A 54,700-nucleotide genomic window follows, 5' to 3' on the forward strand; every position below is an offset into this window, starting at 1 on the left:
TGTAACACTTTTAAATTAGTCATTACAGTTCACTTCTCAGAATCCAGTGTAGTTGCAGTACCATGCGGATATCTGGAATTTGACCCCCGATCGACACTTACTATATAGAAAATGATGGAGTGTCAGTATACAAAGAAGTACAATCATTTGCGGCGCTCAATATCGCCACAAAAGTAACTTATTTTGCCGCAAATTAATATTTCCGTCCATTTTTTTAGGCTGCAAAGTGACTATGAAAGAAGCGCCACAAAAGATAAATTCTAGTACCATGCGGATATCTGGAATTTGGCCTCCGATCGACACATACTATGATGGAGATCATGTGTACAAATCTGGCTCTCGTTTACCATGATGGCCGGAGCAAGTTAACGGTGGAGGATATGTACCGTACCAGTCTTGCAACTTGAGTTGCTTTGCTTTACTCAGACACTACTGCACATGACTAGCAGTGCTAAGTTTTTTGCACTGATGTGGGGTCACAATCGCACAACTGCAAGTGGGCGTTTGTTGGGATTCTCCTCCTATATATCTTCTCGATTGGGTTTTAGACCAAAGTTAATTTCGAACCTCAATTACATAAGTTTAGACTAGATTGCGTTTGGATGTTGAGTTGAGATTTTTATGAATAGTAGTGAGTTTAGATGATTGAGTGAGTTTTATGAGACTCACTTAAGATGAGTTTATGTGTGTTTGGAAGTTAAGATGTGTTTAGATATTTTTATAGGAAATTGTAAAATAAATGAATCTCGTCATTAATTTCTACTATTCATCTTAGGGGTGATACCCGCCCCCTACGGGGCGGGGCCACCCCTCCCCCGCCCCCTGCCCCCGCATATGCGGGGGTGGGGAATTTCTCCCCGGACCCCGCCCCCGCATGGCGGGGGCGGGGTCCCCCGTCCGTTGGGCCGGGGTGCGGGGGTGGACCCCCACCCGTCCGCACCCCCCGCCCCCATACTGGGCCTTCGGCCCAGTACATTTTTCTGGGCCCTAATTGGCCCAGAATCGGTTTTTAGGCCACTTTGGGCCCAGAATTCGTTTTTGGGCCATTTGAGCCCATTATTTAGATTAAAAAGTATATAGATTTAAAAACAGGAAAAAAAATATATATATAAGGGATATATAGAATCATACATTGAACTATTACGTTATTAACTAATTAAGTAGTAATCATCACTAAGGCAGTAAGGCACTATGCTAAAATATTTTGTTCACAATTATACAAATTAAGAGAACTAATAAACTATTACACTATTACAAACTCCTCTAAAAGAAATAAATATTACAAATTATACAATTAACTATTGTAGCAACATTACAATTAATGTTAAATGAATAAAATCATAATTTTTCAATTTGATCAATTTGATTTTGGGGTGGAGCCGTAGCGGTGAGTTCACTGAGTGGTAAGTTATGTCGATTGCTGTGAGACTGAAAATCAAGATCATAAAAGTCAATAAGTTATAAAACCTGAAATATTAATAATTTAAAAATAAAACAAATTAGAATTAAAAAGTTATAAAGATGAAACAAAATTTTAAATGTAAAAAACAATTATGGAAGAAATTGTGCAAACCATGACAATGGTGGGTCCAATACAAAGTCATACTGCATCGGAGGTAACCGTAGACGTCGTCTCATGTATCACTATAAGTATTAAATTTGAAATCAAATTAATGAATACCAATTAAATGAAAATAAATAAATTAAAATAAGAAATTATAAAATGAAATTAAAATAAATACCAGATCCAAACTGATCATCACTATCCTCCTCGACGTCGGCCTTCTCATACTCAAGAACATCCGGAACATGAATTGGAGTTCCCTTGATCCAATTCTGCGTGCAAATCAAAGCCTCCACAGTGGCAGGAGCTAATGAACTCCGAAATGAATCTAATACACGTCCTCCCGTGCTAAAGGCCGACTCTGAGGCTACTGTGCTAACAGGGATGGCCAAAAGTGTGCGGGCTATCTCTCCAAGGATGGGATACTTCACGGCATTCACCTTCCACCAACTTAATATATCAAAATCTCGTGAAAATGGTAGAATCTCTGCTGCTAAGTATCTGTCTATCTCTGGCTGAGCCTCTATAGAACTCCGAAGGAAGGGGGTCTGCTCATACCTCTCACCCCACTCCAATCTACGTCTTTTCCCAACCTCGACTTCAGGAAACTGTAAGCTTGAGGCTGAGGGGGTAGGTGTAGGTGCCGCAATATTACCACCCCGCAGGGTGGAAAACTCATCAAATAATCTAGTAAAGGTTTCCCGAACCCTTGCTGCAATAAGCTCTGCCCATACTTGCCCGTACGCAAGGCCCAATCCAAATATCATGCCATCCAACTTATACCTCGGGTCAAAGACGACAGCTACATATAACAAAATATTAGCCTTCGTTAAATCTCCCCAATACTTGTCGTACTTTGTCCTCATAATCAATGACATCTCCCGCATCCTAATGTGACCACCCGCGACCATGTCATCTAATTCTTCTTTTACCCTACATATTTGCTGACATACAATATTGGATGTAGGGTACAAAGTTCCAGATAGCCTCATGGTGACATCGTAAAAAAGCCTCAAAAACTCTACAAAATTAGTTACAATTTCCCAATCATCCTCTACGGGTTTCCCCAATCCCCCGTGATCATCAAAATATTTAACATATTGGATGTCTTCGTCACCCAATAATGTAAATGCCAGCTTATATTCTTGGGCCGCCTCCAACATCAGAAATGTTGAGTTCCATCGTGTAGGCATATCAGTACAAAGGCCCCTCTTAGATGTTAGGCCCGCAGATCTCGCAGCAACCTTGAATTTGTCCAACCTCGAAGGAGAAGATCTCACCCATCTCACAGCAGTCCTAACCCGAGCAATCGAGTCATGAAGATCTCTCAAACCATCAGTGACAATCAGATTCAGAATATGTGCCGCACATCTCACATGCAGACACTCACCACCCATGAGTGTCTTATTTGCCTCTCTAAGATAGGTCTTTAGATGTCCCAATGCAACATCGTTAGACGAGGCATTATCGACTGTGACTGTAACCACTCGGGTCAACCCCCACTCCTTTATTGCGGCCTCCAAGGCCTTTCCAATTGTCTCACCCTTATGATCGGTGATTTTACAAAATTTTATAATTTTCTTTTGCAATGTCCAATGACAATCAATAAAATGCACAGTCAAAGACATATAATTAAAATTTTGGATCGATGTCCAAGTGTCAGTGGTGAGGCAAACAAATTGATCCGCCAATTGACCCCTCAACTTCTCCTTTTCAATGTAATAATGTTTTTTTACATCCTTTGCCACCGTGTGGTGAGAAGGAATGTTAAACCTTGGTTCCAAGTAGCGAGAATACGCTTGGAACCCTTTCCCATCAACAATTTGAAAAGGTAGCTCGTCCATTATGACCATACGAGCTAGGTGTCTTCTACACTCATCAGGATCATACTTAGTATACCCCTTCAAAGTTGCACCCCCACTAGTCTCATCCGCCATTTTTTTAAGTCCAATTTCTAGCCTAGATTGGCTTTTGTCTTGTAATGATCTTAATATTGGACTTTTTTTGCATTGCTCTTCTAAGTGCACCTTTAATTGTGAGGTGCCATGTTTCCTATAGTGACATCCATAAATTTTTCCACAATAGTTACACTTGGCTTGGGGGTTACTTGAGTCACCACCCTCTAGTTTGGTGAAATGACTCCAAACTATTGAAGCAGGTTTCTTGTTGGGCTTGGGGGCGGGGCAAGGTGCCGTAGGGCTAGGGGTAGGGGTTTGACTAGGAGGGGTAGGTGTAGGTGTAGGGGTAGGGGTAGGGGTGCCCTCGGCCTGGAAAGGAGAGCTCGCACTAGAATCTGCTGGCATATCCATGAACTCAAGCAAACAACAAATCTGAAATTATAGAAAACATAGCAAATATATAATGAACATAAAAAAAAATTAGAATAAAAAATTAGACCATATAATTCATCAAACAATTGTAAAAAATTTAAAGTCATAAATTTTAGGCATTAAAAAGACACATTAATTATTCAAGTTATAAAAAGACTTATAGTGATTTTAGTTATTTTTATTGTACTATTTTAATTATTTCTCCGAACTCAAAATAAGGGATGAGATGTTGATATGAATGGATAATAATGATTATGGTCGCTTTACAAAAGGATGGATGTCCAATTGTCCATATCGATAATGGGCATGCACCATAATTATTGTGTTAGTATGAATGTTCCAAATTTGTTGAGGGCTTTGTCTTGTCACCCTAAATGCTTTCTTTTTACTAAAACAACATGTTTATGCAAATTCTCTTTTGTGTTCAAATGAATTTGACATTCATAATATATATATATATATATATATATATATATATATATTTATAACTTGAAAGACTATAAGGCATAAGCATAGCAACTATATAAATTATAATGAACATAAAAAAAAAAAAAAGTAGAATAAAAAAAAGTACCACTTGACATTCATAATTTCATATATATATATATATATATATATATATATATATTTCATCTTAATTCATTATATTGAATTTCGAAATACCCTAGTGCATTCTTTTTTTTTTTTTTTTTTGTTCAATTTGGTAAGGAACATCAAATTCTGTTTTTAAACCCCTAAATTAATTTTTTAAACCCCTAGTGCATAGCAATTTTAAAGATTAAACCCCTAAATTAATTTAGGAGTTTCAAAGATTAAAACCCCTAAATTAATTTAGGGTTTCGGATTGGGCTCTTTAGGGTATTTCGAAACCCTAAATTAATTTAGGAGTTTCAAAGATTAAAACCCCTAAATTAATTTAGGGTTTCGGATTGGAGCCCTAGACACAATAATATTGAAATTCAGTGATTTACACACATTATATAATGCAAAAAAAAAATCACAGCACACAATTCACGGGTCACATTCAAAATTTCAAAGATCAAACCAGATGCACAATCTAAACTCCACAGCACACAATTCACAAAATCCCATCCTCCATCTCCGATAAACCCCATCCTTCCTCCAATCTCCATTAAATATGTAAATAAAAAAAAAAATTGATTTAAAAATTTGGGTTTCTTACCTTCGGAGATGAAGAGAGAGGAACCGGGTGCGAGTCCGAGTCGTGCGACGGGGATGGCGATGCAGATAGATGGACCGGGCGGCGGCTCACGGCTGCGAGAAGTAACTCAGAGAGAGAGAGAGGCGAGAGCGAGGCTGCGCCGCTGCGAGCGAGAGTGAGAACTGAGAACTGAGAAGTAGGGGGGCTGCGTAAGGGTTTCGGTTTTAATTTTAAACCCAGGCATGAAACGACGTCGTTTCATGCCTGGGTTTTTTTTTTTTTTTTAAATATATGTAAATAACGTATAATATATAATATAATTATATATAATTATAATTATATATATAATAATATCCGCGGGGCGGGGCGGGGGTCACCCCAGCCCGCCCCCGCCCCCGGATGTTGCCCCAGATGCGGGCGGGTGGCCCCGCCGCCCGCATCTGACGGGCGGGGTGATCCGCCCCGCCTAACGGAGGCGGGGCGGAAGCGGGTCGGGGCAGCGGGGGCGGGGCCCCGCTGCCCACCCCTAATTCATCTAACATATTAAAAATTCAGATAGCGTCAAGTGCTCAAAAGTGCAAAAAACTTTCCCTTGGGGTCCACTTGCAGCCAACCAGATGGAGTAATATAAGGGCAAAATGGACAACATTTTGCTTTTCTATTGCAGCCATACTTTGACAGTTTGGCCGGTATCTCTGGCATTTGGCAGAAGATTAAATCAATATACAATATAAATTCACTTAACTCAGCCTCGGATGCAGCTCAAGTTATTGTTTGGACGGTAGTAGAGGTTTAAAAGTGAACTGCATTGAGCTCGATTGAGGAACCAAACGGAGCACCACTCGCAACACTGGTTCTGGTACTATTATTTACAATATCACCAAATGGCTACGAGATCTCTAAGTCCGTATTGATCTGTTCCAATGTTTTGGTCATTGAGCCTCTTCATATTTTTAGTACCATCATTCGTGCTAGGAGAGATTTTCTAGTAAATTGGATCCCTTGTGGCAATTTTCAAACTCAACATTAATGGTGCTTCTAAAGGTAACTCTGTCCCAACTCGGCTGGCTGTGAGAGCATATTAAGAACCTGTGATAGTTTTATTATTGCTGATTTTTTTTTTTTTCCTTTTTTTGGCATTGGCACCGACACTTTTGCATAACTTTCAACTTTAAAGATTGGTTTGCTTTTATGTTACCAACTAGACATGTATAACCTTATATATTGTGAAATCGAACTCCCAGCTTGTGGTTATAAACTGATTTAATTCTAATTCTCGACCCTTTTGGCAATTGTTTTATATTTGGAATGATATTTTGCATTTTAAAAACACTTTCTCTTCTAGAGGCCATCATATTTACCAAGAACCTAATGTTTTAGCTGATAGTATTGCCTCATTTGGTGCGTATGATAATATGGTAAGTTTCTCTTCCATTTTACAACTCTTTAAACATATGGTCAGTTGTATTGCTTTAGATCATGCAAGTATCCCTTATCTTAAGCTTTAATTGTTTATCTCTCTTTTAGATTTCTGTTTATGAACCTATTGTTGTTTTAATAATTTCCATGTAATTAGGAACGTGGTTTTGAGCTTTTGAATATAACCCTCTCTAAGTTCCCTCTTCAATAAGGTATTTTTCCTCTACAAACAAACAAGGGTTATCAGTAACAATTCCCACAACTTGAAACATTACCTCGTTTGAATTCAAAACTCACATCAATTCATCTTATCTCATCATTACAATTTTCTCAAATTTCCACACAAAATATAATAAACAATTCAACTTTTTCAAATCTCAAAACAATTTTTTTCAAATTATTATACAAAATATAATAAACAATACAACTTTTATTCTACTATTCACAACTTATATCTGAATCCAAATCACTCCTCAGAAATTTGCTTAATTTTGACAGGCATTCTTTTCTCAAAGCTTCTCTAAAACTTTGGATGTTTCTCTGTTTCTGACAGACAGGATTAAAAGTGCTATGAAACTTGATTAGTTTCACAGGTTTTAAACGCCCATGCATGTAACATCCTCTTTTCTCAAAAATGTTGACAGTTAGTTCTGATCTATCTCTGAGAAGTTTTTGCTTTCTAAAAATTAATTTTGATAGAACATAACACGGAGAGTTGCACATTATATAATTCTCTTCACGCTAACACAGAATGATTTCAGAGGAAACATGCAGTGGTACTGGCTGGCGCACTATTTCGTTTTCAAGCAACATTTCCGAGAATGGCATCAAAAGTATTCTTACTATAATCTATTTGGAACAAAGTACATGGTTGTAATGTCATTTCTTTCTATCCTTGTTCTGCTTTTGATGCGTGAAGCTAGCGACATAGAATCTTTTGGTGGACCAAAGTGCCAATGCTTTGTATCTTCTAAACTTTATTTGGAGCAAAGTCTTAGCTTGTGTGGAAGGTGAAATCTTGACAAGATATTAACTTGGCCTGGGGGCTGCTGTTGTGTCTCAATCGTTACAAGAATTTCAATGGCCCCCATGTGCATGCATACCAATCTAGTGCTCCCCATGTTAGGACTGGATAATACAAAATGAAGGGGTTTTCTTTTTTGTTCTTGGACACCGCCCATCCCTAGGACTACTTTCCCATTTGGATTTATTTATATAGGTGCTTTATGATATGCAAGCTCTGTCTAGACCTTTTAAAAAAAGGTGGAATTTATATGAAAGAATTCACTTTTTGTTTTAAAGAATCTTTACCCACATTAAAATTGTAATTGATACTACTGATCCTTTAACCAACTATTAGGTTTCGTTTGTATACAAAAATAATTTCATCTCATCTTATCTCATCATTATAACGTTTCAAATTTTTACATAAAATATAATAAACAATTCAACTTTTTCAAATCTCAAAGTAATAATAATATTAAAAAATAATATTCTAACAATATTTTATTCAACTTTCATCTAAAATCATCTAAAATCATCTCACTATCCAAACGAGGCTTTGGTTGGTTGGTTGCGAGATCTTAATCTATCTCAAACCAATCATTGATGGGATTCAGTACTTTTCTTACTTTTCATAAAAAAAATTAAATTCATCTTAATTTATTTCATATATTTACACATATATATCAAACTATTCACACATCAATTCAGATGATCTCAACATTCAAACGAAGGTTTAGATAACTGTTTCCCAGGCTGAATTTGCATGTTGTGAGGCTTCAGGTATACAAAATGGTTGGGTCTTTGAGGCCGCAATTACTGGTCCAAACCGGGGGGTGGGGGAGCCTCGAGTCATAAAATGGTCCAGGGAAATTTCTATCAACTCACGTTAAATTTCTAACGTGAAGGTGTTGTCTTATCCATTCAATCAAAGAACAATTTTGGTATTATAAAATTAAAATTAAAAATAAAAATTTGTTTGGTGCTTTCACCTTTTATTCTGTCTTCTCCGAAAGAAGTTTAGAGATCATCCCCACAACCTGCGTGATATGATGAAACACAAATTTGTCTGGTGCTTTCACCTTTTATTCTGTCTTCTTCGAAAGAAGTTTAGAGATCATCCCTAACAACTTGCGTGATTTGGTGAAACACGAAGAGGTAAAATAACAGTGTCAGGGCCTCAGGCCCCTCAAAAGATTATTATATTTTTAAGCTTTATCGCTAGACAATAATAGCACAAAACTTTGATGCGTTCATGAGGTCATGTGAAACTTATAATACTAGTAAGGGTGGCACTACCCCGCAGCTGGAGACTCTTGTTAGTTGATTTTAGTTTTTTTTTAGTTATATATATATATATATATATATATATATTTAACACTTTTAAATATATATATTTTTTAAATTCACAATATTATTAAAAAATACTTACTTAATCATTAATTAAAAAAAATAGCCCCCCACAGGAGCTACTAGCGGGATGATCAGCATTTTCCTAACAATAAATATTTTAAGCATAAAAAGATTTTATATAAGTCAATTCATAAATTAGAGTGACTTTATGTTGTATGTTAAAATATAAAATTTATTTTTATTGCAAAATAAATGTGACGTACCGCATGAAACTTATGAGTTTACTAACAATAAAAATCATGTCAAACATGTGTACAACTAAACATAAACATGTGGTTCTCACACTCTCCCCACATCTGTGTGTGATCCTCACTCGCCACCCCTTCTGACAGTTCTTCTTGAAGTAAGTGTTAGATCACAGGACTCGTCACCACCAGACCTTTTAAATCTATCTTGTGGCTGAAAAGAGACAAGTTTGTTGTCTTCACATGCCATCACAGATTTTGAAATCTACCGGAATTGGTCTAAATTGTAATCCGTCATTTTTCTCATCTATCTTCCTGATTTCCCTTTTGGTTTCCTTGTTGTTAATTAAAATAAAAAAAGTGTTGATCTCTCGGACGTTTGTTTGTAGAGGTTGAATAATCTCTTTCTATGAAAGGTGAGGTTGAGTCTCAGTTTAGGCAGAGTGTTATCTTTTGGACGTTTGTCTATAGAGAGTAATATCAATAGTGAAAACCAAACCAATCACAAGAGAAAATAATGTACTAATGGAGCTCCAAATGCATTATTAATCTTGATTTATGATATCATGTTTGATATGAGAACATCTCACAATATATCCGGTCATGGATATAAGTTTCTCTGATGAATGAATGATGATTGTTTCCCTTCAAAAAAAAAAAAGTTACAACGTGAGTTTAAAAAAAACCATAAAAGTTATAGCAGACAAATTATTTTTTTGAGTAATATACACATACAAGTTCTTTTATTAATTTATTTACAAATTCAAATAAAGTTTCTCATATATTTTTTTATAAATGACACTATTACATTAATTAATTCTAAAATATTTGTATGAAAATCATTAATTCGGGTCTCGTTTGGTTTCACAATTTTTTCAACTCATCTCATCTCATCATTATAATTTTTTCAAATTCTCGTACAAAATAAAATAAACAATTCAATTTTTTTCAATTTCAAAATAAAAATAATAATAATAAAATATATTCTAACAATATTTTATTCAACTTTTAATTTTAATCTTAATTCATCTTATCTCATATGCGAAAACAAATTAGGGTTTAAAATCTTGCGATTATATGTGCATCAAGGAGACCTAAGTACTATCATTTCCTGTCAAAATCTTGTTCCCATAAACTTTGTTAAGAAGTATTTCACAATAATTATTTTGTCCTTCCAACTGATTGTTAGATATATTTAATTAACCTTCACGTCACATGCCTTGATGGAAGCATTTCTTTATAAATTCTCAAGTTTTGAAGAACTTCGAGACTTGAGAGTTTGATTTTTACATAAATTAAAATATAAAACTATATATTAATTAAAAGCTTGTTTATTAACATATAAACCACACTAATTATAATGCGGAAGTCTCTCACATCAATTAGAATAAAAATTATTTGTGCATTTTTTTTATAACTATAAAGAGCACGCGCGTACGGCCCACGATAAAACTCATTAAAAATAATTTAAAATAAGGCCTAAGAATGTCCTAAACCTTAAAACCTGATATCGCCCTCACAAAGCTTTATATAACACAACTCTTCTGTCGTTGCTACCAACAGGTTTTATAAAGACGATAGTCGCCGACGTTACAAGTATAAATAGTCCCCAAACTGTCATGTTTTGGATTTTTTAGAACCTTTGACGACAACTTTTGGGGTGTGTAAAATTATCTTATAAGGCAATTCCCCAAGATCGTCAGGTCAATGAGTCATGTAAAGAGTAATTATAAGTATGGCTAAGAATAGACAATCTCCCTCCTCTCTCTAAAACTCTCTCTCCTCCCTCCTCCCCCCTCCCTTAATCTCTGTCTTTTTTTCTTCCGGTGTTATGCTTTGTTTTTTGTTTTGTTTTTTCAGGTCGAATAAGGGAGAATTTGTCGATCTGGGACTTTCTAGCAACTAAAAGACTACACGCACCCCACCACGGTGTTCCGCATCCGTCGATCTATAAGACCACTGAACGCGGCGCCAAACGGAGTGGCGCATAGCCCACAAGTGCGGGTTGAAGGTTGGCACGTGGCTCTCATGCGCCACTGCGAGAGCATTCTGCGACGCCACACGCAGCGTTTTTGTTGTTTCTTTCAGAGTGGCATGTGTCTTGCACGCGCCACTGTAGCCCCTTCTCCTGTGTTTTTTTCAGTCTGTTGGTAGATTCGGTTTTTTTTTATTCTTCTATGTATTTTGCAGTTTCTGTTGCTTGTTTTTTAGGTAAAAATAATAAAGAATAGGCTATTTGACTTGATGTCTATAGCACCATAGCAGCAGAGTCTCGTTCCTCTTTTGGGAGGAGTCGAAGAGATGGTAATCCTCCTTTTGGGGAGAATGAAGATATCACTTTTCTTCTTTGGAAGATGGGACGTTTAGTTTTGTTTTTACAAAACCCTCTTCTCTGTTAAGAACAGAAAAAGTTTATAAAAGTTAAGACAATATCCGTTACAAAGAAATTTGTATGTAGAGGTGCCCCAGAGGAGATGTGTTAGTTTGGCTTGTAGTCTAAGTTTTTTCCTGTATTGATAAGTCACAATTATAATTTTAAATTTATTAAATGAAATGAAGTCTATTTTCATAAAAATGAATAAATAAGTATGGCCATATATAATATAGCTCAAAAGAAATCTGATCACAAAGATGTATGTATGACGATGTGCTGACAACAAGGGTGATGGCACTAATTAATTATTCAGCCAAATTGATATCAAAATCAGTGGGACCTTTAGGTAAAAAGTTAGACATGTATCTTTCCAACGAGATGACATTATTAACATTTAAGAAAAAGGGGAACAAATTAATGCACTTGACCGCATACATTAACGATCATGATAAAATGTCAAGAAATCTCAACAATCATACAAAAATAATAAGTTGAAGTCTTTTTATTTTATTTTTTATTTTTATAAATCTACAGCTGATCTCGGCCTTCCTTTCCTATAAAAAGCAAGCCCATTGATCTACTCTTTCGGTACTACTTTTCATTTTCAACAGCTTCGATCCTCTTAATTGTCTCCTTCATAAAACCGCTTACATATTTCATGTTTCTGGAAATTTCATTCCTGTGTACGTTTTCTTGGTTCGTCCTGATCATCACAGGCCAATTCGAGAGCATGCATCATTATGATCTCATGCATTAATATTGCTAGACGTTTAGGGCCTGTTGTTCCCAGCAAACAGCTTCAGCTTGATGGAAGCAATATAAATATGTATATATATATATAGTTTCTTAGCATGATTAATATTGGTTGGTGCAGTTTAATTATATATATATATGATGTTGGCACGGTTCAGTCAGATCAAAGCTCTCAAATATATGGTAATTGGGTCCTTCAGTCTGATTGAGCCATGCCAATATCATGTTGATCCTGATCAGTCTCTACATGAGATCACCAAAGCATGCTGCATGCATGATCCAATATCCTGGAGGAGGTAAATCTCCATGATGATATTCAATATTGGATTAATGGAATTATATCACCACCTAGCTAGCTAGCTAGAACTAGAAGGCCGCTAGATCGAACCCCATCTTTAATCTGTAACAACGTTTGAAGGTACGTACGTACAAAAGTTCATGATGATCATCTGTAAAGCATATATTCTTATATATCATCATGCATAATCTTTATTGCAACGAAGTTCATGTTTGGTTTTCAAGACTTAATTTCTCTTGTGCTCGATTCATTTCATTTCATAGTTTATTTCTGTCTTTAATTTCCATGCACAAGGCACCTATATATATATATATATATATATATATATATATATATATATGTACATGATTGTATGTGTAATACCTCATTATATGATCGATATGGCATGAAAATGTCAGTGATTTACACTAATTCTGTTTGCTCTCTTGATCTAATTAATTGTGACAGCACGCACACCAACATGCAAGCAATTAAACGTACTCACTCGAAGATTAATTTGATACAACCCCACGATCATTAATCAGTGTATAATTACTTCGAATACACAAGCAATATTACAAAATCCTTTTGATTGCTTCAACCTTCTATATATATATATATATATATATATATATATATATATATTCTCTCATGAATCTGCACACATCCATGCAGGTAGCTAAATTAAACCTAAGCTAAACCCAAACCACGTACACCACCTCCATGCATGCCTTTATTTCCTTAACCTACATGCATATACTTCATATTTTTCACACCTTGATCTATTGATAATAATCAATACATGATCACAACCCTCGCCAATTTTTGACATTTAATACATTCAATTAAGCAGCTTAATTAATTTGACATTTGAAAATTAATGAGGGTAGAAGATCAAGACAGACAGACTATAATTTCGTTAGCCATTATTTTTTGCTGATTTTTTCTAATAATTTTCAGATCTCTATCATAATATTAATGCAATTAGTTAAGAATATTCGTCTTTATCCTTTTATTTATTATGTGATTTTTAAAGCTCCCATCTTCTAACAATTTCCCTCGTTTTTTCCCTTCTCATTTGGGTCAAAGAAAATCAAATTGACTGGTGTTACAGTCGGCGAACGAATGGAAGAAAAGGCAGATTTTTTGGAAGTGAAGTCGAGAAGGAGGAAGACGAAGTGAAGTGATGTTGTTCTGAAGTCTACGGGTCAAAAAGGTTGGTAGAAAGGAGTTGGTTCATTGCCGTTGGATCATGCATGTTGGAAGCACCTGGAGCTTACAAGTGGACGCAGCAACACCTTATTAAATATGTAGCAGAAATTATCAGTAGAGACACTTTCAGGAGCTTACGATTTTATCAATCCTTATATTTGTATTGTCTATTATATCATTGCTTTATGTGTTATTATCCCATTGGTTGGGACCACTTTCTGTTAGACCTCTGCTATATGTATAGGCATAAGGATGATATGTTGAGATTTTATGCAAAAAGTAATATTCAGTAATTTTCCCTCAAGTCTCTCATCTTCTTCCTCTCGTCTACGTCTAGAGGCCCTCACCCTTTAAGTGAGAAACCCCTTTATTGTCTATTGTGCGTGTGAAGTGTTACAAGTGGTATCAGTTGTCACCAATCCTTTCTTAGAATTAATGGCTGAAGGAACTAGATATAACCAATTGCAAGAAGGGCTTAATGCCTTGAAAAAAACTACAGATGCCCAGAACCGTGCCATTGAGTCTGAGTTATCCAATTTGAAGAAGTGCTCAGAGTCTCAATTCAAAACACTTGAAACAGTAATGACTGCCTTGCGCAGGGAGGTCAACAATCAACTAGCAGCCTTGACCATGGAACTACAAAAGAAATCACACAGTCAGTACAATGAAGACCATGAATCATCTTCAGTCACTCACCCACACCATGAAAATCGTAGGGAAGCTTTTGGTGATGTAGTTACACGATCAGTTTGCGTGGAGTTTCCATCATTTCACGGGGAAGATCCTAACGGATGGATTTATAAGGTAAACCATTTTTTTAACTTTCATAATACCTTACCCAAACATAACTTGAGATTGGCATCCTTCCACATGGAAGGACAAGCATTAGTGTGGTTCCAAAATATGGAGGAAATGGGAGCTTTCACAGATTGGGATTCTTTCATCCATGCCTTGTCAGTGCGTTTTGGCCCTAGTGCCTACGATGACCCTATGGAATCACTTACTAAATTATGCCAAACTGGTTCAGTTGATGATTATAAAGCTAATTTTGAAAACATGTCCAATCGACTTAAAGGCTTGACGGAACCTCTTAAACTGAGTTGCTTTCTCAATGGCCTTAAAGATGAGATTCGGGTAATGGTTAGGATGTTTAACCCTCCCAATCTCACATCTGCCTATAGCCTTGCAAGATTGCAAGAGGAGAATGTGGCCTTGGCAAGGAGATACCATCGTACCCCCACACTGCCTTCCAGTGAACCTGGAATTTTGAAAACACCCCCTACCATGCATTTTGCACCACCCAAAGGAGTTGTTAAGCCTCGAATACCAGTCCACAAAATTAATCAAGCCCAAATGAAAGATAGACATGAAAGAGGATTGTGCTATTATTGCGACTCCAAGTGGAGTCCGGGCCATAAGTGTCAAAAACCGAAGTTATATATCCTTGAAGGGGTGTGGGAAGATAGTGGTGAAGATGAAATGGGGGATAAACCAAAAGTGGAAGAGCCACTTGCTACCTTAGATCTGTCTACGGTGGAGGCTAATCCAGAGATATCATTGCATGCAATCACGGGTTCCCTTAATCCAAGAACTATGAGGGTCAAAGGGAAGGTGGGCTCACAATGGGCTGTCATTTTAATTGATACAAGTTCCACACACAATTTCCTTGATCTTGCTGTAGTGCGTAAGGGTCAGCTACCTATTAATCGCGATAAGAGGGTGAAGGTTAGGGTGGCTAGTGGTGAACAGCTCCTAAGTGAAGGGGAAAGTGTGCAAACCAAATTTAATATTCAGGGAATCAACTTTGTTGACAGCATGCATGTTTTGGTGTTGGCGGGGTGTGACATGGTGCTAGGCATCCAATGGTTGAGGGGCTTAGGTTCTATCCTATGGAACTTTGAGAACCTCACAATGAAGTTCACCCATCTCAACTAGGCTGTGGAAATTAAAGGTTAGGTAGCCTCTCATCTTATTGAGAAGGGAGATAGAAATAAGAAGCACAAGTTAGAAACTCGATGGGTGTTATTACAATTACAGCATGAACCATAAAATAATGAACCACCATAAGAAATGAGGCTGTTTCAGGAGTTGCTCCAAGCCTATTTTGACCTTTTTTCTAAACCTAAGGGGTTACCCCCTCCTAGGACACATGATCATGCAATTACATTGCTGGCCTAAGCAGGCCCAGTTTCAGTCCATCCTTACCGTTATCCTTATTTTCAAAAGGATGAAATTGAGAAGATAGTGAATGAGCTATTTAACTCGGGGGTAATCCAACCGAGTCAAAGTCCTTTCTCCTCTCCCATGCTGCTGGTCAGAAAAGCAGACGGTACATGGTGCATGTGTGTCGACTACAGGGCACTAAATCAGGCCACTATTAAAGATAAGTTTCCTATTCCCATGGTAGAGGAACTTATGGATGATCTAAATGGGTCTAAAAAATTTTCAAAGCTGGATCTGCGTTCTGGATACCACCAGATTCGCGTGAGGCCTGAGGATGTACCCAAAACAGCGTTTCGGACACACAAAGGGCACTATGAATTTTTAGTTACGCCCTTTGGGCTAACTAACGCCCCCTTAACCTTTCAAAGTCTCATGAACGAGGTGTTTAAACCTTTTCTCCAGAAATTAATATTGGTGTTTTTTTATGATATATTAATATACAGCAAGAGTGAGGTAGAGCATGTGGAACACTTAAAAACGACCTTGGAGACACTGCGGCAACAACAACTATTTCCCAAGCTATCGAAGTGTCGTTTTGGTTGTAGTGAAATCACTTATTTGGGACATCGAATATCAGCTCAGGGGGTTCGGGCAGATCCTGATAAACTGAAAGCTATGCTGCAGTGGCCACTTCCAAATTCAATTAAAGGGCTGAGAGGTTTTTTGGACCTCACGGGATATTACCGGAGGTTTATTCGTGGATATGGGGGAATAGCAGCACCTATAACTCAGATGCTTAAAAAAAAACAGTTTTGAATGGACAAGTGAGGCACGGGAGGCCTTTGAAAAACTGAAGGCAGTAGTTACACAACCACTTGTTTTGGCTTACCGGATTTTTCCCAACCTTTCACCATCGAGTGTGATGTCTCGAGTGGAGCAGTGGGGGCAGTACTTATGCAAGGGGGCAGACCTATCACCTATTTCAGTCAAAAACTGAAGGGAAAGGCATTACAACTATCTACATATGAGAATGAGTTGTTTTCTCTTGTTTCAGCAGTGCACAAGTGGTGTCCTTACCTTTTAGGGCAGTCATTTACCTTCAAGACTGACCAAGAAAGCCTAAAATATCTACTGGACCAGAAAATTGGCACCCCTATGCAACAAAAATGGTTAACTAAGCTATTAGGCTACGAGTTTATTGTTGAATACAAAAATGGGAAGGAGAACCGCGTGGCGGATGCACTTTCCAAGAAAATAGAACCAGAGGAAGTTGTCCTCTGTTTAATCTCCTTTCCGACAGTAGATTGGTTGATTGAGTTAAAAATGGCCTGTGAGAAGGATCTGCAGTTTCAGGAGTTAGTCTTCAAACCCCTACCACCCCACTACACATGTAGAGATGGGTTGTTGTTGTACGAGGGCCGAATATGTGTACCCAATGATGATTCTTTCAAAACTAAACTGCTGGAATTGGTGCATAGCAGTGCCTTGGGGGATCATGCTGGTTTTGATAAAACCATGCATAGGGCTCGAAGGGAGTTCTATTAGGTGGGACTTAAGGCAGATGTTAAATGATTTGTGAGGGAATGTGACTTGTGCCAGAGGGTGAAACATGAGAACAATTATCATGCTGGACTCCTACAACCCCTACCCTTGCCATCCCAACCCTGGTCACACATAACCATAGATTTTATTGAGGGCCTCCCCAATTCACAAGGGTATAACAGCCTGTGGGTCGTGGTGGACCAACTCACAAAATACAGCCACTTCACACCCATTTCTCATCCATACACAGCCAAACACATAGCCCAACTCTTCCTCAAACACATATTTAAACTACACGGCCTTCCCCTAACCATAGTTTTAGACTGAGACTCAACCTTTACCAGTCACTTTTGGTAGGAATTCTTTAAATTACAAGGAGTACAGATGGCATTTTCAACAGCCTACCACCCACAATCTGACGGTTAATCAGAAGCAATAAACGAGAGTTTGGAAAATTACCTTCGCTGCTTTGCTGGAGATCAGCCAAGGAACTGGTCCAAGTGGATTTCCTTAGTCGAATGGTGGTACAACACCAATGTTCACTCCTCCACGAAGCTGTCTCCATTCAAGGCCCTCTATGGGTATGCCCCACCTTGCCTCAGAAGTTACATGCCAGGTACATCAACTAACGAATTAGTAGATGAAGAGTTGAAAAACAGAGAACAAATGATGAAGACCCTCAAATTAAATCTACATCGGGCCCAAGAACGAATGAAGAAATATGCAGACTTGAAGAGATCGGAGAGGGAGTTTACCGTGGGGGAGTGGGTCTACTTCGTTTACAGCCCTATAGACAGACTTTGGTGTCGTAAAGGAGGAACCTCAAGCTAGCTCCGAGGTACTACGACCTATTTCAAGGGCTGGAGAGGGTCGGTTTTGTGGCCTATCGTTTGGATCTACCCCCATCTGCCAAGATCCACGCCACATTCCATGTGTCCCAACTAAAGAGGAAAATCAGGGCAAAGGTCACACCTTTAGCAACCCTACCAGCCATTGACGCCGCAGGAACCTTGAAACCCGAGCCCGATGAAGCTATAGCCTGTCGCATGGTGAAGAAGAACAACAAGTCGTGCACGAAGGTGCTGATATGATGGCATGGGCAGTGACTGGAGGATGCCACTTAGGAGTCGTACGCAGGGTTGAAAAATCAGTATCCCCACCTTGTAGGCAAGGTGTTCTAACAGTGGGGAATTGTTACAGTCGACGAACGAATGGAAGAAAAAGGCAGAGTTTTTGGAAGTGAAGTCGAGAAGGAGGAAGACGAAGTGAAGTGATGTTGTTCTGAAGTCTACGGGTCAAAAAGGATGGTAGAAAGGAGTTGGTTCATAGCCGTTGGATCATGCATGTTGGAAGCACCTGGAGCTTACAAGTGGATGCAGCAGCTCCTTATTAAAAATGTAGCAGAAATTATCAGTAGAGACACTTTCAGTAGTTTATGATTTTATCAATCCTTATATTTGTATTGTCTATTATATCCTTGCTTTATGTGTCATTATCTCATTAGTTGGGACCACTTTCTGTTAGACCTCTGCTGTATGTATAGGCAGAAGGATGATCTGTTGAGATTTTATACAAAAAATAATATTCAGTCTCTCATCTTCTTCCTCTCGTCTACGTCTGGAGGCCCTCACCCTCTAAGTGAGAAACCCATTTATTGCCTATTGTGCGTGTGAAGTGTTACAACTGGAGCGTGGGCTGGGCGGTTGGAAAAAGCCCAAGTAGGCGTTCGAGAAATAGATTCCACGTTCAGGTTGGGTTATGAAACTGATGGCCCGAACCTACTTTGGAAGCCCAATACGTGCCCCTAAATCCGATCTCGTCGTCTTCTCCAAGCATATTCTCCTCCATGAATCCCCAAAAGCCCTCGTATACGCGGATCCTCTGCAATTCTTTGCAGTCAGATAGGAGAGCAAACTCGTTATAATACCTCTTTCTCTTCTTCTCGGACCTCAGAAAGGAAATCAAATGGCGTTGACTAACTTCATCCTCACAGTGGCTGGGGTTAGTGCAGCGATTCTCCTGCTGAGGAGTGACGTCAAGCAGTCGGCCGCGGTCTTCAGGCGCAACGTCAAGCACATTCGCCACTGGCTCGAAGAAGAATCTGCGTCTGCCTCCAAGTAAAAAGTCCTCTTTATATCATTTCTTTAAGATCTTAGGAAAACCGACTTTTTTTCCTTAACATATATGTTTGTTCAATATGGCGGAATGGTGAAGAAAAAGTAAATCTAAAAATGGGTGTTGGCGTGTTTTTGTGTTTGTTGGATTATTTGTTTTTTTCCTTCAGTATATACCAATTTTCAGGTCTTGCATTGGGTTTGTTACTTATTGTGTATTGTATAAGAGATCCTAGGGTTGATTCAACCTGCTCGATACATGTAAGATTGAGAAATTCGGAAGGGGGGTGGGTGTTGCAATAATTTGTTTCGTTGCCAGTGCTCTTGCTTGTGGTAGTTGTCATTAGAAATGGCTGAGGCCTGGTTAAGTTCTGGTGGCTTCTAATTTTAAGTGACAACCTTTAAATCTTTTCTGGTATTTTTCTGGAAGTGCTATAGTTTTCATTTAAGGTCACGTGTTGAAAAAATTTATCATATTGGCAGCCACTTGGTGAACGCATGACTGTATAAAACACACACACACAATCATGATTCGTGGAAGAGAAAACAAACAGTTTTGGTATTCCGTATTGAGCAATTGGCAACATAAGGGACAGACGGATATTAAGTAAAGGTCGTCGAATAATTGATTTTGAAATATGAGATGGAAGTTTCCTATATTAAAGAATAAATAAAATCTCAGTCCTCTTCAGCTTGTGAAATTAGTTTCTTGCTTCATCATCAACATTTTTCAATAGCACATTAGCAATAGGATTTTGAAAACGCGTACTTTCCAGCTCCAGTTGTTACTAGATACTGATGTTGGATTTCCTTTCCTCGCATTTTTCTTGACTTGTGGGAAAAGTTGGGTTAGAAAATTTGCCTCTGATAATGGTTTGGACGTGCGCACGCATACACTGGTCGAACCTTGGCCTTCCTAACAAGCTCAGGAACCAGATCTGACATGTCTCTTGGGGTGTTATTTTAGCAGCACTGGATGCCCATTGCTCTCATTGTTTTGCTTGTAGTTCCTAACTGGTATTTAACTCTGGTTTAAAGAGGCATTTAACTGACTTTTATGGATCTTGCAGGGCAGCAGAGAAGGCAACTCCCAAGGAGTTGGAAACAAAGGTTCCTCCAAAAGACACTCCCAAGTAGGAAATAGTACTAATGTGTCTATATGGGGGAGCTTGATGTTGTCTACAAGAGTTAATTAGTTGCTCCTTTTTTCCTTTTGTTTTAAAGTATTTGATGATTATTTAGAATAAGTCTTAATGAGATGTCCCGGTATATATGCAATTAAACTCTCTTAATTTTGTTTTTAAGTAGCATGTTTTTGGTACTTAGTAATGTGTATCTTATCAAAAAAAAAAGTATTGTGTATTTACAAAGAAGAAGACCATACTTGTTTTACAAAGGAACACACATTTCTCCCTTGATTATAGGGGTGTGCAAAATTCCGACTTCGTCCGACTTCCGCTCCGACTCCGACTCCGACTTCGTCGGAGTCATCGGAATTCGGAGTAGCTCTGAATATCTATTCGGAGTCGGAGTCGGAGTCGGAGCTCCAAGAAGCTCCGATTCCGACTCCGAAATTTTTTTTACTGTACACTTGCGCTCGAGCGAGGTGTCGAGCGCAAGTCGAGCACACATTGTATTGAACATTGGCTCGATCGACATGTCGAGCGGAAGTCGAGTGAACCTCTCTGAAAGAGTTCCGCTCGAGTGCCACGTCGAGCGCATGTCGAGCTCCGATCTTATGTCGGAGCTGTCGGAGCTCCGACCTCCGATCGGAGTCGGACTCCGACTCCGATTCGGAGTCGGAGTCGGAGCTCCAATTTGGCTCCGACTCTTGTCGGAGTCGGAGGTCGGAAACGAGCACTCTGACTCCGTCGGAGTCGGAGCCCAGCCCTACTTGATTATAGCATTTTATGTAACAATGACCCATGGATAGGGTCAGGAAGAGCTGGATAAGGTCTATCCAAATCATTCCGAAGGAGTTTGGGCCATCCTCATCTGATTCAAGGTCTGTCCCAACCTTTTTCTGCAACGGCAAGAGCAGTGAGTCAACCATTTTATGGAGAGGGTACATTCCATTAAAATTATCTTTAATGACACTACCGTCGCCAAATTTAAGCAGTGTACTTAAGCTTACGAAGTTACAATTTTTCTTGTTTTTGTTTGAATCATCAAGTCTTTGAAGTAGCATTTCTCTTCTATTTTATTAGGTAGTTAATTTTCTTTCTATTCGTTTTTTATTTCTGTCTGATGCATTGTTGGAGTTTGGAAATTGATTCTATGCTCCTGTCTTTTAGGATCATCATTGCTAGACGAAACAAGGTTTAAAGATGGCTTTGGAATATGAATTATACCACCAACTACGCTATACAACTTATTTCTAGTCTCTGTTTGCTTTATTCAACTGTCGATGTTGAATTCTGCCTTTATGCGTCTTTCGGCTTTCAAATTATCTTCAATTGCGTCAATGTGCCGTGGTTTGTTTGTTGAAGATGTAGGAAGAAATCAGTTGGTTCGGTTACACAAAACTAAACTATCTCATTTCATCTCATATAATCATTATAACTTTCTCAAACTTTCACACAAAATATAATAAACAATTCAACATTTTTAAATCTCAAAACAAAAATTATATTATAACAATATTTTATTCAAACTTTTAATAGAACTTCTTATCTCATCTCATCTAAACTGCATAACCAAACGAGTGTTTACATGTATTTTCAAAATATATATTTGGGATTAACTTGTTTTGGGCTATGCTATCTGGTTAAAATTTTGATTGCAAATATAAATTTAAATGTGGATGGGAAATGCTATTTTAATATAATGAGATGAAAGTAGAACAAGAGTGTAGTATACACTATTTTTCTTATTTTTAATACTTGTGTCTTTGTAATGTGGTGGATCACATGTTTCCCGTAACATCAACATAAATAGAGATGTGTCTCTACTAACTTTTTTAACTACGTGTCATTTGTCTCCATATGGCTTAATTTTATGAGACTATGTTGCGTGACACAATATATTAGCATTCTAACTTCCAAAAATATATGTCACGCTTCTGACAGCAACTACAAAAGATAAGATAAGACCAATGTTGAGACATTTTTACGAATTAAATTAAAATTAAAATTAAAATCTGGTACAGAACTCAAAGGTCGAAGTGTACTACCAAGAAAATGCAAATGGTTCCAAGAAATTAGATAGATGGAGATAAGTTTACCACACAATACAAAGAGCTCAAACAGAGAATCATATGTATCAGAGGACAAGAATCCAAGACATTGAATTCTTGGCAAGGAAATTAATGGGAAAACTCTTTATTCATTTGAGTCTTATCTTATTCGTTCATTTTTTTTCCGCTAGATAAAAACCAAACTCTTTCCGAAGCTGACTACTCCCACCAGATTGGAAGAGTTGGTGAGGCCTCACTTTCGAACAAGGCATCAAACGCCTCTTGAAACACCCCATTGCAGTAGAAATTGGTTTCATTGGAATCGGGAAGCAAGACTAGACCTGCGGCAGACTTGTCCGTTATACCATGGGAACATGAGTACTGAGACACTTCATCAAGTTGCTGTGCTGAGCTTATGGATTGACTTGGATGGCTCACGCTGGACCGCACCAAGTGGCTCAAATCCATTGCTGAAGTTTGTGTTGGATGTGATGACAGAAGATAGAGAGCATAACCCAAGTCAATGGGTTGTGTTGGTCCACCAGACAACATACTTTGGCCACCCCTTCCACTTTCTGCTGAAACAATGCTATTGGAAAGAGGCTGGTGGATGGAAGCTTCAGGGGTTGTTTGGCTGCATAGTTTAGGGCCATTTTCGTGTAAGAAAGAAAACATCTTATTTTCCTCATTGTAAATCACGGCAAAGGAATTCGGAATACTTTGTCCTTCGGTAATGCGCAATCCCCGGTAATGATTATGAACCATAGCTTGTGCTTCAGAGCTGGCTATCCCAGGCCAGGTGCCTCTCAGAGAAGTAGTTGCATATATGTGGGGATTACTGAATTGCAAGATTCTGGAGCCTGGTTTACACAGAATTTTCAATCAATGTTCATTGATATCAAATGGGTAATTAGCAATTCCAAAGTTTGTCCAAGTTCACTTGAGGAACTAGACACTACCAATACCATAAATTCCAGGAAATTAAACTTCCTCTGCAACTACCTAGCAATACCATAATAATTGTAGCACTAGATGAACTTCCTAAAACCCATTGTAGACTGCAGACCAAATCAACCTTGACTTTCCTATGTGACTCGATGAACTCATGTGGAAGTTTGTGAGAAATCTCAACAATTATGACAAGTAAAGAAGAAATGATGTAAACTTAATTATTTATTTTATATATTTAATCATTCAAATTTCATCCTCAGTTTCGGACCAAATACCAAGCAAATTTACAGTATTAAAAACTGCAAGAAAAACCTCTTCTTAGTAGTTAGATAAGAATCCATAACCTTTGTAACTTGGCCGAAACTCCTCAGAACTCAGGTACAGGGGTTCTGGCTGAGACTTTCTTCGGCGCAAGTTGTGTCCATCAAGACGTTTCCGGCAGCTTCTCTTTACATCATCAAACTCCCCCAGAGAATGGAATCTACAACAATTTTTTTTTTTTTTTTTTTTAAAAAGGAAAGAAAGAAAGAAAGAAAACCCATATGATTGGACAGAAGTTTCTCAAAAAAAAAAAAATCCAACACTCCGATCCAACTATAGAATTGAAATAATATCCTTGTCTACCAATGAAATGCATGCTCTGGATATAATACCTGCTGCATTGTTGGCAGAAACGCTGCTCTTTGCCCCAACGATTACAACTGGGGTTTTAGAATGGCGTTCGCAAACCCTGTGGCGCCGGTGATAATCCCTGCAGATACTGAGGTCTGATTTGCATCCATCCACTAAACATGAAACATTTTGAGTTCCACTCATCACCCGAGTCCGTTTCAATGGCCCTCTGTACTTTAATCCGTCTGCAGATCTCTCCTCCAAACCGGATATTCCACGCAGCTTCAAGTCCACCATAATTCCTCCTCCATTATTATTATTATTATTATCCTGTCCTCCCAAGCTACCGGGACCAACAAGGCCAGCAAAGCTGCTGTTATCCTCTTTTTCCTCCAACTCAATTGAATCCCATGCAAAGTCGTTCCAGTCCCAGTCCATAGCAAGCATTAGTAAAGCTCTTTCACAGACTTTTCTTCCCCTTCAACAATCACACAAAAGTGAATACTTCAAGAAGAATAATGAAATGAAAGAACCAATGGGTTTTTTTTTTTTTTTTTTTTTTTGCTTTCGGTCAAAAGGAAATTAGTAAAAATTAGTGCTTTGTAGAATCCAAAAGATCAAGAACAGTGAACCACTGTTTCTGGGAATTTTTGGTGGCAACAATGATAAAGTCAAATTGCAGACAAGCTAAAGTAATACATGAATACAAATTGGACCTTTTTTGTTTCTCTGCTTGGGGATAGATATCTGAATTGCCATATATGGAGGGAGCAGTTCTCTCAATTTAAAAAAAAAAAAAAAACAGCAAAGGAACACCAAATATCCCTCTCCAGAAGAAGGCAAGGACAAAGTCTCAACTTGATGAGGTAATAAGCTATAGGGACAGAAATCATAAGATTAAACTGTATAAAATAAAGAGCTTGAGAATTACTGAAGGCAGGCCCCATCTGGAGCAGTTTTCTAACCTATGTTGTTTTCCTGTTGGTCCCCCTTTCCAAAGCCTAGTTGGGTTATTAAATTTGGTGAAATTTTGGTGTTGAAAATAAACTTGTAAACAATTTAAATGCGAAAGAGAGAGGAGAAAGAAATATCAAGATGCCAATGGCAAAGAGAGGGACAGGTAATGTTGCTTACAACTTTTTAAACTCCACATATAAAATAACAGTAAGCAAAAGAAAAGGTACAAGATAGAATGAGGGAAGGTCTACGTGGCAGCCAGCAAAAGTAGTATGATAAAAATTCTGAAAACGATATGAATAGTAAAAAATATTATTTATTATCTCAATTTTTATCATCTTTCTATTATTTTATAATGTGATAATAAGTTATTAGAAATTATTTATTGTATTTTACTTGTAAACTTATTATTTAATATCACATCTTAAAATGATGATAAGAGTTAGAATGATGAATAGATTTTTTTTATTGTAAAAAATTAGTTAGTTTATGGATTAGTTAGTTTATGGATCAGTTTGTGACTGCAGAAGATAAAAAGAAATTAATTAGTTCACCCAAGATCATGGTTTTGTGGCACACCCTTCCTTCAATACCCTTTTTATTCTTGAGGTTTAGTTGTCAATAATAATAATATTTATGAAGAAAATAAATCATTACAAAAAAATATTTATGATAGATTATTTACGATAATAATAATTATTTATTGTCAAAACACACTCATTTTAACAAAAAATAAATTATTTTCGTAAGAAATAACCGATTACAAATAAGATTAAATTTTGTTCCCTTAATTCCTTTAAGATAAAATATTTTCTTCTCCAATCATATTATTATTTTTAATTAAAGATAGAGCATAATGATCTTTCTTTCTTATCAAAAAAGGATCAACTCCAATTATTTAGAAGTTCAATGCCACTTTAGACTTGCTGACTTAGCTAATTTGTCTTATTAAGCATAGATGGCTTTTGCTAATTTGGTTAACATCAAGACTTTCGACAAGATTCTCAGTGCAAAATGCTTTGATGCAGATCAGACATTAATTGCTAATTAATGCTAAGAATTTGTTTCTGCCTGCCTTTATGCTTCAAGCATATTCATGTTCTTACCTCTATCTCTTTAATTAATAGCTATATATAAGAATATTAAGGGACTTCTTAATTGGCACAGCTAGCTAGCACAGATAATCAGTCTCGCATTAATATGCCTTGGATGCTAGAGTTTTTGACTGAAAATTAAAAGAAAAATCAGCAAATGCTCGCTCACGACCGGAAAAGTACTGGTAATTCGTTGAAGAAAACAGGGTTGCATGCATGTGACTTTCTTTCTTTCTTTCTTTCTTTTTCCACGTTATTTTGCTTAGCAAAGTGGGTTGGCTCATGAAGCTGTAGTAGTACTGGAATCTTCGTGACCTCGCATCTTTGTTTTTTCTTTGCTTTTAATTAGCTTCTTTTCCCTTTTAACATGTATCATTAATACGTTATGCGTGGGGCCATTATTAAAGGAAACTGATCAATTCTCATGTAAGCAAGCATGACAGATTTCTAAAGCATGCATTATGCTCAAGTGAGAAGATAAATGAGATGCCTCTTTTGTCGTGAATCCACTTGCCCAAAAAAAAAAAAAATCACAAGCTCGAGAAATATAGGAGGTAGGGAAATCTCTCAAACTGGTGCATTTTTATTTTATTTTTTCTTTTAAATATATTTAAACATTTAAAAATATATACACATTCATTAATAGTCAATTTTTTAATTATTAAAAAATTAAAATATAAGAGCTGTCAAATTGAGGAGACAAAATCATGATCATAATTTTCATCTTTTTAAACCATTCTTTAATATTATGATATTATTTATCTGAATTTATAAAAATTCTTCAAACATGTTTCTCCCTTCACCCACTTCCAAAGTTGAAAACGAGGAATTGATCTCTTTTCAGGTTGTATCAAATAGCACAGCCCGATCGATGACCTAATAATCTGGTTTATCCTAACTCATGTGAAACTACTGCTTGTGCCAAAAGCTAATTCATGTGAAAGTTTGAAACTATCACTTGTTTCAAAAAAATTAAGTTGATGGCAATAAATAGATTTAGAGATTGTTTGGGAAATACATCTCATCTCAACTAATCTTAAAATTTCTCTCTCAAATATCACTCAAATACAAATACTTTTCAATTTTAAATTTTTAATTTTTTCATCTAATCATTACCTACTAGTACTCTTTACAGTTTTTTCAAATTTTCAAACAAAACACAAAAAAAATTCAACTTTTTTAAATTCTAAAACAAAAATAATAGTAAACAATAATTATACTCTAACAATATTTTTATTTAACTTTTTATATCTCATTTCTCAAAATCCAATAAAATATTTTAACTCAAACTATGTCATTACTATTTACAAATTATTTCACTACTATTCACAGATTTCTCATCTCATCATTCCTTAAGCATCTCCTATCATTAATTATTGTGGGCTACTCCCACTCAATAAGGGGGCGCAACACATGAAATATTTAATTAACTTGAATAGAATGTAAGGTTAGGATTCGAACTCAGAACTTCTCTTATGATACTACATATGTGAAACCACCACTTATCCTAAAAAGTTAAATTGAGGAGAATATGTAGATTTAATATATATCTAGGTTTATGTTTATTTTCTTTATATCTAGGTGGTAAAACATGATCAGCATCTCAAGGCTGAATTAACCTACACATGAAACTGATCAGGAAAAAAATGAAGAAGAAAAGTTGTTTCATTTGGTTATTAAACATATCTCAATTTATTTCAACTTATCGTTACAATATTTTTAAATTCTAATACAAAACATAATAAATATTCAATTTTTTTAAATTTTAAAATAATAATAATATTAAAAAATTATATTTTAACAATATTTTATCATCTTAACTCAACTCAACTCAATTTAATTTAGATCAATTTAATATCCAAACAAGCCTACAAAGCCAAGAAATAATTTAAAGTTCTAGGCAGTTGTGCCATATCTTTTGACATTAACCGAGGCGGCCGGAGGCAGGTGGCCGGTTACATAAATAAATCGAATGATGATCATGTGATGATGATGAAGACAGCTTCAAAAAGGAGTGTAAAATTGCATCTGACTCAAAATATGTTCAAAGTTATCAGTTGGCTTCTCTATTGGATGGATGTGCGCCCCTTCATAAGTAGTCACCACGATGTCTTCATCTTTGGTTAGGCGTTGAACTTGCTTCTTTACACAGCAACCTTGAAACGTACAACGATAGTAGCTTCTGCAAGCAAAAAGCACGCGATCATGATGTGAATCATCACATCATAATCACGGTATATAACATGACTTGGATTAATGGTTTTTTTATTATTATTCAAGATTAATGGTTTTAATTCCAATATGTGAATAATATATTGCAGTAGTACTAGTGAGTGGTGTTATGTATATATTAACCATCATATTGTGAGTCCAATTTAGCCATCTTGTTCGTGTGTATTAAAGGATAGTTACTGGAGGGAGCCTTAATATTTTTCCATTCTGAAAATGTTTCTTAATGGTTTTTAGATTAGGATCTAGCTAATCCAATCGAACTAATCATTTGAATTATATTTTTTTAAAGAGAAGTGCTAGTACGACTACAAAGAGATTCTACAAAAATAAATCTATAAATTGATATGACTTCATATAATACGTTAGATATACTTTATAATAAAAACAGATTTACAATTTAACAATATACTATGTCAAACCATATCAATTTGTGGGTTTACTTTTATATATAAAATTTTTTTGTCGCTAATATAGATCATCCCAAAGTTGTCCAGACACGCATTAAGTTACATTAATAAGATCCAGTACTCAAAGTTTCATTAACAGCCACCGCTTCTGCGGAGAGCTACCATTAGTTATATTATTATTTTTTTTTTACTTATTCTTACATGTATTTTTTAATATTATTTATGAAAATAAAAAGGCATAATATTATTAAAAAATACTTTCTTAATTATTAAGTAAACAAATTTAAAAATAAAATAAAAAATCACAACAATAACTCAAAGCAGTAAGAATTAGGGGGCGGGGGGTGGGGTTTTCACCCCCGTCCCCCACCCCCGGGATGTGGGGGGGGGGGATGCGGGGCGGATTCCCAATCCGCCCCGCCTCTTTTCACTTAAAAAAAAACACTACATTTATTTGATTTAAAAATTATTTATAAGTACAAAAGTAATTAAAAATATATTTTTAGATCCAAATTATAAATTTAAATTTTGTAAATATGATTATAATTTAAAAACTATGTAATTTTTAAATTTGCTAATGCATATTTTGTGTAAATTGTAGTGCATTAATTTTTAAACTATGTAGTTTTTAAATTTTTCAATGCATATTTTGTGAACAAATCTAACAAATTGTAATATATATTTATATATACACAATTTGTAAAATATAAATATATATTTATGTTTATATATATGTATATAATATTTATATATATATATAAATGGGGGCGGGGGAAATGCAGGGCGGGGTTGGGCCCTCCCCACCACCCGCCCCGCTAGGGGCCTTAGATGCGGGGCAGGGGGCAGACGCAGCAGGGTTGCCCGCCCCGCCATGTGGGGGCAGAGCAGAAGCAGCAGGGGCTCCGCTGCCCACCCCTATTAAGAATAAGCAATAAGAGTAACATATATCTTTATATATATATATATGTATATATATATATATGTATATATAATGAAAAAAAAAAAAAACTCGATAGAGAAACATATATATTCTGCATAGTATGCATCCATCCATATATATTTGCTCATTTTCTTTTTATTTTCTTTCATATTTTCTTGTGTACGTACGTACGTTTTTAAAACCGCCCGTCCGTATTCAAGATGCCTCGAAAATGTGATTCTTGGGAATTTCTTATGAGAATGTCTTACTTGGTTTGAAAACACAATTTATTTCAATTCATCATTATAATTTTTTCAAATCTCAACACGTACAAAATATAATAAATAATTCAACTTTTTCAAATTTCAAAATAATAATAATAATAATAAATAATATTCTAATATTATTTTATCAACTCAACTTACTTCAATATCCAAACGTACTATAGTAAAGAAGAATCAAAGCTGAGAGGAAAAACTCTGGAAGAAACAGTACTACTGTACGTACTTAGGTTGTTAATGCATCCTAATCCACTGTCACCGATCGAGTTCACCCATTGAGATGGATGCTTAATTGGATACATGCAGCATGAACGTTTTGGTAATATATATAAAATGAGTACATCAACCCTAGATGGCCAGTCTGAAAGAAATAATTGCACTAAACTGATCATCTTCTCAACTACTTCTTTATACATACATGGCAGTATCCTATATACTTTTGGAGGGTTCTAATTTACACAAAAATTAATCGAACAAGCATCAACATGCAGGAACTTCCCATGCAGAACCCAAGCTGAGAAAAGGCGACCAAAAGAAAACGTGGCAAAATTTAAACTAACCTCGGAAATTTGTTGTTCTTAACTGCCTTTTGACCATATTTTCTCCACCGATAGCCATCATCGAGTATATCAACCTGAGACCTAGTTTGAAAAGCATATCTGGGCTTCCTAATCTTCTTGATCTCCCCCTTCTTGATCTTACCTTGTTTTCCCTTGCTTTCTTCCCCAGCAAAGCTTCCATTTGAACTAACGGGGCAGCACTGATCATCAGCTGGTTGTTTAACGACCTCTGCCGATCTTTTTGGGAGAAGGTTTTCTGTCCCCAACCCCAAGAACGTCCCATTCGAGCTCACACCAAGAAGTTTCTGAAAAACATTAGAGCTTCCCATGTTTGTTGAGATAGGAAAACTTGACTGCCGCCCAGTAGAAGAACAGGGGAAGAACATTTGGTAGTTTTCCATAGGAAGCCAGTTGAGTTTGTAAAGAATAAGATGAAGAAGGAGATCAGGAAGAATGTCCGAGACTCCGAATAGGTTTTGCATTAAAGCAAAAGGTGGGGGCGGCTGCCTAAGCTAGCTAGGCGGCTATGAGCATGCACAGATTCACCATGTATTCATGCAGTGCAAAATAGGAAGAAAAATCCAAACAGATATATAGGGGCGAGCCCTGTCGTGAACGACACGAAAAAAGTTCTTGATCGGAAAAAGAAAGGTGGAAAATGCATGGTGGCGGCTGCATCATTCGAATAAGACTTGATACTTTCTTTTTCTTTTTTTCCTTATTTAACTATATTTTAACGTTTTTAAAATTAATCTATTTAATTTATTTAATTTAGTTGAGATAAGATAAATTTAAATAAAAATATTATAAAATTTAAATAATATTTTTATTTTAAGATTTAAAATAATTAAATTATTTATTTTATTTTTTTAAAAAATTTTAAAAAAATTATAATAATTAGACGATACAAGTTAATTGAGATTTATTTTGTGGTGAAAGCTGTCATTTCCTTCTACCAATTTTGTACGTACATACTATTCAGACATGTATAACGTGCAGCTAGCTGCCTTTTGACTGATCTCAAAGTATCACAAGGTGTGCTGCTAGACCACTAGGTTTAGGTGTCTGTCGTGGATAGCATGGTACAGTTTTTGTTTTGTTTTTGGTGGCGGATGCAATGTTCTTAAATGAGATTTGTTATTCATTATTTCTATATGAATAATCCTATTTTGTCCCCTCTCATGTATTTAAACTTTTATTTTTTATTAATTAAATAAAAATAATAATATTTAATAAATATCACGTAATTATTTTAAAATAAATAAATAAATACAGAATTTATATAAAAAAATTAATTTTTTAATAATAAATTTTATTTTTTTTAAATCATTACATAATATTTATATATTTTATAACTGTATATTATATATTTAATGAAAGAAAAAATTTAAAATATTATATATAATATGTAATGTGTGAATGATGGAAAAATTTTTACTCTTAAATATATCGCCTGCCTGCATGCCGGCTGATGCACATTTTTATTTTCATTTTTTAAAAGCTCCTCTTTTCAATGAAATCGGTTAAAACGTTTATTTCCTGTGCTAACCTTCCACACGCGTGCATACATATACATATATATATATATATATATATATATATATATAAAGATAAATAAGTATATTTATAGAGTTATTTATAATGAGAATGACTGTTTATTATTAAAACTGATTCATTTTAATAGATTATCAGGATATTTGTAGCAAATAATTGATTAGAAATAAACATTATTTTTAGTGTATTATATATATATATATATATACATATATGGACAGTACTATTATGCCGTCCAACTCTTACAGTTAAATATGGCCGCTAGTGTAATATGTCCTTTTTTTTTAAAAAAAAATATTTTTGAATAATATTACATGCGGTCATGAAGTGTGTAAGTGCTGTACAATCGTTTTGAAAAATAGTAAAATTTATTAATTTTTTTCATAGAAATTTCTATTTATTATTATTTTTAAATAATTATGCGACGTTTATATATTTACGATTGTAACTATCATTTCTCTATAACTTGAGATTCCCTCGTATATATAAAACGTTAGTGGCTGACAATTAAGCAACTCGATCGATCCCCTGGCTACGCCATCAATCATCCATATGAAGGCCATGACCATTTGGGTATGGTATAAAATGACAAATTAATTATTTGATATCTGCCTCCAATATTTTCCCTAATACTTTGTAATTATAAGGATATTAACATGCATGGCAGATTCTCTTGCATGCGATATTAACATGTCGCTTTTCTTGGCAGTCCTCTCTTTATCACAAAATAATTATATATATAAGATCTCATTTCCATCCGGTTTTCTAAAGGTCAATTCTCTCTATAATTTGAGAAAAATTTTAAGGATTTGGTTAAAATTTTCCTACATCTAAATTCTTATTTTAGAGAAAAAGTTTAGAGGGTAAATAGTAGTTCCTCAAATATAGAAAATCACTATTTATCTCATAAATTATTTTTTATTAATATTTTATTATAATAAATAAAATAATTTATTCTTCCAATTATCTATACTTTCTGTCATACTCATATTTGTTATAATTTTAAATAATAATTTTTAAAAATAATTTAAATAATTAAGAAAATATAAAAATTAATTTTAAAAATATTATCATACCGGCAAAAAAATAATTTAAATTTTTGTTTAAAATATTCACTAGAGTAATAGTTCAAAACATAATAAAAAAAAAATATTGAGTAGTTAAGTTTGTAAATAGAAGTGAGAGAAAAAAGTAATAAATAAAGAATAAAAAAATATTATTTTAATAGAATAGAAAAAAATAATAAGAAATGAGATGTAGGAGATTTTTGAAAGATGAGTAAAATTTAGAAAAAAAATTTAAGAATTGTGATTTTTAAGTAAATTATAAGAAATTTTGAACAGAACCGGATGTGAATATGCATTATTATATGTTACGGGTACGAGGAAAGTCAAGAGGAGTACGTGTGCGTTTGAATTGAGAGAAGAAAAGGCGTGCAGATCAGTCAAAATAATTTATTTCTACCCGACTGGGATCCATACGTTTCCTCGAAATTATTGATCACAGGAAGAAAACACTCGAGGGATATTCGATCGAAGACAAGCATAGGCAAAAGATGTCAAACTCTCTTTCATTTTCATGAGCATATTGGAGTTTTTACACACAAGGCTGAAACAAATTCAACAACTGTGTAAATAGTTTCTTTCGCGTGAAGAGTATAATTGTCGACAACAAACACGAAAAATACATTCTTTGATTGACTACTTGTCAACCTTTGCAGTCAGGAACATGTAATCTAATGCATAATTGTCAGAGTTGAATAGAATCATTAACCGCAATCAATGGCTGATTCTCATGCTTGCATTATTTGAGAAAAAATCATTAGTCTTATGGAGGCGATCATGGAAGACTGTTGAATGTTGATTTTGTGAGCTATAATCGTGAAATGGATGGCATCCATTTAGTAGACAACATGATGTATTTTGATCATTTCACTTGTCAACAGTTCATCTGCAATTATCGACAAAAGAATAAGCTGCTGCTTGTAAATTTCATCAATTTTTCTCAGCAATATTTATCCGGTGACTGTCAATATTTTCTCTATGGAACACAATCTCATCAACTCTAATGGGGTCAATGCACAATTATTTGTTTTAGGTCTGTCCATTCTATTACCAGAGATCATGAGAATCACATATAAGAACGCATCCTCGGCCTTGTGAGAGACTGTGCTCCATCAACAAATATGGTGGTACCAGTCATATATCGTGACCCATCACTTATTAAATAGATGACAGTCGAAGCCAGATCATTGTTTGGATCAAGCCATCTCTTCATCGGCGCAGCGTTATTCACTAGCTTTTCTGCCCTCTCTTTCCCCACTGACACTGGAAATTCATCTTGAATGTGCAGGCCACGGGCGATTGCATTCACTCTGATCTGGTATCTTCCAATCTCCATAGCTGATGCCTGATCACAGCCAAAGCCACAATTTTGACATCCAAAATTCGAATTAAAGTACATAAAAAAAGAGAGGAGAAAAGTGTTTTCTATTCGTAGTGATAAATGTGCTAGTTATGTGAGGTGCAATCTTAGAGCATCTAAATAGAAGAATCCCTAGCCAATTGCTTGTGGGCCTACCGGCACCACCACCACCCACCCCAAGTTAAGGCTGCCACATGTTATGTAAAAACTAGGACCGGGCCATTCACGTGATGTGATCTTTATGCAGTGTAGGAACTAAACAGCTTCTAACACCTTCGTTCATTTCATGAGACTTGGAAATTGAAAAAGCCAATTCCTTCCATTGGGAATTCAGCAGTCCATTTCTGCACTTCAAGTCATCGAGCACCTTTTATGAAGCTCATCCCTATGGCTTTTCATTCCACCAGAACCAGCCTTCTTCTTGCCCTTCTTCATCCTCAATCATTTAACACATGAGCATCCACATCAAGTCTTCTCATGCACAGGTACCGTCACTAACCTCCTATACTGTGGTACTCGTTTAATCTCGGAATTCACTATTAATGTGCTTCTTGTTTAACATAGAAACTAGCACATTCTTCCCTTTTCAACACAAAGTGTTTCTGTGATCATTAGTCAATTACTCAAATAAGACAAGATTTTGTGGTGACACACATTCTCAGCTCCAACATTCCCTTAACTATTGGGAACAGCCTGATTCTATTTTGAAAAATAAGCTCTAGCCTATCTGGCACTTCCCAGTGTCCTTGGGGGCAGTGTGTCTCTAGCATCGTGGTTTGATCGATCTCAATGGGCTTTATTTCCTAAAATTTGCCCTGGAAAAACAACACTGGTCCTTTATTTTCAATTTCCTCTCATCCAAAGCCACGCACTCCACTGACAGGCCATCATGGTTTTTCTTGCCACAACTGCCCTCCTTGTTCCCCTTCCTCAACCTTGTAGCAATTTAAATAAATACACTCCTTAAAGTGCAATCATTAGCGGGAAGTCATAGCACTTAGTTTACCTTCTCTCCTCTTATGTACAATTCGGCGCTAGTCGTAGCTCTTCACAATGCATTCACTACATATTCTATCGCTCATTGTCCTTATCCATATGTCCAACTGGCTACCATGTGAGCCAATCTGAGAAGTATGATAGCATACAGGCAAAATCAAGGTAACACGAGCAGACGGCATCATGGTCACGAGGCAGGAAAGAGTCATAATAGGAAGAATACGAGTGACATGTATCAGATGTACAAAACAGAGTTCTCTTCAATCACGAATCTCATCATGGGTCTCAAGAGATTGATGGCCTGCAACATCCGACTAAAAACTCTATGTCCACCATGCTTTCGGCATAGTTCAATAAATGCATATTGCATAAATCACACAGCAGATTTTATTTTCTCCCACTCCCTCTTTCTGCTTACAAAGAAAATGAATAGGAAATATAAAAAGCAATCGACAGGAAACACATTATTTCCAACTAATTCATTGGGTTCATGTCAGATGTTATCCTTAAAATAATGAACCTTGATATCAACCTGGTTTATGCACGCTGATGAATACAAAGCGGAGGATCCCGCCATAAAATATATATATATATATATATATATTAACATAAGCAGAGATTCAAAAGACTGCTGTAAAAGGTTACTTACCCTGACTAACTGCTTCAGTCCAGCCAAACATGAACCATATGCAGCAGCCCCTGGATAAAGCCCTCTTTCAGCACCAATTATCGAGGTCAAGAACACAATGGAACCTCCAGATTTATAGTCCCGCATTCTTCTCCCAACCGCCTTTAACAGAAACCATGGAGCCATAAAATTTATCCTCACTATCTTTTTGAACTCGTCTTCTTTTAGTTCAAGAGGCTCTTGCATCTTTCCTGTTTCAATAATAGGATTAAAACTGCTTATCTCACCTCCAGCACATTTCAAATATGCACTTAAAAAAGGTTGACAGTTAAACAGTAAAATAAAAATGAAGGAAAACAATGTCCCTTACATATGTTGTCCACAGTTTTTCTCATAAACCACAACTTATTAAAAAAATGATTTGGTTGAGACAATTTCAAGCTTCTATTTACTGACTCTTCAGAAACCCAAAATACCTCTTATCAGGGACTGAATCCCACCGAAGTGCATAAATCAATACTAATCATTTTTTTAAGAGGACAAAGCCCCATAAGTTTTATTGAAATCAATACTAATACTAAGGTATGGTCAGATTCATTTTAGATTATCTTCGAACAAATGATAGCTTCCATTTACACAAAGGGAATCTTTTTTCTGCTCTTTTGCTGTGATGTACATGTGAGTTAAAGAAAAATTGAACATATATATATATATATATATATATATATATATATATGTCTTGATTCAGGTATTTTCTTAAAAAAGTTGCCTCAAGAAGAATTTACATCTGAGGTCGCAATTGCAGAATCAAATGAAGATGGTAAAAAATAGAAGAAAACATCTAATGATTCTATATGGCACACTTACTGGTCAATGAATCCTGAACACATGTTCTGCCTTCTCTCACTTACGGTCCCACGTATAAATTTTCAAATGGGTCACCTTCAAGATCCAGATTAGACTACAGTATAGCAACAACCTTCAACCCCTATGTCAAGACTAACTACCGCAGTATAGGTGATAGCCATACCAGAATGATGAATCAAAGAGAATCTGCCCCAATCCAATTCAAACAGCGGAGCCTGTAGTATATTTCACTTAACCACAGAAACAAATGCTAATCTCCTCTCCCATATATACGCACACTAACAATAAAAGATTGCAACGAAAGAACTCTTCCTTTCCTGATGAAAATCGCATATAGAATGAGTTTCAACTCTTCAACCTATGTACTTGAATTGAACCTTTTTTTTTTTATATCAGTGGTACTTGGAATTGAATCTGTTAAGAATTGACCCAAAGAAGACATAAGTTTCAACCCCCCCACCTATAAAAAAAAAAAAAAGTTTCAATACCCCGCCCCCCCACCCCCCCCCCCCCCCCCCCCCCCCCCCCCCCCCCCCCCCCCACCCCCCCCACCCCCCCCCGGGCGCCAAAAAAAAAAAAATTCCCTATTATTATATCATAAAAGTTTTGACAATATTGAATTAGTCATTGAGCAAGAGAGGTACACAAACCTTCGTACGTATAACAGTGTACAAAAGCATCTAGCTTTCCCAATATCGTGCATCCCTTATCCACTGCCTCCTCGAAGGCACCCTCCCTGTCATCCTCCATATCTGCGCCAACCACCTCCACCGGCGCGACACCCTTCAGCGAACCATTTATCTTTTCGGCTATTCGTCGAAGGCAGCTCTCGTTGCCCATCAAAACCAACCTGTCAACGAGTATATAATTAACGAAAAAATAACAATTATTAATAACAAGCTATTTAACCCATTTTGTTTTGTGAGAAAACATGCCAAGATCAATAATATAAGCATAACCCAGAAAGAATAAGATCCAGAAGTTCGTATATATTTTCTCTTCCCCCAATTTCCCAGCCACCGAACGCATTGATGACAGAGGAATTCAAGGCCTGAAAATGAGAGTACTCAACCTGCAGCCCTGTTTGGCTAAACGGAAAGCGATATTCTCAGACACCTCGTTACCATTGGAGGTGAGCAACACTTTCTTTGCGGTAGTCTCCATCCTTGAAGCGCTGGTGGATTTTATCGCTATATGTATTGCGGGAATCAATCAAAGAAGCTATTCAAGCAAAGAAAGTAAATGTCAAGCTGGCAAATTATGAATACTTCGGCCTATGGAAGCGCTGGAGCTTTTAAAGTAGACTGTCGATTTTACGAAGGAGGCGGGCTACTCTGCCGCCCAGAACATTCCGCTCAAGTTCACCGCTCGTTGATTTTTTATTTTTAATATTTTTAAAAAGTAAAAAAAAAATTTAATACACTTAAAATTATTGGGAGGTAAAGTAGTTTTTTTTTTTTACGAATGAGTTGGGATGCTCTGTCACCCAGAGTAATTCACACGAGTTGACTGCTTGTTACATTTTAGTTTTATTTTTTTATTTTTTTAATATTTTTAAAAAATAAAAAAAATTTTAATATACTTAAAATCACTTTCTCAATTACTAAATAAAAAAAATTTGTCAAGCATTCAAATTGAACGGAACAATTGGGAGGTAAAGTAGTTTTTCTTTTATGAAGGAGTCTAGCTACTATACCGCCCAGAGCAACCTGCTCAAGTTGACCAATTGTTACTTTTATTTTTTTTCTTTATTTTTTCATTTTTTAATATATTTAAATATTTAAAAAAAAGTCAATACACTTAAAATTACTTTTTTAATCACTAAATAAAAAATAATTATCAAGCAATCAAATTAAAATGTACAATTGAGAGGCAAAGTAATTTTTTCCTTTACGAAGGAGTCGGTCTAGCCTGCTCAAGTTAATCACTTGTTGATTTTTAGTTTTTTTTTTATTTTTTTATATTTTTTTAATATATTTAAATATTTAAAAAGAAATCTTAATTCTCGTTTGAATTTAAAGATTAGTTTTAAATAATAATAAAATTTATGAGTTAAAATTAATAAAAATTAATAAATAATAATAAAATGAATTAAGATAGATTATGAAGATAAATCGAGCCCAAAAAAATAAAATACTCCAATACAGTTCGCTCAAGTGCGCTGCAGCCTGCGTATTCAGGTGAAAGGATTTAAGCGCAAGAAAATCCCAACCAGATTCGTGGAATGAAAGGCTCCAAGTGTACAAGACCCAACACTTTCTTTAGCGTACTTAAAAGAGTTTTTAAACGACATATCTCTTCATTATAATTTTTATAAATTTTTTTATAAAATATAATAAAAATTTTAATATTAAAAAATTATATTTTAATAATATTTTATTTTATTTTTAATTTTTATTTTAATCCATCTCATCTCAACTCACTATTTAAACTAACTTAAGAAACGTTGAGTGAAATTTCAAATAGACAAATTTTATATAAATAAAAAATAGATCTTACTAATAGAAAATAATTCTTTTATATTTTTTTAATATATGATTTATTTTTTTACAAGAATTTATATAAAATTTATCTATTTAAAGTTTATACAAATTATTTTTCTTTAGATTTAGGCTGGCGGTTACGAGTGACCAACAAAAGAGAGTGAAGAGAGGCTAAGCAAAAGGTGAGCATAAAGAGTCAAGACTGTAAGACAATTTCTTCGCATGAGGTATTGTTTAGCCGAATTATTTTCAGGTATTTTTAGATTTTTTTTAAATATCATTCAAATAGTTAAATATAATATATTTTTAATTTAAAATATTTAATTTTGTCATCTAATAATGATCTAATCATTATCATTTTTAAAAACTTCAAAACAAAACATAAAAACAATATAATTATTTTAAATTTTAAAACAAAAATAATATTATAATATTTTTATTTAAATTTTTCTCTATCATTTTTTAAAATCATATAAAAATCTTAATTCAAATAATTTTATTATTATTTAAAAATTATTTTATTACTATTCACTATATTATATCCAGATGCTAGGATCACATTCTACATGTGCGAAATTAAGTACATGCAAAGGTGTGAATAAATATAGGTAGAATACGTAGAAGGAAAAACCAAATAAAGGGAAAAGGTGTGAACCACGTGATCTTCTGATGATATTTACACAATATATTTTATAATATATTTTATAACACATATTATAAAATAAATATATTTTTATAAAATAATATTAATTATAAAAATGTTATTTATTTTAAAATATTATTATATAAAATATTGCATCACAAGTTCACAACGATAAAGGAAAGGATTGCTGAGCGAAAAACAGAAGTAAAGGTAAAAAGGTCCAATAAAGGGCAAAGATGGGTCAGTGATAAGAGAAACATTACTTTATACATCTATTGTGACCACTTCATCTGACCGCTTGATAAAAAATAAAAATTATTTTTTTATTTAATAATTAAAAAAATAATTTTAAATATATTAATTTTTTTTAATATTTAAATATATTAAAAAGTATCTAAAAATAATAATAATTTATACTGAACGATGCGCCCAGCGGTCAACATGCGCGGCATAATAGCCGCACCCCAGTGATAATGTCTCCTGCCGAACAGCTTTATTGGTGATTGTATTCCCTTATTCAAAGGTCCGAATTATTTTTTATTGGTGAAATGTGTCGGGGGAAGTTTCATGGTGGTGATGGCATGGACCGGAGTCATGCAAGTCTGTCCAAACAAAAAGGTTCGTCAGTATTAATATTCAACTATTGCGATTTTTGTATTTTACTATATTACTTCCCTCATTAACATTTCACTACTTTTTATTAATTTTTCGTTACTATTTTTTGTTTATTACTATTCACTTATTTGAAATTATCTCAACATCCAAACATAACTTAAACTGTGTTTGACTAATGAGACTATTTTAGACTATTTTATTACTATTTACAAATAATAAATTACTATTTACAAGATGTTTATTACTATTTTACTATTATTCGTTAAGAATATAAGATACTCTTAACATACAAACGTAATCTAAGGTCTCGTTTAGATAGTGAAATAAAATGAGATGAGATTATTTATAAATAGTAATGAAATAATTTGAGTTAATATGTTTTTTAGAGTTTTAGAAAATGAGAGATAAAAAAGTTGAATAAAAATATTATAAAATTAAAATTTTGTTTTAATATAATTTTTTAATATAATTTTTATATTGAAACTTAAAAAAATTGAATTATTTTTTAAATTTTATTTAAAAATTTAAAAAATTTATAATGATTAAATAAACAAAATAATATTTAAAATTAAAAAATATATTTATATTTATAATATTTAAATATTAAGATAAAACGAAATGAATTGAGATTAATTACTTTGCCATCCAAATCAGCCAAACCCAAGACTCACATCATAAAAATGGGCAATGCTACTCTGCCCCTAGTATTTACCGTTAAGCGTGTCGCTTAGTCTTTTTTTTTACTTTTTTTTTCATATTTTTTAATACATTTTTATTTTTTTAAAAAATAAAAAAATATATTAATATATTTAAAATTATTTTCTTAATCATTAAGTATAAAATAATAAAAATAAATAAAAATAAAAAATTACTAACGGTCAAAACAAGTGATAAATCAGACTCGTGAAAAAAATTTATTCAAACACAAGTGTCATTTCTTTTAAATCGCAGTTTCAGAGAAATTTCATGCAAAAGGACATGCACTGACTACTAGTCTACGCCTAAATTATTTGACACACTTTTAACATATTCAAGGTCGAGTTTTTTATCCGATTTAAATTCAAGCGAGAGAGAATAAAATGGGGTTTATAGAATTTATTGTTGCGCGTGTATTTTTTTAAACAAATTCAAATATTCAATAAATATTATAAAATTCAGTATCGATCTTTCTTTACGTCCGATTTGAATATAATAAGTATTTTATATCATTTTATCATTATAATTTTTTTAAATTATCACAAAAAATAATAAATAATTTAATTTTTAAAAATTTAAAAATAATAATAATATTAAAAAATAATATTACAATAAAATTTTATTTAACTTATAACTTTCATCTCTAACTGACAGTACGAGCATCTCATTTAAGTTCAGCTCTAAAGTCTTATCTCAATCGTGAAACCTTTTTAAGCATGTTATTCGTTTTACATCTGCGCTGCGACTTGCATGCATGCTTGCGTATTGTGAAACGTTTGACAACAAAATCGGATGCTTCGGACTTCAAGTCAAGAGTCAACGGAGGGTTTCCCACTCATTTTCTCATTGTCCCTAAGAAAAAGTTATTTTAAATGGTAGTTCGGGCACATTCAAAATAAAAAGATTAACAACTCGATCGAGGCATATATGCCTTAACAAAAGCGTGTGGTGGTTGAGGCATATGGAAAAAACAAAAAAGGGTTGGTGATGTAAGTTGTTTATTATAAATATATAATTATTAGGAATAAATATATTTTCTAGTCTCATTTTCATTGAGTATATAAATTTTAACCATCGACAAAATGCACATTAAAACTACTAAAATATTATAATATTCATATAGCCTAAAAGACCAAATAATTTACTTAGAAATTAGTATGGAGAACACGGTGATCTTTGCAACCGTTGAAATGGTTGATAGAAAATATAATATAATATAAAAGAAGATGGAGAGAAAAGAGAGAGAACAAGATATTGAGGACTGCATTTTTATTTTTTAAATTGTTGATGAATATTACAACGTATACATCCTATTTATAGGGAAACTACAATGAAATAAGATAATGTAAATATATTACATGTAATGAAAATCAAATCAAAATATTGATTTGATATTATGTTTAACATTTCCCATCAACCTTAAAGTGGGAAACTTTGAAAGCTTGAGTTTGAAATTTTAAAATAGTATTCATATTCATTAATTGATAGCTGATGAGATGATAGTATTGGTGATGAAGTGGCTAGCAACTGGAACATTAATCTAGAGTTGTGGCCAACAATAAACTATTTATAACCTTGGTCAACTATCTTGCGGGTAATAGATACTCAAAATGCATTGATTTGAGACGATGCATAATTGAACGATTTTGTGGGAGGTAAAGCTAGTGGAAAAATAAATATTTTATAAGATTGAGTCCAGCGTTAGCCAAGAGCTCTGATAACATGATAGAAAATAAAATATAATATAAAAATTGATGGAGAAAGGAGAAAGAGGGACATATATTTTTTAGGGCTACATTTTTACTTTTTCAATTGTTATTGAATACAAGGCATACATCTCCATTTATAGGAAAATTATATTGAGATAAGATAAAATAAATATCTTAAATATTATGAAAATCAAATCAAGATAATATTAAATCAAAATATTTATCTTCAACAATGGTAAATCATTAACTAAAGATAAAAATTAATACAATTTTTATAAATTTTGAAACAAAAAGGTTTGAGAAAATTATATTCTAATATATTTTCAATTCTATCTGCATATATACTTTCGCAGATTCAAACACAAAATTTATTTCAAAGTATAAATTTATTCACAATTTTCTCAATCTTTTTTCAAAACTTTAATCTCAAAAAACTTTTCAAGATTTTTCATAACCAAACATATTTGTTTTTTAGCTAATGGTGGTTAACTAAAAATGAGGATGCTTCGACGAACCTCTTTTCTCTCTCTCTCTTTTGAATAATAAGAAAATGAGCCAATTATGCAAGAGATAGTAGAATAGCAAGGAAAATACACGGGTGAATGTTCGAAATAGGAATTTAAGTTTCATCTTTTTGTACTTTTTTACACCATTTTGTTTTCAATATATATATATATATATAATTTTTTAATAAGTCAAATAATCTCACATTGTGGTGCCACGTGACGAAACAAATTGAGTGATATAAATTATAGTGTATAATAGCATGGAAAATGCTAGTCTTCTTGCTGGGGCTCCCGTTAGGATTTTTTTTTTTAATTTTATTTCGTGATTAAGGAAATATTTTTTTAATAATATTATAATTTTTTAAAATATTTAAAAATGTTAAAAATATTAAAATATATATAAAAAAAACTAAAAAAAAAAAAACACAGGAAATGCAGTAGCGGAACTCCGAACTGTGGCCGCCACCCTATTCTTTTTAAAATATCATGAAAAGCTGCCTGCAGGCGAGATTATGCGCCGGGTGATTGACACTAGGGGTGATACCCGCCCCCTACGGGGCGGGGCCACCCCTCCCCCGCCCCTGGACCCCGCCCCCGCATGGCGGGGGCGGGGTCCCCCGTCCGTTGGGCCGGGGTGCGGGGGTGGACCCCCACCCGTCCGCACCCCCCGCCCCCATACTGGGCCTTCGGCCCAGTACATTTTCTGGGCCCTAATTGGCCCAGAATCGGTTTTTGGGCCACTTTGGGCCCAGAATTCGTTTTTGGGCCATTTGAGCCCATTATTTAGATTAAAAAGTATATAGATTTAAAAACAGGAAAAAAAAATATATAAGGGATATATAGAATCATACATTGAACTATTACGTTATTAACTAATTAAGTAGTAATCATCACTAAGGCAGTAAGGCACTATGCTAAAATATTTTGTTCACAATTATACAAATTAAGAGAACTAATAAACTATTACACTATTACAAACTCCTCTAAAAGAAAGAAATATTACAAATTATACAATTAACTATTGTAGCAACATTACAATTAATTATAAATTAATAAAATCATAATTTTTCAATTTGATCAATTTGATTTTGGGGTGGAGCCGTAGCGGTGAGTTCACTGAGTGGTGAGTTATGTCGATTGCTGTGAGACTGAAAATCAAGATCATAAAAGTCAATAAGTTATAAAACCTGAAATATTAATAAGTTAAAAATAAAACAAATTAGAATTAAAAAGTTATAAAGATGAAACAAAATTTTAAATGCAAAAAACAATTATGGAAGAAATTGTGCAAACCATGACAATGGTGGGTCCAATACAAAGTCATATTGCATCGGAGGTAGCCGTAGACGTCGTCTCATGTATCACTATAAGTATTAAATTTGAAATCAAATTAATGAATACCAATTAAATGAAAATAAATAAATTAAAATAAGAAATTATAAAATGAAATTAAAATAAATACCAGATCCAAACTGATCATCACTATCCTCCTCGACGTCGGCCTTCTCATACTCAAGAACATCCGGAACATGAATTGGAGTTCCCTTGATCCAATTCTGCGTGCAAATCAAAGCCTCCACAGTGGCAGGAGCTAATGAACTCTGAAATGAATCTAATACACGTTCTCCCGTGCTAAAGGCCGACTCTGAGGCTACTGTGCTAACAGGGATGGCCAAAAGTGTGCGGGCTATCTCTCCAAGGATGGGATACTTCACGGCATTCACCTTCCACCAACTTAATATATCAAAATCTCGGGAAAATGGTAGAATCTCTGCTGCTAAGTATCTGTCTATCTCTGGCTGAGCCTCTATAGAAATCCGAAGGAAGGGGGTCTGCTCATACTTCTCACCCCACTCCAATCTACGTCTTTTTCCAACCTCGACTTCAGGAAACTGTGAGCTTGAGGCTGAGGGGGTAGGTGTAGGTGCCGCAATATTACCACCCCGCAGGGTGGAAAACTCATCAAATAATCTAGTAAGGGTTTCCCGAACCCTTGCTGCAATAAGCTCTGCCCATACTTGCCCGTACGCAAGGCCCAATCCAAATATCATGCCATCCAACTTATACCTCGGGTCAAAGACGACAGCTACATATAACAAAATATTAGCCTTCGTTAAATCTCCCCAATACTTGTCGTACTTTGTCCTCATAATCAATGACATCTCCCGCATCCTAATGTGACCACCCGCGACCATGTCATCTAATTCTTCTTTTACCCTACATATTTGCTGACATACAATATTGGATGTAGGGTACAAAGTTCCAGATAGCCTCATGGTGACATCGTAAAAAAGCCTCAAAAACTCTACAAAATTAGTTACAATTTCCCAATCATCCTCTACGGGTTTCCCCAATCCCCCGTGATCATCAAAATATTTAACATATTGGATGTCTTCGTCACCCAATAATGTAAATGCCAGCTTATATTCTTGGGCCGCCTCCAACATCAGAAATGTTGAGTTCCATCGTGTAGGCATATCAGTACAAAGGCCCCTCTTAGATGTTAGGCCCGCAGATCTCGCAGCAACCTTAAATTTGTCCAACCTCGAAGGAAAAGATCTCACCCATCTCACAGCAGTCCTAACCCGAGCAATCGAGTCATGAAGATCTCTCAAACCATCAGTGACAATCAGATTCAGAATATGTGCCGCACATCTCACATGCAGACACTCACCACCCATGAGTGTCTTATTTGCCTCTCTAAGATAGGTCTTTAGATGTCCCAATGCAACATCGTTAGACGAGGCATTATCGACTGTGACTGTAACCACTCGGGTCAACCCCCACTCCTTTATTGCGGCCTTTCCAATTGTCTCACCCTTATGATTGGTGATTTTACAAAATTTTATAATTTCTTTTGCAATGTCCAATGACAATCAATAAAATGCACAGTCAAAGACATATAATTAAAATTTTGGATCGATGTCCAAGTGTCAGTTGTGAGACAAACAAATTGATCCGCCAATTGACCCCTCAACTTCTCCTTTTCAATGTAATAATGTTTTTTTACATCCTTTGCCACTGTGTGGCGAGAAGGAATGTTAAACCTTGGTTCCAAGTAGCGAGAATACGCTTGGAACCCTTTCCCATCAACAATTTGAAAAGGTAGCTCGTCCATTATGACCATACGAGCTAGGTGTCTTCTACACTCATCGGGATCATACTTAGTATACCCATTCAAAGTTGCACCCCCACTAGTCTCATCCGCCATTTTTTTAAGTCCAATTTCTAGCCTAGATTGGCTTTTGTCTTGTAATGATCTTAATATTGGACTTTTTTTGCATTGCTCTTCTAAGTGCACCTTTAATTGTGAGGTGCCATGTTTCCTATAGTGACATCCATAAATTTTTCCACAATAGTTACACTTGGCTTGGGGTTACTTGAGTCACCACCCTCTAGTTTGGTGAAATGACTCCAAACTATTGAAGCAGGTTTCTTGTTGGGCTTGGGGGCGGGGCAAGGTGCCGTAGAGCTAGGGGTAGGGGTTTGACTAGGAGGGGTAGGTGTAGGTGTAGGGGTAGGGGTAGGGGTGCCCTCGGCCTGGAAAGGAGAGCTCGCACTAGAATCTGCTGGCATATCCATGAACTCAAGCAAACAACAAATCTGAAATTATAGAAAATATAGCAAATATATAATGAACATAAAAAAAAATTAGAATAAAAAATTAGACCATATAATTCATCAAACAATTGTAAAAAATTTAAAGTCATAAATTTTAGGCATTAAAAAGATACATTAATTATTCAAGTTATAAAAAGACTTATAGTGGTTTTAGTTATTTTTATTGTGTTAGTATGAATGTTCCAAATTTGTTGAGGACTTTGTCTTGTCACCATAAATGCTTTCTTTTTACTAAAACAACATGTTTATGCAAATTCTCTTTTGTGTTCAAATGAATTTGACATTCATAATATATATATATATATATATATATATATATATTTATAACTTGAAAGACTATAAGGCATAAGCATAGCAACTATATAAATTATAATGAACATAAAAAAAAAAGTAGAATAAAAAAAAGTTCCACTTGACATTCATAATTTCATATATATATATATTTCATCTTAAATCATTATATTGAATTTCGAAATACCCTAGTGCATTCTTTTTTTTTTTTGTTCAATTTGGTAGGGAACATCAAATTCTGTTTTTAAACCCCTAAATTAATTTTTTAAACCCCTAGTGCATAGCAATTTTAAAGATTAAACCCCTAAATTAATTTAGGGTATTTCGAAACCCTAAATTTATTTAGGGTTTCGGATTGGGCTCTTTAGGGTATTTCGAAACCCTAAATTAATTTAGGGGTTTCAAAGATTAAAACCCCTAAATTAAATTAGGGTTTCGGATTGGAGCCCTATACACAATAATATTGAAATTCAGTGATTTACACACATTATATAATGCAAAAAAAAAAAAAAATCACAGCACACAATTCACGGGTCACGGACTCACGGGAGCCATTCAAAATTTCAAAGATCAAACCACATGCACAATCTAAACTCCACAGCACACAATTCACAAAATCCCATCCTCCATCTCCGATAAACCCCATCCTTCCTCCAATCTCCATTAAATATGTAAATAAAAAAAAATTGAAGTGTTGAATTTGGGTTTATTACCTTCGGAGATGAAGAGAGAGGAACCGGGTGCGAGTCCGAGTCGTGCGACGGGGATGGCGATGCTTGAACAAGGGACCGGGCGGCGGCTCACGGCTGCGAGAAGTAACTCAGAGAGAGAGAGAGGCGAGAGCGAGGCTGCGACTGCGAGAGTGAGAACTGAGAACTCGCCAACTCGGGGCTCGGCAGAGGCAAGAAGGGGGGGCTGGGTAGTGGGTAAGGGTTTCAGTTTTAATTTTAAACCCAGGCATGAAACGACGTCGTTTCATGCCTGGGTTTTTTTTTTTTTTAATATATATGTAAATAACGTATAATATATAATATAATTATAATTATATATATATAATAATATCCGTTATAATAATTATATAATATATATAACGTATAATACGTTATATGTAAATAACGTATAATATATAATATAATTATAATTAATATATATATAATAATATATTAATACATTTAAAATTATTTTCTTAATCATTAAGTACAAAATAATAAAAATAAATAAAAATAAAAAATTACTAACGGTCAAAACAAGTGGATAAATCAGACTCGTGAAAAAAATTTATTCAAACACAAGTGTCATTTCTTTTAAATCGCAGTTTCAGAGAAATTTCATGCAAAAGGACATGCACTGACTACTAGTCTACGCCTAAATTATTTGACACACTTTTAACATATTCAAGGTCGAGTTTTTTATCCGATTTAAATTCAAGCGAGAGAGAATAAAATGGGGTTTATAGAATTTATTGTTGCGCGTGTATTTTTTTAAACAAATTCAAATATTCAATAAATATTATAAAATTCAGTATCGATCTTTCTTTACGTCCGATTTGAATATAATAAATATTTTATATCATTTTATCATTATAATTTTTTTAAATTATCACAAAAAATAATAAATAATTTAATTTTTAAAAATTTAAAAATAATAATAATATTAAAAAATAATATTACAATAAAATTTTATTTAACTTATAACTTTCATCTCTAACTGACAGTACGAGCATCTCATTTAAGTTCAGCTCTAAAGTCTTATCTCAATCGTGAAACCTTTTTAAGCATGTTATTCGTTTTACATCTGCGCTGCGACTTGCATGCATGCTTGCGTATTGTGAAACGTTTGACAACAAAATCGGATGCTTCGGACTTCAAGTCAAGAGTCAACGGAGGGTTTCCCACTCATTTTCTCATTGTCCCTAAGAAAAAGTTATTTTAAATGGTAGTTCGGGCACATTCAAAATAAAAAGATTAACAACTCGATCGAGGCATATATGCCTTAACAAAAGCGTGTGGTGGTTGAGGCATATGGAAAAAACAAAAAAGGGTTGGTGATGTAAGTTGTTTATTATAAATATATAATTATTAGGAATAAATATATTTTCTAGTCTCATTTTCATTGAGTATATAAATTTTAACCATCGACAAAATGCACATTAAAACTACTAAAATATTATAATATTCATATAGCCTAAAAGACCAAATAATTTACTTAGAAATTAGAATGGAGAACACGGTGATCTTTGCAACCGTTGAGATGGTTGATAGAAAATAAAATATAATATAAAAGAAGATGGAGAGAAAAGAGAGAGAAAAAGATATTGAGGACTGCATTTTTATTTTTTAAATTGTTGATGAATATTACAACGTATACATCCTATTTATAGGGAAACTACAATGAAATAAGATAAGGTAAATATATTACATATAATGAAAATCAAATCAAAATATTGATTTGATATTATCTTTAACATTTCCCATCAAACTTAAAGTGGGAAACTTTGAAAGCTTGAGTTTGAAATTTAAAAATAGTATTCATATTTATTAATTGATGGCTGATGAGATGATGGTATTGGTGATGAAGTGGCTAGCAACTGGAACATTAATCTAGAGTTGTGGCCAACAATAAACTATTTATAACCTTGGTCAACTATCTTGCGGGTAATAGATACTCAAAATGCATTGATTTGAGACGATGCATAATTGAACGATTTTGTGGGAGGTAAAGCTAGTGGAAAAATAAATATTTTATAAGATTGAGTCCAGCGTTAGCCAAGAGCTCTGATAACATGATAGAAAATAAAATATAATATAAAAATTGATGGAGAAAGGAGAAAGAGGGACATATATTTTTTAGGGCTACATTTTTACTTTTTCAATTGTTATTGAATACAAGGCATACATCTCCATTTATAGGAAAATTATATTGAGATAAGATAAAATAAATATCTTAAATATTATGAAAATCAAATCAAGATAATATTAAATCAAAATATTTATCTTCAACAATGGTAAATCATTAACTAAAGATAAAAATTAATACAATTTTTATAAATTTTGAAACAAAAAGGTTTGAGAAAATTATATTCTAATATATTTTCAATTCTATCTGCATATATACTTTCGCAGATTCAAACACAAAATTTATTTCAAAGTATAAATTTATTCACAATTTTCTCAATCTTTTTTCAAAACTTTAATCTCAAAAAACTTTTCAAGATTTTTCATAACCAAACATATTTGTTTTTTAGCTAATGGTGGTTAACTAAAAATGAGGATGCTTCGACGAACCTCTTTTCTCTCTCTCTCTTTTGAATAATAAGAAAATGAGCCAATTATGCAAGAGATAGTAGAATAGCAAGGAAAATACACGGGTGAATGTTCGAAATAGGAATTTAAGTTTCATCTTTTTGTACTTTTTTACACCATTTTGTTTTCAATATATATATATATATATAATATTTTAATAAGTCAAATAATCTCACATTGTGGTGCCACGTGACGAAACAAATTGAGTGATATAAATTATAGTGTATAATAGCATGGAAAATGCTAGTCTTCTTGCTGGGGCTCCCGTTAGGATTTTTTTTTTTAATTTTATTTCGTGATTAAGGAAATATTTTTTTAATAATATTATAATTTTTTAAAATATTTAAAAATGTTAAAAATATTTAAAAAGTAAATGTAAAAAAAAAAAACTAAAAAAAAAAAAAACACATGAAATGCAGTAGCGGAACTCCGAACTGTGGCCGCCACCCTATTCATTTTAAAATATCATGAAAAGCTGCCTGCAGGCGAGATTATGCGCCGGGTGATTGACACCAAGGGGCAAGGGCTATAGAGCAAGGCCCTTAATTATTATAATGGAAAGGAAACTGCCGAGGCGGCACTAGAACAAGAAAACATGTTTGGTGTATTTGGGTTGTTCATATCTGTAATTCCACAAAATTGTCTTGGATGCTGCTTCGCTTAAATCAGCCACTATACCGAATGTGATTGGCCGGTCATAAATTTGTATTCTATGCTTCTTAAACCTTGATGTGTATATAGTTGGAATGCGAAAGAACTATAATTATACTTGCATGTAACCCCAAGTCAATAACCATACTGATTGTCAAACGCCGTCGTTGTCACGGTTTAGTTGATTTTAGCCTTCTAGCCTCTAGGGACTAGAATTAGGTCTTGGCACTCTCCTCTCTCTCTCTCTCTCTCTCTCTCTCTCAGGCACAGCTCGCTATCTCGAGCCTCGTTCGTATATTGAGCTGAGTTGAGTTTTTTATAAATAGTTATGAATTAAAATAGTGAAGTGAGTTTTGTAGGAAGTTGATATGTGTTTAGATGTTAATATGACTTTAAATGTATTTATAAGAAGTTGAAAAAAATTATAGATCTTACATATAAATAGGTGTTGAATTGAAAAAAATTGTAGATCTCACATGTAAATATTTGAATTGAAAAAATTGTGAGTTGTATGTTTGGATATTGTACTAAGTTAAAATGTGAACTCAACTTAGATGATTTGAGATGAATCTATGTTCCAAACAAGCCCTCAGTCTTGCACTCCGAAGGTAGGTCGGGTAAGTACCCAACCCGACTCAAACCAAAATCAGTATAGAAATTCTCTCTTCCGACTTGTTTACTTCGGATTGGTTATTTTCGAGTAGTAAGTGCCGGGGAATCGGGTCGGGTTAAAAATTCGGCCATCATTGCATACCCTATTTTCACAATTGGGTGCCATAGGGACCGCTCCTGGCTCGAGAAACTCTACAACCTTTTCTTCGGGGACATGAAGGCGGTGATAAATTATGATCAATTTCATGAAAAATTAAATTTGCTTATCTAATTTAAATAATTGAGGTGACATGATTTAATTAGTATTAAAAAGTTAAAATAATTTTCTTTTAAGATTTAACTATATTTAATTTAATTTAAAAAAAAAAAGTTTTGGAAATTTTGGTTAAACCGAAATGGCCTTTTAAGATTTGCCAGATTCCCCAATTTGAAATCCAGGCCGAAACGAAAAGCTCCAGTCTGCACAGTTATGGCTCATTCACGTCGGCTCTGTATGGATCGGTTCGATCCATTCCCAGATTAGTGACCCCGTGAATTCCACGTCATTTTTCACTCAAATAAACAAAAAAAGGTCACTTTTTTTTTTGCCAATTTGATTTTCTTGTTCCCCGCAAGTCTTATATATTGAGATTGTAAGTCGAAGTTTTAGGTTGCGTTAGGGTGTTGAAGTAATTTCAATCATCTGTATCGATTTGTAAATAATAATATTTTATAAGTCTTAGTAAGATGTATTTAAATGTATAAATTATATAATAGATTAAAATAGATTTAATTTTTTATAAAAAGTTGAAAAATAAACAAATTTCATCAGTAATTAGTTGTTTGACACCAAAACATAGCCTTAGGAAGTCGATCAGGCCCACGTCTCTCTCGTCTTGCTATGCTCTGCTAATGCATTTGATTTATTTCTTCCCCCATTCCCAAACACAAATATAGGCCGATTGAGCCCACTTAAAATTGATTAGGCCCGTGCCATAGCAATTTCTATTTTAAATTGAAAATGCTTTGCCTACCATATTAGATGTTTTAGCTATAAAACAATTTTATAAAAATAAATTTATAAACTGACATAACTTAATGTATTACGTTAAATTATAAAACTATTTTATTATAAAGTATATTTAACGTATTTTATGAAATTATATCAATTTGTAGATTTAATTTTATAAAATATCTTTATAGCAATAACAGTGTAACATTTCTCTGTCAACTTATATTTAAATTTAAAAATACTTAGGCTACAAAATTTGCTATATAAAAAGGAAAAAAAATTATTTTTTTCTTGAGCTCAAATAAATCTTGATATAATTTAATATGATGTCTTGATTACAAAACTTTTCTTATTATAAAGTAAATCAAACTAAATTAGTTTTTATGTTTAATTTTTACATATTTTTTTGGTAGGTTTAGCGCTACTTATCTGAATTAGGATCTAAGCAAAGATTTTAATAATTTATAGGTCAGGGTATCCCAACACTCTTTTCCACACCGCCACAAATAATAGCAACCAAAACAAGTTATCATGATCATCATTGATCAAACCAAATACAAAGAAAATCCGCCCATTAACCGTAACAAACATAAACACGTAGATCAGAAAAGATGTCAGGTTGTCTAGCCCTACTATCAAGCTGTAAACTCGTTAACTATAGTTGAAACCAAAATCAATTGGGAATGACTACATAAATTCATGCTCCTAATCTTTACACTTCATCCCACCCAATATCTAATACTAGGCTGCGAACACATTAACTATAATTAAAAGTAGAGCTGGGCTCCGACTCTGATGGAGTCGGAGTGCTCGTTTCCGACCTCCGACTCCGACAAGAGTCGGAGCCAAATTGGAGCCCTGACTCTGACTCCGAATTGCGATCGGAGTCCGCTCCGACCTCCTATCGGAATTTCGACATAAGATCGGAGCTCGACGTGCGCTCGACGTGGCGCTCGAGCGGAACTCTTTCAGAGAGATTCGCTCGACTTCCGCTCGACATGTCGATCGAGCCAATGTTCAATACAACGTGCGCAATTCGGAGTCCGCTCCGACCTCCTATCGGAATTTCGACATAAGATCGGAGCTCGACGTGCGCTCGACGTGGCGCTCGAGCGGAACTCTTTCAGAGAGATTCGCTCGACTTCCGCTCGACATGTCGATCGAGCCAATGTTCAATACAACGTGTGCTCGACTTGCGCTCGACACCTTACTCGAGCGTAAGTGTACAGTAAAAAAAATTTCAGAGTCGGAATCGGAGCTTCTTGGAGCTCCGACTCCGACTCCGACTCCGAATATATATTCAGTCGGAGTCGGAGTGGAAGTCGGACGGAGTCAGAATTTTTGAAATTTTGCACACCCCTAATTAAAAGCATCATAAATTTGGTTTAATTAAAATGTTAGTTTTTTTAAAAA

General features: G+C 34.6%; 3 protein-coding genes, 1 long non-coding RNA gene and 1 pseudogene across 4 annotated transcripts; 1 reads left to right on the top strand and 4 right to left on the bottom strand.

The window, feature by feature from the left end:
- Nucleotides 1-14,289: 14,289 nt before the first annotated feature.
- Nucleotides 14,290-18,980, bottom strand: LOC121252765. The gene is made up of 2 exons (XR_005938275.1): nucleotides 17,856-18,980; nucleotides 14,290-14,327 (listed from the first exon to the last, which is right to left on the bottom strand). It is a non-coding gene; the product is annotated as an uncharacterized LOC121252765 (long non-coding RNA).
- A 237-nt stretch (nucleotides 18,981-19,217) lies between these two features.
- LOC121252764 lies at nucleotides 19,218-20,812 on the top strand. The gene is made up of 2 exons (XM_041152559.1): nucleotides 19,218-19,513; nucleotides 20,581-20,812. The coding sequence occupies exons 1-2, from the start codon at nucleotides 19,362-19,364 to the stop codon at nucleotides 20,645-20,647; spliced, it is 219 nt and encodes a 72-aa protein (XP_041008493.1). The 5' UTR covers nucleotides 19,218-19,361; the 3' UTR covers nucleotides 20,648-20,812.
- Nucleotides 20,813-22,596: 1,784 nt separating this feature from the next.
- On the bottom strand, nucleotides 22,597-25,148 carry LOC121253685 (annotated as a pseudogene).
- Nucleotides 25,149-28,186: 3,038 nt separating this feature from the next.
- Nucleotides 28,187-31,275, bottom strand: LOC121253698 (probable WRKY transcription factor 75). The gene is made up of 2 exons (XM_041153708.1): nucleotides 30,699-31,275; nucleotides 28,187-28,481 (listed from the first exon to the last, which is right to left on the bottom strand). The coding sequence occupies exons 1-2, from the start codon at nucleotides 31,178-31,180 to the stop codon at nucleotides 28,304-28,306; spliced, it is 660 nt and encodes a 219-aa protein (XP_041009642.1). The 5' UTR covers nucleotides 31,181-31,275; the 3' UTR covers nucleotides 28,187-28,303.
- Nucleotides 31,276-34,151: 2,876 nt separating this feature from the next.
- LOC121253641 (3-oxoacyl-[acyl-carrier-protein] reductase FabG) lies at nucleotides 34,152-38,485 on the bottom strand. Its single transcript, XM_041153631.1, has 4 exons — nucleotides 38,240-38,485; nucleotides 37,818-38,017; nucleotides 36,322-36,551; nucleotides 34,152-34,661 (listed from the first exon to the last, which is right to left on the bottom strand). The coding sequence occupies exons 1-4, from the start codon at nucleotides 38,329-38,331 to the stop codon at nucleotides 34,383-34,385; spliced, it is 801 nt and encodes a 266-aa protein (XP_041009565.1). The 5' UTR covers nucleotides 38,332-38,485; the 3' UTR covers nucleotides 34,152-34,382.
- Nucleotides 38,486-54,700: the final 16,215 nt, after the last annotated feature.

Source organism: Juglans microcarpa x Juglans regia, chromosome 2S (assembly GCF_004785595.1).
Source record: "Juglans microcarpa x Juglans regia isolate MS1-56 chromosome 2S, Jm3101_v1.0, whole genome shotgun sequence".
NCBI classification, from domain to species: domain Eukaryota; kingdom Viridiplantae; phylum Streptophyta; class Magnoliopsida; order Fagales; family Juglandaceae; genus Juglans; species Juglans microcarpa x Juglans regia.

Excerpts from the sequence above, each read along its gene's own strand:
- LOC121252764 (XM_041152559.1), top strand. The coding sequence starts at position 19,362 with ATGGCGTTGACTAACTTCATCCTCACAGTGGCTGGGGTTAGTGCAGCG. Across the intron at positions 19,514-20,580 it reads GAATCTGCGTCTGCCTCCAA|GGCAGCAGAGAAGGCAACTC; the intron begins GTAAAAAGTCCT and ends TGGATCTTGCAG.
- LOC121253698 (XM_041153708.1), bottom strand. The coding sequence starts at position 31,180 with ATGCAAAACCTATTCGGAGTCTCGGACATTCTTCCTGATCTCCTTCTT. Across the intron at positions 28,482-30,698 it reads AAGAACAACAAATTTCCGAG|AAGCTACTATCGTTGTACGT; the intron begins GTTAGTTTAAAT and ends TTTTGCTTGCAG.
- LOC121253641 (XM_041153631.1), bottom strand. The coding sequence starts at position 38,331 with ATGGAGACTACCGCAAAGAAAGTGTTGCTCACCTCCAATGGTAACGAG. Across the intron at positions 38,018-38,239 it reads TTAGCCAAACAGGGCTGCAG|GTTGGTTTTGATGGGCAACG; the intron begins GTTGAGTACTCT and ends ACTCGTTGACAG. Across the intron at positions 34,662-36,321 it reads GACTGAAGCAGTTAGTCAGG|GCATCAGCTATGGAGATTGG; the intron begins GTAAGTAACCTT and ends GGCTGTGATCAG.